This window comes from Eublepharis macularius, chromosome 3 (assembly GCF_028583425.1).
Source record: "Eublepharis macularius isolate TG4126 chromosome 3, MPM_Emac_v1.0, whole genome shotgun sequence".
Classification (NCBI taxonomy): Eukaryota; Metazoa; Chordata; class Lepidosauria; order Squamata; family Eublepharidae; genus Eublepharis; species Eublepharis macularius.
Genome location: NC_072792.1, coordinates 160,956,038 through 161,028,126, shown reverse-complemented (window position 1 = coordinate 161,028,126; position 72,089 = coordinate 160,956,038). Strand labels below are relative to the sequence as shown.

The following is a 72,089-nucleotide window of genomic DNA, read 5'->3' as shown; positions in this document are numbered from 1 at the left end:
TATTTCCTGAGAAATCAACAGGAGTTGACAGCCAAGACATAAATCTTAATTTGTGGAAACTGGAGAAGGATGTTTCTATTGGCAAATGAGTGCCATCTCTGTTGGCCTCTTGCCACTCAGTATCCAAACTGTGGGATCTGAAGCTTTTGTGTAAAGAAATGACTATATCAGACTAGAGTTCTGAAGCAGCTCGTGTACAGCTTGATGGAGCTATAAAAAGCAATATCTCCTTGAAGCCCCGACTATATTTGAATTTCCAAATGCAGTCTCAAGTGGTGATACAGAGAAATAAGCATTTTCTGTAAAATTGCATTGGCTGCACGCTTAGCATATTGAGGAGCAAGGGGGAATAGTTATGGAGCGTATTTTTAGCAAGCAAAATATCTTTGTGAAATACCTAAGAAGGAGAAGAAAATAAGTCCTATGCTCACTTAGTATTAAATCACTGCAGCTACATCAACTTCAAAATGAGATGAAACATATAACGTCAGTCTAGAATGTGACCGACAGTTTAATTGTTGATCTGTATGCTATCAATCCACTAAGGAAAGTTTGAAGTCTTCCTCCAGTATTGGGGGGGGGGCAGAGTTCAGTGGTAACAACAACAACATTCGGTTTATATACCGCCCAACTTAACACCCACTCAGAACAGTTTACAAAGTATGTTTAGAGTCCTGTCACTCTTAACCACTACATCAAACTGGCTATCCTACACCAAACTGGCTTTCACCAAACTGGTAGAGCATCTGCTTGGCATGGAGGAGGTCTCAGGTTCGAACCCTGGCATTTCCAGCTTTAAAAGGGTCAGGTAGAAGGTAATAATAATAATATTAATAATAACTACTACAGCATTCAGGTTATATACTGCCCTTCACGACAACTTAACACTCACTCAGAGTGGTTTACAAAGTATGTTATTATTATCTCCACAACAATCACCCTGTGAGGTGGGTGGGACTAAGAGAGCTCTTAAAGAGCTGTGACTGACCCAAGGTCACCCAGCTGGCTTCAAGCGGAAGAGTGGGGAATCAAACCCCAGCTCTCCTGATACGAGTCCTGACTAGAGGTGGGCACGAATCCAATTGCAACCCAAAAAAACACACAAACCAGGCCATGGTTGGCGAACCACGGCTCATGGAAGCTCCTTTCTGCAAACTTCCATGAACTGGTTGCTGGTTCAGGTTTGTTTGGGTCGTATTGGGAAAGGGACAGTTTAAATTGCCATTTCCCTGAGGAAATGGCCATTTAAACTTTTCCTACAGCTTGCAAGCGGCAGGTCCTTTTAAACTATCAGCTGGCAGGCAGTGGGGAGGACTGCCACCTGCCAGCTGATAGTTTAAAGGGACCTGCTGCTTGCAAGCAGCAGGGCCCTTTAAATGGCTCACAAACCCCAGCCCCAACCCCAGCCCAAGCCCCACACTTATCTTCCCCTGCAGCAGCGTGTGGCATCCTCCCTCTCCTCTTGTGAGGGGCAGGAAGGCCATTTTTGGCTTCCTCTGTCCCTCTGTGGGCCCCCAGGGTGGCAGAGGAGGCAAAAAATGGCCTTCTTGCCCCTCAAACGGCCACCACTGCATGCAGTCATTTAAGGAGCAAGAAGGCTGTTTTCAGCCTCCTCCGCCACCCTGCGGGCCCGCAGAGGGACAGAGGAGGCCAAAAACGGCCTTGCCACCCCTCAAATGACCATGCATGATGGCGGCCATTTGAGGGGCAAGAAGGCCCTTTTTGGCCTCTTCTGCCACCCTGCAGGCCCGCAGAGGGATGGAGGATGCCAAAAACAGCCTTCCTGCCCCTCCCAGGAGGAGAGGGAGGACGCTGCGTGTTGCAGGGGAAGGTAAGTTTGGAGGTGGGGCTGGGGCAGGAGTTGGGGCTGGGGAGTGGGGGGTTGGGGGTTGGGCAGTTTAAAGGGCCCTGCCACCAGCAGGTCCCTTTAAACTATCAGCTGGCAGGCGGTGAGGGGGGGATCCCCCCGCCACTTGCCAGCTGATAGTTTAAAGGGCCCTGCCACTTGCAAGGCAGGAAAGGGCCCTTTAAACTGTTAAATGCCCCTTTCCCTGCTGCTGCTAAGCGGCAGGGAAAGGGGTATTTAAACCCCATGAACTATGAACCACAAACTGGTTTGTAACTGGGCCAGTTCCGTGCCAGTTTGTGGTTCATGGAAACTCCACAAACCACGAACCTCATGGTTCGAGGGTTTTTTGGTTCGTGTCCATGTCTAGTCCTGACGCTCTTAACTACTACATCAGACTGGCTGTCTAATGTGAAAGTGATGTGAAATACCTCTACTTGACAGTCTAGAGAGCTGCTGACAGTCTGAGTAGACAATACTGACCTTGATGAACCAGTGGCATGCTTCAATATATAGAGGCTTCATGTGTGTTTCTCCAACTTCAGTTTCACATAGGTAACCATGTTGGTCTGCAGTAGAAAAGCAGGACTTGAGTCCAGTGGCATCTTAGAGACCAACAAGATTTTCAGGGTATAATCTTTCAAGGGTCAGAGCTCCCTTCTTCAGGTACAAGTACATCTCTGAGCCTTTATATCCCAGGCAGGAAGTGGGATGGGTGAAGCAAAGATGAGAATCCAGATGCAAAATACAATGCTACAATGCAGCTTGATTAGAGCAGAAAATAGCATCTGTAGTGAGATAAGAATCCTATGTCTCTATTCAGCCCAGGGGTTCCATTGTTTTGAATTTCTGGATGAACTCAGGTTCAGCAATCTTCTGTTGTAATCTGCACAGGCCATACACACTGTGCTTACTGAAACTCCCCTGCCTCCATCATTACCTGGGCACTTTGAGATAATGGAAAGAATTCCCTTCCTCCCTTGACCACCTCATAGCAGAAGCTGATAGTCTGTCTAGTAGTGAACTGTGTCATTGATCATGATGAACTGAAGTGATGCTGGAATTCATTTATTTACTTAATTCATTTAATTTTCCACCTTTCTGGGTGAGACTCGAGGTTGATTACACAATTAACACAAAGCAACCAAACATGCAACCAACACTGAATGAAAAGTATTACAGAATGAGAGAATGATGCACTAAAATAGTATAATAATATTATTTTAAAATAGTAAACTATGTGAAAGAGCTGGACTGCAAATCTGGAGAACAATACCATAAAAACAAGGAACAACATCATGAAAACTACCTAAATTTTCAGACGTGAACTATAACTTTATTCCCTATTAGACAAATGCCTTCCTGAACAATTCCATTTTACAGAAGAACAAGGGTGCAAACTAGACATTGATACATGGAATGAGAGCAATGGAAAATGTTCGAATGTGTTGGCCTGGGTATGGTTAAAAAGCTACCAGGTGACTCTATCAGTGCAATCATAAATAGAGATACTCCAGTCCAGGGCTTTTCTTCTGGGAAAAGAGGTGGTGGAACTCAGTGGGTTGCCCTCGGAGAAAATGGTCACATGCCTGGTGGCCCCGCGCCCTGATCTCCAGACAGAGGGGAGTTTAGATTGCCCTCCACGCTGCTTGGTGGCACGGAGGGAAATCTAAACTTCCCTCTGTCTGGAGATCAGGGGGCGGGGCCACCAGCCATGTGACCATTTTCAAGAGGTTCCGGAACTCCATTCCACCGCGTTCCAGCTGAAAAAAAGCCCTGCTCCAGTCTAAAACCACTGAAGTCAGTGGGATTAGGCTGGAGTAACTCTGTTTACGATTGCACTGTAAGTTTACAAAGGAGGATGGTTGTTGGGGGTTTTCCGGGCTGTATTGCCGTGGTCTTGGCATTGTAGTTCCTGACGTTTCGCCAGCAGCTGTGGCTGGCATCTTCAGAGGTGTAGCACCAAAAGACAGAGATCTCTCAGTGTCACAGTGTGGAAAAGATGTCCACACTGTGACACTGAGAGATCTCTGTCTTTTGGTGCTACACCTCTGAAGATGCCAGCCACAGCTGCTGGAGAAACGTCAGGAACTACAATGCCAAGACCACGGCAATACAGCCCGGAAAACCCCCAACAACCATCGTTCTCCGGCCGTGAAAGCCTTCGACAATACATTTACAAAGGAGGTTTGAACCACACTCAGGTTGATACATTTAAAACATTCTGGGTGGCAGGCAGGCTGTGAAGGGCATTTGCTAGGAAATGGCAGTTGGGAAGTAAGGCCTTCCAAGGAGAGCACTTTTGTTATTCTCTGTCCACCACATTAACTGCAGACAAGAAGGTTCTAGGCTAGGATTGCCAACTGGGAAATTCCTGGAGAATTTGGGGGCAGAGCCTACAGAGGACAAGATTTGGGGAGAGGCGGGACCTCAAAGAGGCCATTTTCTACATAGTCTGTAATAGTCTGGAGATGAGCTGTAATTCCAGGCCAGTTGGCCACCCTGCCACAGAAGCTTACTGAGTGACCCTGGGCCACTCGCACATCATCAGCCTAGCATACCTCACAGAGTTGTTTGAGGATAAAACGAAGGAGAGAAGAACAATGTAAGTCATTATGGGGAGAATGGTGGTGTATGTTTGTTATAAATCTAATTTTGGCTTCAGTTCTCAGAAAAGGATGATTGTTTGTTCCTTCTTCTAGTATTGCCACATATCTTTTGTCAAGAGGCGAAACCACTCATTCAGTATTAAAACTACTGATAAGGCCATGAGCGCAGCAAGTTATGTGGTTGGCAAGTGAAGTAAGAAGAGAGCCTTTCAGAATTTTCGTGATATGCGTACAAAGTGGTGCAGCTTTTATTCCGAGTTGAAACACCCTCACAGATCAATAGCTAATATCCTGCTTCATCACAAACTGATGATCAATAAGCCTCCACAGTAATTACTGTGGGAGAGACAAGAGCTATCATTAAGTAACATTTCAGCTAAGGTTAAAAAAAACCCTGTGGAGGTCAGTTAAAAAACCCAGCCATTTGAGTCCCAATGTGGGAGCTACTCTTCTGGAATTTGACTGGAGGAGGCACAATTCAAGTTCCAATTTAGTCATGAAGCTCACAATTGACCTTGACCAGGCCCTTTCTCTCAATGAATTGAAACTGAACCCAGACAAGATGAAAGTGATGCTAGTTGAGAAGCCAAATATCTTGAAGGTCATTGTGCTCCTCGCTTTCAATGGTGTTCAGTTGAGCCTTATAGATTCAGTTAAGATCCTAGGGGTTATACCTTTACCTTAACCCCTAGGATCTTAACTGAATCTGTAAGGCTCAACTGAACACCATTGAAAGCAAGGAGCACAATGACCTTCAAGATAAAAGGTAAAGATGAGTTACCATTTGAGTATGGTTGGTTACAATATAGGCAAATTAAGGATATATTTGAAACTGACAAAAGAAATGTAGGTTTTAGAATAAAAAATACAGAATTAGAAGAGATTTTGTTTGGTGAAGAAGTGAAAATGATTTCTAAAATATATAAAATTTTGCTGACATGGTATACACAGGATGAGGCTGTTAAAATACAGATGGTGAAATGGGAAATAAATTTTAACAAAGAAGTGACAATGGAAAGCTGGGAATTTCTATGGAAGAATACTTTGAAGATATCCACATGTAATAATTTGAAAGAGAATGGATATAAGATGATTTATAGATGATATTTAACACCGAAAAAATTAGCAAATGCAAATAGTGTAATGTCAAATAAATGTTGGAAATGTAAAAAAACATGAGGGCTCCTTTTACCATATGTGGTGGACCTGTGAAAAGGCCAAAATGTTTTGGTCTAAGATTTATGGAGAAATGCTATTAATTATGAAATGTAATTTGTTGAAGAGCCCGGAAATGCTGTTGTTAGGATTGAATATGCAAGAAGTTAATATGAGGGACAGAACTTTGTTATATTATATGACTGTGGCAGCAAGAATCTTGTACGCACAATACTGGAAACAAGAAGACATACCAGAAGTTGAGGAATGGATCCAAAAGCTGTTGTACGTGGTGGAAATGGACAAATTGACAAGGAAATTGAGAGAGTAGAATCCGAATGAATTTTTAACTGACTGGAAGAAGTTTAAGGACTATGCGGAAAATAAATGGGATGTGAGAGGACAACTGTGGACTTTAGATAGTTATTAAGTAATATGAGCCATGAGAATGAACATGAACCTTACCTTAGATAATAGGGACTACATAGTAATTAGAGATAACGATAAGAAATTAAGGGGTTTTAGTGCTTTTGGAAGTCAAAAAGGGGAAAGGGGGAGGGGGAAGGGATGGGGGCATATACGGTAATTATAAGGGTAAATGAGTATGTATTGTGTATTATGTAATATGTTAACCCGTTCAATAACATTTCTATTAAAAAAAGATCCTAGGGGTTATACTGGACCCAGCACTGCTGCTAGAGAAGCAACTTAATGCTGCTGCAAAAAAGGCCTTCTTCCAAATCAGTCTAGAGCAGAAGTTGACCCCATACCTTGACATGGCCAATTTGGCCACCTGGACCCATGCCAAGATAACATTGAGACTTGACTACTGCAATGCACTCTACATAGGTCTCCCCTCATAGTCAACTCAGATACTCAAGTTGATGCCTGTTGGTTATTATGAGGAGCTAGGAAGTGCATGCATCTTCCATTCTTCTGTCACTCCATTGGCTACCTATCAGTTACTGTGCTGAGTTCCTTTTTGACTATCACATACAAAACCCTTCCTGGCCTTGGCCCCTCATATCTATGGGAGTGTCTGTCTCCCTGTGCTCCACCATGGCAGCTTCAATCATCTGAATAGGCACTAATTTGCAATAGGTTCTGCAGGTTCCACCCTACAAATGGGCAAAACCAACAGTTGCCTGTACATGCACATTCTCTGTAGTGCCCCATCCCCTCTTTATAGAATGGCCTGAAGGGGCTCCTACCCTCCTACCATCCTTGCTTTCCACAGCTTTCCAAGCTGAATTTTTCAGGTTTTTTAAACTCACGTAATAGGGATGTGCTTTAAGAGACATACTTTGGTAAAAAATAGGGACTGTACAGTATCTGTAAGTATGTTTCTACTGGGTAGTAGAGATGGGCATGAACAGGAAAAAAACAAACATGATATTCGTTGTTCGTTGCCATCCATGAACAAGGACTCACGAACAACTACGAACATGGCCCTGTTCACGAACATGTTCATGGTTGGCTGTTCATGGGGGCCAGCAGGGTCTCCTCCAGCCATCATCCAAGTCAAGATCCCTACTGCACCACTCCCAGAAACCTGACCTGAGCAGGCTCCAGGAAAGGTACCAATAATATATAATAGCTTGGTCCTGGAGACTGGCAGCAGCCCTGGAACTTGAAGGGCTAGATCCCTATCCCACCACACACAAAGAAAATTCAGGCTCCAATGCACTCTATCAAAATGCCAACAGCAACTTTCTCTCCACTGTCTGCAAAGTCAGAGCTGGGAGCCCCCCTCCCCCCTGGTCTTTGCTCCCTTGTTGTAACAAATTTGGAGCTCCACACTTGAAAGGAAGACCTGCCTATCAAGATAAATTGGGCTTAGATTGGAGTTTCTAGGGCAACAGCAGGAGTTCAGACAGAGTTCAGACAATCCCTGCCTAAGTTGCCAAGGGAATTGATTGCAGGTGCCAGACTGTCTGGTTTGACAAACAGCAACGAACAGCAACAAATGAGGCTTGCAACAACCACTTGTTCGTTTAGAATGGGGCATCACGAACAGCTTGTTCGTGAACAGCAGATTGGGCTGTTTGTGGCCTTTTTTTGTTCATATTGCTGTTCGTGCCCATCTCTACTGGGTAGTTTCTGCATTGTTTAATAAGTCATGCCAAATTGCTTGTATTTTGTTTCAGTGTTGTTCCAGTTCTGTATTTGGATTTCTGCATGTTTTCAGATTTCTGTAATCCATATCCCATTGTATTGTTTATTGAATGTCACAGCCATTGATTACTCTGTATAATCTGCCCTGAGACTCAGTGAGAAAGGCAGACTATAAATAACATAAATAAATAAACCTAATCTTCTTCACGTGGTTGTTGTAGGGATAAAAATGGGGAGACAGAATGTATGCTGACCTTAGTTTGGAAACATTGGGGGAGGGGTGTTATATAGAACTTTATCATTTTAAATTTGTATTAGTAAGCAATAGGAAATGTGGGGAATAAATATTTTAATAAACAAACAAACACGGAAAGGATTCCCTAAAGACACAAAGTTTGAGGTGTATCATCATGACTCAGTATGGAAGACTGTTAACAAAAGCAGATCTAGAGCTGGTGTACCACACAGCTAAGCTGATTCCTAAAGTGTACCGCACTTGAGAGACTCACTCTGAAAAAAAAAAAGAGCGCTAATAGAGAAAATCTTCCCAGGTGCCTCAGCAAATGAGAGCACAAAAACGGTGTGAAAAGCAACAACACAAAAGTGTATCTTATGGCAGGTATTTTGAGAAGCTGTCTGATTTATAAAGCCCAAAGGCTATAAACAGGAAAATATATCCTCTGAAAAATAGAGGTTTTTATTTGCAGTCTGTAAAGCAGTGAAGCAAAACACCAGAGCAATAATAACCTACGGACACTTCTAATATTAAGCTATTACATGCAGTGATTACACACAGCAGGAGTGGTTCAGCACTCAGTTACACCAGGGAAATTCCAGGTTACTCAACAGTGTATCTGAGATTGTGTAGATTTAAGAAAATTCAAGTAGATATTAACTCCTTGTGATTTTTGTTAGAATTAACTTACTGTTTATCCTAAACAATTAGTGTTTAAGGTGGCTTTTACCTCAGGACCAGCCTCAAGATATTCATTAAGGCACCTGAAAGGGGGGAAATTTAAATTTATTTATTTACTTACTTTATTTATACTCCACTGTTCTCTCCTACAAGGGCCCAAAGTGGCTTATATAGTTCTCATCTCTTTCATTTTATCTTCACAAGAACCCGGTGAGGTAGATTAGGCTAAGAGTGTATGAGTGGATCAGACCTGAGTCTCCCAGATACTACTCTGAGACTAGAAGCACTACACCACACCAGCTCTCAGTAAGACCACAAAAAGGACAAATATAGCCATAAACTAAATAAATGACAATTTCCTTGTCCTTAATGATAGATAAAATCTCCTGCCTGAGGCAATAGCCTCAGTCAGTTTCATGGTAAAGGTAGCCTGGCTTGTTTTGTAAGACATTCTCCGGTATTAGAAACCTGGCTCAGCTTTTCATGACTAAGGATCGTCTCTTCTAACAACAAATTCTTAGACCAGCAGTTGAAGATGATTGTCACTGTATCTAGCAGGAAAGTGGTTGGCCCTTATGCTAACCCCAAGCAACAAAATATTTTCAATCAAGATTGCCTCAGATACAGAGAAAAAAATGTGGTTTCCTAAATTAACCTAAAGAAAAACAACCTCTCCTCCCCCAATAGCTTGGTGAGGAGTGAATATGCTCCAGGAGCACAATTTGTTAAACTGAGACTCAGCCAAAAAGAAAGAAAAAATGAGAGGAGAAGAAATTAATCTGCTTAAGGCACTGAAATAGAACCCTCCTGGTGGGGAGGAGACGGGTATGTGTGTGTCCAAACTGGCTCCCATCCCGTGATTGTTAAAAACCTATACAATATATTCTGCCAAAACTGTGTTTGGCTCTAGTCTCATAATATTTTGACTGTGACAGAATAATTCTTTTAACATTTTATTTACTTCATTTATGCCCTGCCTTTCTCCCCAATGAGGAGATCCAAAGCTGCTTACATCATTCTCCTCTCCTCCATTTTATCCTCACAACAATCCTGTGAGGTAGGTTCAGCTGAGTGTGTGGGACTGCACCCAGGTCACCCAGTGAACTTCCATGTCCAAGCAGGAGTTCAAACCTGGGTTTCCCAGATCCAAGTCCAACACTCTAAGCTGGCTGTCTATGGCTGCCCCTCTGGAATATGTCAAAGACTAAACTTCAAGCCATCCTCTCCTCATATTATCCTCTATGTACACTGATGTCACCATTTCCCTCATGTATCATGCCCAAGCCCTTGGCTTTTCCTCTGTCCTTTGCTAAGCCATGGCAAAAGTCCCCTTTGGTGAATCATGCATTTCCAGCCTTGCAGACCCAGTGCCCTCACAGTCTACTTTCTCTCCAACTCTGCAAAAACTCTAGTCCACAGACTGGCCTTAACAGCTGGAACATCTCTTGATCTGCTCTTCCATTATCAGGCCTACCTCACCCCCCAACCTATCTCCCGCATTTTGCTGCCCAAATCATTCTTGTTTCTCTGACCTTATGACAGGGTTACTGATGTCCAAATGCAGCCTGTAGCCTTCTTGGAATCATAAATGATCTCCAGACCAAAGAAATCAGAGGATGGATTCTATCACATCGCATTCCTGCCCCAAACTTGCCCTCTGCCAGCACCACTCCCAAATCTTGGCAATCCTAGCACTGATGCCTCTCCTTAAATCCCTGGCATACCTTCTTTTCCCAGAAAATCCTTACCTTAACTTTCAAAGCTCTGCATGGCCTTGCTCCTCCTAATCTCCCTGCTCTCTTATCCAGCGACCTCCTTGCCTGTTACCTTCCTCCCATCTCTGCTACCCCACTTTTAGCTATACTTCAAATGAGACTGCCTATCTTGCCTGGAACGGTCACAGTATACCTGTCTCACTTCCTCAAAACTTTTGGGACAATTCTTTAATACCAATCCCCTAGCAAAACTAAGTACATATACTCTAAAATGAAGGCCCATCCATCCCAAGCTTATTGCTGCCTCTATCTTGTTTCCCTCCCTTTTTTGTGTGTATCTGTTATATCATAGTTCAGGGGCTAAGTACAAGTTACAAAGTTCTCAGGTCATGTCTGGCCTGCCTCAAGGATTTATAAGTTGCAACCACACATTATATAAGCTCTGTCCACACATCATTCAATACTATGCAGTCACAATATAGCAGTCGTTGGGTTTTCCAATGTGGAAGATAATCCAGAAGGTGAATGATTGCTATAGTACAAGAGCTCAATATTTTGTTATTTTCCCAAAGACAGAAGCATCAGGTCCAAACAAATCCGGAAGGGTGATGCTCCACCAAATTGCCAGGTCCCCCTAGCAACTGGCAGGAGAGGGAGTGGGTGGCGGGCAATGAATTTTCTTACCTTAACACACACACAAAGCATGCACGTGCTCCATGGCACTGGTTGATGATGTCACTTCCAAGCTGAACTTCTGCAGGACCTAGTTAACTATTTACACCACCAATGTGATGGATATGTGGTATCTCATTTCCCACCATTTTCATTTAAGGTCTAAATGCAAATGAGCAGAATCTTTTCAGGTGGTATTCCATTGTTATAAATAGGGATCCTAGGTGCCTCCTAGTGCTGGCAATCTCTGCCCACCCATCATGCACCTGTGCTCATGAGAACATGCTCGCGTTCCCAGCCAATGATGTTACTTCTGGTGCAACACAGAAGTGACAGTATTGCACCAGGGTGATTCTTCAGGAATCAGCCCCAAACATGGCAAAAATGCTATGCTTGGGGCCCTGGTGCAACACTATGGCTTCCATGTTGCACCAGAAGTGATGTCAACAATCAGGGAAATGGGTACACTATCGGTGGGCAGGGGCACGAATCCCCAGGAGAATGCCTGCCACCCGCAGGCACCTGGGAGCCATATGGGATACCACCTGAAACTATATCACCTGAAATGACATACCACATATCCATCATGCTGGTCCTGCAGATCTCTGACTTGGTTATCCTGAAGAACGTCCAAAGTCTGGCTTGTTATAGTTTCAGTTGCGATGGGCAAGAAAAAATTTGCTTATGCGGAAAAAGTTTAATCATGTGAGCGGAAACACACAGAGATGTGGCAAAGGCTATGTGAAGATGATGATGCAGCAGTTTGGCTGAGAAGAAAGCAGATGTGGCAGATCGTTGCTGTATAATTAATGCTACAATAGAATAAAGTTGATGAATGGCCAAAAGTGCAGAGCTTGTTTTATAATGAACCCAAAGGCCTTGCATGTGTCTTTGCAGTGGTGATGGGAATGGGACGGATAATTGAGAGGAGTCTTTTGATGATAGCATGATGAACAAGGAGAGGGTTTTTTTTTAACTGGACATGACTCCCCCCCCCCAATCTGAATAATAATCTTTAAGCAGAGAAGTTTCGTATAGAGGGAGGGACTACCCATGATCAGTCAAAAAGGATGTAAAAGACCAGAGGAAGGAACAGGGGGTTGGCCTTTCCACTTCTTTTTTCTCAAACTTTGTTCCATCATCAGAGGGCACTTCCCTTTTCCCCTGCTCTGCAGTCCCGTCTTAATCCCATGGTGCTTTTAAATAGAGTTTTCACCAGGAACATGCAGTTGTGACATAGCTGTGCATCCTTATGGTGGACTCAATACATTGCAACATGCAGTTTGGCCCAGTGTTCCTCACTGCTTTGATGTCTTCTCAACTACAGCTGCCCCTCTTTTCAACTCTGATTCCTCTTTAACAATGTCTTTGTCCACCTTTTTCACACTACCTTCACTCCCAGATAGAGTTGACAGCCCGCCTCTTGGGATGGGGGATTCCTCTCCCCTACCTGCCATCCCCCAACCCCTGCTAACCTGACTGGCGGGGGGAATTGTCAAGAGGCTGGCTAAAGCCCCTGGAGCATGTAAAAAACGGTGTGTGCACAATCCAGGGGCCTCTGCTGAGTCTCTAAAAAAAGGGGGAGGTTTTGATTCACAAGCCATGAAACTGAGCCAATGAATGAGGCACAAGGAATTTGGAAGACTGACAGTATAAGCCTCTGCATAATTACTCCAGTCGAAATAGGCTTAGACTGGAGTAAATCTGCAGAGGACATTACTTTGCAGTAATTGTAGTGATTTATAGAGCACAATAGACACTAGCATGTACAAACTCTAAGAAATGGAGAAATGCAAATATTTAATTGCACCAGAAAACTTCATATAATTGAGCCCAGTAGCATCCGATGCCCCTGATGTTTCCACCTTTGTGTGAATCCAACAAATGCTTCCTCGTTTGCAGGCATTATTCAATGAATTATATGTACTCCATGGGTGTTCATTTCCTCCCAGTTCTGTTCCATCTGTATATATAAACTTGGATGTTGCTGGCTGCTGTATTATCATCTGGAAACTAGAGATGGGCACGAACCAGAAAAAAAGAACCATGCAGGTCGTGGTTCATTGCATTTCACGAACCACGAACCACAAACTTTCATGAACCTGCCCTGGTTCATGAACCAGTTTGTTTGGTTCGTGAAAACGTCACATCCAGGTCAGCAAATCATCACTTCCGGGCCAGCAGAAGGCTACTTCTGGGTCAGCAGAAGGTCTGCAGGAAGTCCATCCCCTGTTGCCTAGGAAACTGATTGATCGGCGCCAGGCTGTCTGCAGTGATGAACCAAAAACAGAACCAAACAAACCATCCTAAAGTTCATGGCAGTTCGTCAGAAACGGGCTCTGTCAAACCACTGGTTCACGAACCATGAACTGGCCTGGTTTGTCACAAACTTTGGTTCATATTTCGGTTTATGCCCATCTCTACTGGAAACTAGTTTGGTAATACTCAGAGTGAGAATTGTTTCAGAGGAGTAGCCGTGTTGATCTGCAGTCCAGTTTTAATCCCATGGTGCTTTTAAATAGTCTCCACCAGGAATATGAAGCTACAGTATGGCCGAGCATCCTTATGGCGGACTCAATATGTTGCAGCATGTAGTTTGGCCCAATGTTCCTCACTGAAGAGCAAGACTCAAGTCTCACTGCACCTGAAGGATCAACAAGATTTCTAGAGTATAAGCTTTCTAGGATCAAGGTCCTTTTGTCAGATACTTTCATGTGCTGGTGGACTTGAATCTGTTGGTCTTTAAGGTGCTATTGGACTCAAATCGTGTTCTTTCATACCTATGCCATCAGTGCAAAAAATTACTTTAGACCAGTCACCAGACCTATCAGAATATAAAAAGAACAGTTTAGCTTAAATTTTGATATACTTAATATGTACTATTGGTGGTAGAGAGTGTCATCAAGTCATCACTGACTTATGGCAACCCCTGCTGGGGTTTTCAAGGCAAGAAATTAACAGAGGTAGTTTGCCATTGCCTTTCCCTGCATAGCAACCCTGGATTCCTTGAAAGTTTCCTATCCAATTACTAAATCAAGGCCAACCGTGTACTTAGCTGTCAAGATCTAACCCCCTACTTAGCTATCAAGATCTGGGCTATCCAGGTCAGGGTAATATGTAGTATTACCAGACATTAACCCTGATAAGAGTAGACAAACAAGTAATAAACAGTGGCACCTACTGGGAGAATATAGCCTAAGCACTCTTAAAAGGTGAAATATGAACAGTGACACCTAATGACAGAGCAAAGCATTATGATTCTTCCTAAGAAAAAATAGGCCCCACAGTAGGCGCTGCCTGTTTTGCAACCATTGTGATACAACAGAAACCCCCTTTCAAAAATTAATTATGCACAGAAGAACTGCTTCATATGATTGCTGTTCCCAGATATTTATGTCTCTTCTACACATCATAAAATGCAAAGCTTAGGGGCTGACTCTATTTTTTTTCAAAATATGCTTTCCCAGTTTTGACAGAGCTGGTGGCTTTGTCAAGAATTCCTTATTCACAGGTGGCCTGTTTAATGAGCACCTAACACTTGGTCTTTGCCCAAGGGATCTTCTCAGCTGAATTTCAAGCACGCAAGAGAAAACGTTTCTGTTCTGTAGGTAACTAAAAGGCTCACTTGTGCAACAAGCACAGGGACATATGAACGTACTGAGCCAGTTATCGGCAACGCGGTGCTTAGAGGCACTGTGATACCCTCTTACGTGTTTCCTTCTTCCCTAAAGCAAAGGTCCAATCGTGGCTTTCCTCCACCTTACTGGAGCAGGAGGTTTTCAGAAAAGCCCAGCAGGTGTCACGTTTGAGTCTGCAGGGAGAATCTGTTCAGAAACAGCTGACCCTATCAGAGGACAATGCTTGCCTTGGCACCTCTCATCATTTGGTGATTGGCCCGCAGCTCCCAAAGCAGCTGTTTTGTGGATTGATTGTGCTTCTCCCTCCCAAAGCAGCCATTTGGGGTGCTGCTTACTGTTCTCAAAATGCCAAAAAGACCCTCAAGCTCAATAAGGCTGTGGATGTCTGTATTAAAGAATGCATTGCAAATACGGTTCATCGCTCAAGTGCATGCAGCTAGGCACCCCTCCGTATGATCAGAAATGGTGCTATGTCAACAAGTATCCCATGATCGTCTTAGCACCTCTCACTTCTCAACTTGCCACTAGTGAGGGGGAAAGGGTATAAGAATAGCTCCCAATTTGAGCTGGTACTGCCTCATTGACCTTCTTTCATTCCAGACGCAGGATGACTGACCCTCTTCCTCAAGACAGGTGGAATACGATTTAATCTCCCCTTTTAAACTTTCTGTCTGAACCATCCTTCCATGCCCCAGTGCTGCTTCTAACCTACAAATTACCCAGTTCCTTTCCAGATTCTCAGCAGGCTGGCTCTTGCTCACCACCGCCCCATAGCCTTCCCCAACTCCCTTCTCCTGACTAGGGTTTCCTTCCTTCGTCCAGAACCTCCTTCCCCTGTCTACCCTCCATATTTTTGCATCCTTTCCAAGGCAACATTCCTCTGTTGCCTGGAATGTTTCTTTCTTTTGGAATATCCTTAGGGGAGGAACTCATTAACTCAGGTTAAAATAATGACAATTAGACACTAGTATCTTGCATGGTGAATGTATCACTTTAAGTGAATTCCTACTTTATTTTTCTGTCGAAGGGCCTAGAATTGCTGTCTAACAGAGTGGGAGAGGGAAATGATCATTTTTCTTTGCTACTCTGTACCTTGATTAGGGTAATAAAGTTATTCTCTGTTTCAGCATCTTCATCTCCCCTCCTCATCCCCCCTTTTGAGGTTTATCAAGCTAAACACCTATGGATGTTCTTTCTTCCACTAAAGTTACCCGTATGGGTTCCTCTATGCCACCTTCTCCAGCAACAATCTAATGCCAGAATTATCCTCCACCCAGGGCTTTTTTCTGGGAAAAGAGGTGGTGGAACTCAGTGGGTTGCCCTTGGAGAAAATGGTCACATGGCTGGTGGCTCTGCCCCCTGATCTCCAGACAGAGGGGAGTTTAGATTGCCCTCCATGCTGCTGGTGTATAGAGCAATCGAAACTCCCCTCTGTCTGGCAATCAGGGGGCGGGGCCACCAGCCATGTGACCATTTTCAAGAGGTTCCGGAACTCCGTTCCACTGCGTTCCAGCTGAAAAAAAGCCCTGCCTCCACCAAATCTCCCTTTTAGAAGCAGAAGCCAAAATAAAATCAATATCTCCCCCAAGTGGACCTCCTGACATGAGATTGCGGCATGGAGAACAGATCCTGAAGAAAAGAGTGAAGGCAATTTACCTTTAGTGAGAAAGCTTTGGCATAGCTTGTGGAGCAGAGCTGTTTTTCTGCCCATTTTCCCCATATCCCTCCATTGGTCACGTTAAGAGTAGAGATGTGTTTCCTTATCCTAAAAACAGCAAGAGAGAGAAGCAGGGAGATAGTAGTGATAATAGTAGTGGAGAAATGCTCGTTATTTGTATGTTTGGAGTGTATCGAAACCTTCACCTCCAGTTTTAAAAAGTATCTCTTACCTGAGAACAGGTAGGAGAGGAAAGGAAAAGCCATTGACAATGTGGAGACCAGAGGCCATGAAAGGAATTAGGACTTCTCAGTAAGCTGGAACTTTCTAAGACAGAGAACTTGTCTAAACGGAAGATCAATGTTAGGCATGTACAGCAGGAGGGACAGAGGAATTGTGTTTTTACTCTTTTTGAGTTCCCTTGCTTGCGCTCTAGTGCTGTGTTTTTAAATTCGTATACACTGGTAATGGTTCTCTGTACCACAGACTCCCACTGCTCAACCACGCTGCCTAAAACAGGTGCCACAGGAAGGGGTGGTCTGATGGCAATTGGCTGATCCCCCCCTGTGGTACACAAGTGCAGTAGACAGTCCCTGCAGTAGCCAGGTGCTGGGTAGCAGGAGACTGGGCAGCAGGAAGGGCTCAGAGTGGTAAGGCTGCCCAGGGGAGTGGGGAGTCTTGGCCCTCTCCATAGGCAGTGCTCACGGGTCAATGGGGCTGTTCTGCCACATGCATATTGAAGCTCCCACTTGACAGATAGGTTAGTAGATGGCAACAGCCCTAGAGACCAGGAACTTTACTTAACAGGAAGTTAGCTAGGATGCTTCATTAATCTACCATTGTGGAAAGCATAAATGAGCATGTTCCTTGTTTTCTCAAAGTGGTCTTTCTCTGTTCTTGTCCAAACTGAGCCGTTGACTCACTATGCACAATTAAATTTTTCATTATAAAGATTTGCATTGTTGGACTGGAACTCTATCCTACGGCAAATAGCCCAAGCTGCAGGGTGAGTGTATGCTCGTCCATGAGGAAACAAATCCATCATTCTCCTGATTATGTCCTCCTGTTCACTACAAATGAAAAAAGTGTAGATCTCTCTATGACTTTCAACATGACATGTATATGCTGGGTTGATATAAGAAAGCACTGTCCATTTCTCTTGGCTAGTAAGATGCTAGGAACAAATGCACAAGTTGTCTACTGACTCACAACTGAGGATAATCAAGCCAGAGGACATGCAAATGGACTGCCACTGTAAGATCAAGGAGGGGGAAATAACACCCGTTCCAGAGAGGGAATCAGACCAAAGGATAGCTACGTCACCTTCTTTTATCAAACAGGAAGAGTCAATGGGTCATTCTGGCTAAGAGGTGGCATAGGTTATACATTCTCTGGATGTGAAAGGAAAGCTCTCTCTTTCTGAGCTCTCTTGTGTTGCTCTGATCTCTGAACTCATGCCAGCTGGCACGAAGGACTCTCTCGGACTGCATTTTGACCTTGGGCCAGTCACACGCACTCCACCTAACCTACCTTACAGGGCTATTGTGAGGAAAAAATGGAGGAGAGGAGAATGATGTAAGCCACGCTGGGACCTCCACCGGGGAGAAAGGCAAGGTATAAGCAAAGTAAAAAAAAAACTGCTCAAGGCAGCCTACAGCTAAAATAATAAAACTATTAAAGCACATCCACTAAAACAAGCCATTTAAAATGTCATCACAAACAAGCGAGGGCTATGGCCCCATGCTAGAGCATCTGCCTGGCATGCAAACTGGCATGCAGCCAGTTTGGTGTAGTGGTTAAGAGCGCGGGACTCTAATCTGGAGAACCGGGTTTGATTCCCTGCTCCTCCATTTGAAGCCAGCTGGGTGACCTTGGGCTAGTCAAGGCTCTCTGGAGCTCTCTCAGCCCCACCCACCTCACAGGGTGTTTTGTTGTGGGGATAATGATAACATACTTTGTAAACCACTCTGAGTGGGTGTTAAGTCATCCTGAAGGGCAGTATATAAATCAAATGTTGCTGTTGCTGTTGTTGTTAAGGTCTCAGATTCAACCCCCAACTTCTTTAGACAGACCTGTGCCTAAGACCTTAGACAGCTGCTGCCACTCGGAGTAGACAATACTGATCTCTTGATGGACCGATTGTCTGTTTCAATATAAGGCAGCTTCGCGTGTTCCTAAGTTAAAAGCCTAGATAAAAAGGAATGTTTTGGCTTGTCAACTAAAGGAAAATAAAGTAGGAGCCAGGTGAGCTTCAAGGAAGAGATCATTCCAGATGTGAGGCGTGTAGTCATCACCCACTTCACTTCTACAGGTGGGATACACAGAGAAGATGTTAACTGAATAATATGGTACCCTTCAGGTACCCCTGGCTCCATACAATTAGAGCCTTAAAGTTAAGAACCTGCACTTTGAGCTGTGTCTGGAAACAGATGGGCAACCAGTGCAGATTTTTCAGCAATGGGATGACGATACCTCTGTATCCAGCCCCCAACATTAACCTGGCTGCTGCATTAGTAAATGAAGTTTTGAAACACTTTGATGTTATGCGTTTGATGTTGCTACTCAGTCCATTAAAATTACTTTTTAAAAAAAAAAGTCTGCTGCAAATGGATTGTCCTTTATGATTTTATGTAATTAAATGGATCCGTCGCATACCGCATTCAATGCTCTTAAGCACAGAAAACAGCTAAGTAATACAGTAAGTGTGCAAACACAAAGAGAATAAATAGGCATAACGTGATCTCCCATCTTCAAAACGGAGTCTGTGGCTACACAGTGCAGCATCTGATTTGCATGCAGAGCATCCCAAGTTCAACCTCTGACATTTCCAGTGAAAAGGATCAGGTAGCAGATGATGTGGAAGACAATGTCCTGGACAGATCAATGATCTGGCTCACTAGAAGGAAGTTTTGTGAGTTTATGAGGAGCACGGGGAAAGGACGGCAGCTGTGCTGTGCATGCGGAAGGTCTCAGTACCTTGCTAGCATATCCAGTTAAAAGGATCACATAGTAGGTGATTGGCAGGGGGGTGGAGAGTGGGGGGCAGAGAGCAGCAATTGGAATGTGAGCTCAGCAGGGATGTGCGGCCATTGAATCTGTCCTGTGGCTCTGCTACTTTCTGCAGGCAAACTCATCCCTGTAGTCTGAAGATCAAGTTTTTAAAAAAAATTCTGGGAGAACTCCAGGCCTCACCTGGTCAGTCTATCCGGCCTTCTGGGCCTTCATCCATTACTGACACAAGTTTCCTATCTTGAAATCTTATTTCACTGCTAACAGAGGACCACAAGTTTCCTTTTTCAGGATAGGCAGAACATATTTTAATTTTCTTCTTCCATTTTACCTTCCCTCCTTCCATGTTTGTTTTCCCATCTGCCCTTCTAACTTCTCTGATCCCTGCCCCAATCTCTGGACAGCTAGTTCTATGGACTTCCCACTTCCCTATAATCTCTTGCTCCCCTTCCTTGTCATAGATTTTCTTTCCTCTTCCCCTCCCTCCCTCTCCCACCTAACCTTTGCATTCCTTTTGGAATAACCCCTTCACCTTTTTGCCCCCTTGTATCCTAGGACCATTGGTTTGTTTCTTCATGCAAGGAACATGTTAATTTAGGTTAAGGATAACATTGACAATTAGACATTAGAATTTTGCCAAGTTATTGCTTTGTTGGGTTGCCACAAGTAAATTGCTATGTATTACTGCAGAACTACCTAGAATTTTTGCCATGCATTGCTGCATAAGGAAAGAGCCCCGTGGCACAGAGTGGTATGCGACAGTACTGCAGCCCAAGCTCTGCTCACGACCTGAGTTTGATCCTGGCAGAAGCCAGGTTCAGGTAGCCGGCTCAAGATTGACTCAGCCTTCCATCCTTCCCAGGTCGGTAAAATGAGTACCCAGTTTCCTGGGGGTAAAGTGTAGATAACTGGGGAAGGCAATGGCAAACCACCCCGTAAAAAGTCTTCCAAGAAAATGTCATCATGATGTGACATCCCCCCACGAGTCAGTAATGACTCGGTGCTTGCACAGGAGACTACCTTTACCTTTTCCCTACTGCAGAACTACCTAGAATTTTTGCCATGCATTGCTGCATAAGGAAGCTATCATTTTAGTTTTCCTTGCTGTTTTGTATCTTGGCTAGCTCAACAAAGTTGTTCTCTGTTTTTATATTGGGTAAAGTGGATTGCTCTACAGGCATTCAGAATTTGGAAGCCTATCGAAAACAATTCCAAGCAATATGGTTTCCTATTGTGCAATTTTTGCAGGAAAAAGAAATTGTTTCTTCTAACATTCATTGTCAAGAACTATTGAATTTCTAAATGTATGGAACTCCTTAGGAATTGTCATATTTTGAGTTTTGTATGGTTGTTTTAAGTTAATGTGGAATGGGTTTTGTATGATTATGTTTTAAGTTAATGTGGAATAAATTTATTATTAAATTAAAAAAAAAGTTGTTCTCTGTTTAAGTATCTTTCTCCATCCCCTTCATTCTCCTTTGGATGAAAATCAGGCCTGTCTTGGAACTGTGTATACGAAAGCTCAATTGTCCCCTGAAAGGGGGGACGTTTTGGGACACTTTTCTACATCTTAACATGAGTGTCCTTTCTGGGTTACCAAGATCTGTTTTGTTTAAAAGGGTCTTGACTTGCAGGGCTTCAAAATTAATTTTTGTTAGAATAGAGAGAGCTGCTACAAGGAGCACTACTGGGATAGGTGGCCTGTTCAGTTTAATACAGTGTCAGATTTAGATATAGAAGAGCAGCTATTTTCATCGTGGTACCCATGAACCATTGTCAAAATTTCAAAATTGCCCACATAGTTGGGGATCCTGTTATAGTACATCATCCTATAAAGAAGTATGCTGGTATTTCAATGTGTTTGTCCTTTAGCAGTTTCATTAAATGGCCTTGAAATCAATTAAACACAAATCAAAGCAAATGGGAGCATGTCTGATGTACTGGGGGGCTACATTCCCCCAATATGTGGGAATACTCTCATTAAATATCCCAGTAGCTCCTTTCGTAGCAGTTGATAATTAGATGCCAACTACTTCAAGTTCTGTTCTTCATTCATACATGGGGTGTCGGGCATAATTGAAGTTAACTGTGAGAACTCAAAAGGAAAGAGTCAGAGATCAATACCAGATAACTTTATCCTTCCACTATAACTCTATCCTTCAACCACAAACAATAAGTGAATTTCATACATTACACTCAAAAAGAGTCCAGTAGCACCTTTAAGACTAAGTCTTAAAGGTGCTACTGGACTCTTTTTGATTTTGCTACCACAGACTAACACGGCTAACTTCTCTGCATACATTACACTGAGATTATAAACACATACTTTGTAATACTGTGAATGTATACATACACACAAGTCCTCCAAATTGAGTTGCTGCCAATATTTAGGTACAACAGAAAAACTTTACATCATTGAGTTCAGTACGATCTAGTGCAGCCAACCCTTGTGGTCTCTCCACCTTTGTCTGGATCCCGCAAATGCCACTCATTATGCAGGTTTCGCTCCATGCACCGTATGTACCCCATGCAGGTCCATTTCCTTCCAGTTTGCGTCCATCTTCACATTTAAACTTGATGTTGTTGGCTGCTGTATCATCGCCAATTCCTTGGGGTGGTGACACTCGGAGCGAGAATGAAATCAGATAGCCGAGGAAACATGAATGTTCGTAAGACCAGGTACCATCCCTTTCAGAACAAGAAGAGAACGGTGTGTATGAGGTTTTACACAATCCATCTATGGCTAGCTTTCACTGCTACTTTTGATAGGAATCAACCAGCTGTGTGTTGAATATGCAAGTGGTTCAGGAGATAATCGTATAAGAGGTGCATGCGTCCGTCAAGCATAACATTTCCCCCCAATCTAGAAAAACTTTCATCTCCTCATTCCTGCAAATCAGGTTGCTGTTAGACACAGGAAATTAGGCTAAAGGGGCCGTGACAATCTTACTCTTGCTAAGCTTTGTTTTCAGCTCCTTAAAATACCTATCTAAAATAACTGTTTCTGAATATTCTTATTTTTTTTCTGTGCTGTCTTCTCCCAAGTAACTCTACCTGACTCTATCCTGCTGTTTCTTCATGCAATGTCCTTCCCCCATTTTCATCTTGTGTTGGTAAATATTTTCCAAAGTTTAAGTGCAACCGAAAAAACTTCACATCATGTTGAGTGCTACTTAGAAGATCCACCCCTGTGGCCTTTCCTCTTTTGCATGGATCCCAAAATTGATACCTTTGTAGATCATATCATGCCTTTAAACCTTAACTTTTTGAAGAACAGTACTTTTCCATTTGGCCTGCCACTATAGTATATTACATACAACCTGGAAAATATGGACATCAGTCCTTATTGATTGTGGTGGCTGCATTCCACCATAATTGGAAAGCAGCTCCAGAGATGATGGTAACTGTAGGTTTCCTGAAATACTAAACTGAATTCATCACCAAGAAAACTACAACTGCCATCAATCACAGCAGTCCAGCAAGCCCTAAGCATACATCAGCCCAAACAGCTACCAAGTGGCTGCACATGTGATATGGAATGAAGCTGATTACAGAGAGGCAAAGTCAATCAAAATACTGCTTACCTTAACAAGTGAGCCAGTCATCAATATTAGCATATGGGAAATTCAGCCAGAGAGAAAAATGAGCCATATGCATAGGGAAATCTTTATTTTTTCAAGGATGCTTGTTTACAAGAGTCACATTATCAGTAACTCTAATACAAATTGGAAATGTAGAAGGAAGCTGATAACATTTTCGCATTGTTGTCTGAGCCTTCTGCAGTCAATCTGTTGGGTACTTAAAGGAGCCACTCAGAGCGAGAATGAACATGAGTCCAGTGGTCCCTCCCACATTTCTGTGACCACCGGTGCACGAGTGTGTTATCTATGCATGGGAGAAGTCTATGTTCATAGGCTTGCTCCCCAAAACAGCATCCCCAATCACAGCACCTAAACACACAATTCTCATGCATAGGTGACATGTTCATAGCAGGCGATCATACACAGGAAGGGCACGGACCATCATGTTTATGTTCATTTCTGCTCTGTGAGCTTCTGCCTTCCCCTTCATGCAATTTCCCCCAAGCTGAAACAGTCAGTAAGGAGGTATTTGCATAACTCTGGAGCGCCACGTGGAGTAGTCTCAGTACATGCAGCTTGAAAGTTATGCAAATAACTTCCCACTGGGATCATTGTAGCTTGGGAAAGTGGTGAGGAAGAGAAGGCAGAAGCCCTGCCTCCCCTGACACCATAATTTCAAGCAGAATTATAATCCTGGGAACTTTAAAAATGCCTTTCCCTGCAGCTGCTGTGTGGCTGCGGGGAAAGCAAGAAAAGTCCAGGGAACCACCCATAACATGTAATTTGAAGCTTAAGGATAAAACTCTTGGTCTTCTTCTTTGCTTTGCTTCATACATTGGAAAAGGCAGTAGCAACAGGGGTGAAAGATGGAAAGAAGATAGGAAAATGGACATGGAGCAGTGGTCTCTGTGTGTGTGGGGGGGAGTATTTGGGAATTTCCTGCATTTTGCAGGGGGTCCCTTCCAACCCTGTGATTCTATGATTCTATGAATATGTGAAAGCTGGAGATACCTTTTTTCCAAAAAAGAAAGTACTCACTCTCCCACTGAGGATGTGATGAGCGAGCCGTCTGAGCAATGCAGGCGTATGCCATTTAGAGCAGTTGCATCTCCCAAGGCTCCCAGCATGGACTGCACCTGGAAAAATCCCACAGCAGAGGCCAGAAAGTGAGAGAGGTAGGTACTTATTAGCTATGGAAGAGAAACTGACTCTTCATATTCTTGGGAAGTACACCTCTAAGATGCCAGGGATGAAAAATGGGGAGAATTTTTCATGCCTCAGTTGTGAGCTTCCTGGAGGCATCCATGGAGGAAAGAGGACAAAATTCCCATGTAGTGTCCATGCAGTGTCTTCCATTCTGGACCCATTCCAGTCTGGCTTCCACCTGGGACACGGGACAGAGATGGTAGTGGTAGCCCTCACAGGTGAGCTTTGCAGACATCTGGACTGAGGCGGGTCAGCACTGCTGATTTTGTTGGACCTTTCAGCAGCGTTCGACATGGTCGACTATGAACTGTGTGTTGACCCACTGCCTTGCCGAGGTGTGGATCCGAAGGACTGCCTTGCAGTGGCTTGTCTCTTTTCTCCATGGTTAGTGACAGAGGGTGGCACTTGGAGAGAGCTTATCCACATGCCAGCTTTTGGTGTCTGGCATCCCGCAAGGCGCAATACTCTCCCTCTTTTTCAATATTTGTCCATATAGCAATAAAAATTGCAACTGTTAAGTCACATTACTATGTATTATTCCTCTATACTACACATACTTAGCGCCTCCCACCTCCTTCCCCATAGTAATAAAAATTAATAATCAAAAAGGAAAAACTTATTCCATTATTACTACACTATTTCATCTTATCTCTTTATGTACTCTCCCTCTTGCTATTCAACCTATATATGTGTCCCATTGCCTAGCTGGTGTGAAGTTTCGGACTGAGTTGTCACCAATATGTGGATGACACCCAGTTGTATCTGTTGATGGGTGGCTGACCTGACTCTGCCCCTGAGGTCCTAGTGAGAGCTTTGGAAGCTGTGGCTGGATGGGTAAAGCAGAGCCGGCTGAAGTTGAACCCGGTAAAGATGGAGGTCCTATACTTGGGCCGGGGATTGCTAAAACTGGGAATCTGGCTCCTGACCTTTGATGGGGCACCATTAGTGCCAGAGTCTTAGAGTGATACTGAATTCCTCCTTATCAATGGAAGGCCAGGTCACGGCAGTTGACCAGTCTGCATTTTTCCATTTTCAACAGGCCAGGCAGCTTGTGCCATGTCAACCCACAACCTAACTACATTGATCCATGCAACAGCACCTCCAGAATAGACTACTGTAACTCGCTCTACACAGGGCTTCCCTTGGGCTGAACCCAGAAATTACAGTGTGTCCAGAACACTGCTGCACATGTCCTTATGGGCAGGGCACACCGTACAGGGCACATACTACTCCCATCTTGCAGCAGCTGCACTGGCTGCCTGTGGAGTTCTGGATTAGGTTCAAGGTTTTGGTTTTAACATTTAAAGCCCTAAACAGACTGGGACCAGCATACCTGCAGGACTGTCTCTCCCCATATGTACCCCAGAGAGCATTTTCACCAGCAACATAATGCTAACAGTCCCTCTCACATATCTCTTTTTAGAAATGTAAAGCAAATGAAAATAAAGATGTCCCCCCAAGTGGGCCTTCCCATGAAAGAAGGGGATATGGAGAACAGAGCTTGATCAGCAGAAAATATGAGAGAGAGAGAGAGAGAGAGAGAGAGAGAGAGAGAGAGAGAGAGAGAGAATACCTTTAGCGAAAAACCTTTGGCATAGCCTTTTTGGCAGAGTTGCTTTTCTCCCCATTTGCCCCATAGCCCTCCATTAGACACTGTAAGAGTGGAGATGTATTTTCGTGCTTCCACATCCTGCAGACAGCAGAGGAGTAGCTGGAAGATTGCAGTAGCAGTGGTAAGCTGCATATTGAAGCTTCCACTCAGCAGAGAGATGGGTAGTTGGCAACAACTCTGGAGAGCAGGGGGCCTATTTTATAGCATGTTCATTAGGATGCCTCATTAATCTAATAGTAAGTATACATGTGCACATTCACTTCCATTTCCGTGTATTCTGGCATCAATCTGGTCTTTCTTCACCAAACTGAATAGTACACTTGTTACACACAATTAAACTTTCACATAAGGAATTCAATTTGATGGATTGGAACTTTCTCCCAGGTTAAGCACCCCAGATTGCAGGGTGAGTACAAATTAAGTCATGTGGAAAGAGATCCATAATTTCTCAGGTTATATCTTCCTGTTCAACATAAACTATAAAAATAGGAATCTCTCTCTGAATTTCAGTATGATGCATACATAGAGAGACTTTTATTATGAGTGAATCCCACAGCACTAAGAACTCGGGAAAGAGTGACCAAAATGACTCCAAGATTGGAGCACCCTCACAATGAGTAATGCCGTGTTAATTCATTATGCTTTGTTTTAGGATGATTTCATCTCTTGTGCTCAACTTTATGCTTGTTTTCAAATTTTCTGCTACCATACCCTGTCGTATGTGCTCACAGAATGTCCTAACAATTGATCACTATTGTATTTTGCTCAATGAACATCCTTGCTGTTGATGATATTGTATTTCACTTGCGCTGCGTAATCTGCTTTGGGTGTCAGAGAGAAAGGTGAACTATAAATAAATAAATAAATAACAACAACAAAAGAGGCATACCCTGTATCAGTTTGTGAACAGAGATCATCCCCAAGAGCAATAGAAGCTAACTCCGTTCGATAACCTGGCCGAAAGCCAGACTAAAATGAATCAAGAGCAGATGGATCATCCAGGAAGTTCTAAAGTTGTACTCTTTCTATAACTCCCCCACACACACCACAAAGCAAGTTCAAAACCAGTCTGTAATTAGCTAAAGCCTTCTGACCCCAAAAAATCTTATTTAACAGAGGACATATTGCTTTGCCTCCTTTAACTCTGCTGAGAAAACATTATTAGAGTTAATAAGATGCTAATGATTTTCATTAGAGGATCTCTATTAGTCAAAAAGGAGCCAACCTACAAGCAGTAGCACTGAAACCCTGTTAGCATCTGTCAAGGACAGCAAGCAGTGTGCGTGTATTATGTGCCATCAAATGGCTTCTGACTGACAGAAGTTATCCTAAAAGGATGAGATGGTGTTCCATCTACCTCTCATACATGTACTATTCCCAAACTAGCCCTCAAGTCAAATCAGATCTGAGAGACTTTATCACCATGAAATCAAGCAAAAGTATCACAGCTAATCACTCACTTCCTCTTATATTGGGACTCGGGGGCTCATCAATTGTTGATTTACCTTAAATAACTGAGCTAGACACCAGGGGTGTGCACTGAGAACATTGTCTTTATAACTTATGTCCAGGCAAGACGTTATGCTTTGGAATCAAATCCATGTAGTTTTTTGTGTTCTAGAGTAGGGGTGTGCACCCAAAAATAACCTGGAATAACCAAAATCCTGAAGCAGCAAGCCACAGCAAGCAGAGGAAGCTGCTCAAAACAGCACTTTTCATGCTGTTTGCATTGGGTAAAAACAGGCAGGTAGCTCAAAGCAGCGGGTAACTCAAAGCAGCATTTTCCTTGCTGTTTGCAAATGGCAAGAAAAGTGCTGTGGCTGCTGCTGCTCTACACAAAGCTTTACGAAGCATTATGAAATGCTTCAGAGAGCTTTGTTTCGGTATTTCTGAATCAGCTCAGCAATGCTGGGGCTGGTTCGGAAATACCTAATCTACCCAAATCAGAAACCCGAAGTGCACACTCCTAATCTGGATTTCCTGGACCATTGTTTTCAATGAAGAAATCATTCAAAGAGATGCATCAGAAAAGAGTTGGGAATTGTAGGCTAATACTAGTGCTCACTGCCGCCGTCAGGGTTTCTGGCGCCTGCGGCAACTCTCCCCCGCCCACGCGCAGCGCGCACGCACGCCATGGACTGCACGATGATGTCATCGTGTGATGACATCATTGTGCAGCACAAGCCGGGGGCATTCGCTGGCAGATGGCTGGGGTGGCGGGCGGAGGCTGCTCCGTGCTCCGCACGCAGCCCTGGCAGCGGCTCATGGCTGCTGCACCCAGCTGAGGGCGTGTGGCAGCGGTGGCGGTGGCACAGGGCTGGCTGCAGCAGCTGCGGGCCAGCCACACCAGTTCTGTGGCATGCGCCTCCACCCCCGACACCCCCTCTGGCGCCTCTCCAGTGCCCTCACACCTGAGGCCACCGCCTACCTGGCCTCTATGGGTGCACCAGCCCTGCTAGTGCTGTAAATATGTTCCTACTGGCCAATTTCTGTGTTGTTTAATATGTCAAGTTTTATTGCTTTTGCTATTTCAGCATTGTTTCAGTTCTGTATCAGATTTCTGCTTGTTTTCAAATCTCTGCAAATTTGCATTTGCATAACCAGTTGCATCGTGCCAGTGAGAAAGATGGACCATAAATAACAATAAATAAATAAATAAAAAGAAGTGTAGTGTGCTGGGAGCTTTGAGCAGAAAGGCTTTCGTAGCAAGGTTCTGTACAGCTGCATTCCAATTGGCCATGTTGTTGAGCTGGCCAATCAGGATTCCCCTACAGACTAATGAACTAGCGAATAGAGTTTCTCGATACCGGGTGTTTGCTATTGGTTGAGTTTAATTGTGAGCGTGTTCTGGAGGGGAGTTGAGCATTCTATAACTGCTGTTTTGATGTTTTGTGCATTGAGTGGTGATGTTTCTGTTAATAAAAGAGTTATTGGAAATCACTTGAACTGTTGTACCCACTACATAAGAAGAAGGGATTGAAGCTGGATCATATAACTAGTCCAGGTTAATTGAAGCAGTCATATAGCTAGGTTTCAGTCACACACATACCAGATCTCCCCTCTCTTTCACCAGGATATCATAGAGAAAAGAAATCTTATTTCTGATGCATCTGTTACAACACAGCATCAGGGTTTAAGTGAACCTTTCACTAAGAGCCTTCCTCAATGTATCACTGAGAATGGTACAGAAATTAGACAAGAAATGAACTCTAACATGTTTTTTTTTCTTTCCCGATTTGGTGTCATACTTCTTCCTCCACCATAATTTCCAAACCCAGCCAGCACCTAGACTATGACTGCATTGGTGGTCTAGTCAATTAAACATTTAATGGAAGTGAAAATAAATCGAATTAACGGATGATATACAATGAATTCAAATAATTAGAAGACTGAGATGACATTTATGAGCTATGAATGCAGGAACACTGAAGCACTACAAATGGTGGAGTTATTGTGAATATTTAACTGCAACAGAAAAACTTGACATCATTGAGTTCAGTGTGATCCAATGCAGACCACCCCCTTGGTCTCTCCACCTTTGTCTGGAGCCCGCAAATGCCACCCTTTTTGCAGGACTGACTCCATGATCCATATTTGCCCCATGCATGTCCAGGTCCTTCCAGTTCAGTTCCATCTGTGCACTTGAACTTGATATTGTCAGCTGCTGTGTTGTCCAGAAATTTCGGTGTTGATACTCGGAGTGAAAACGAATTCAGAAAGCCAGACTTGCATGATATTTCATTGTGCCAGTCACCAAAACTTACAAAACAAACAAGTGTGTTTTCAGGAGGTTTTACACAATCACTATGTAGCTATCTTTCTCTACTTAGCTGCATTCTTTTGACATTCGGTGGGTGGGTGTTTATACATTGGGGATCTGATCACATAAGCAGCTTATATCTCTACAATATTGTAATAACGATGTTAAAAACTTACTCTGCTAATTCCTGCAGATCAGCTTGTTGTTGAAACCACAGGGAAGGTAGTGATATACTAACATAGTATCTCTGTCCTAACTAAACTTAAAAATCAATTTTGCAAGCATCCCTGTGAAATATTTAGGGCTTATATTTTCCTCAAAAGACTAATAAGTGGGTTCTAGATCAAATGAAGCCTGAATTCTCCCTAGAAGCTAAAATGACTAAACTGAAGCTAAAATGACTAAACCTATCATATGGTTGTTGTGGGTTTTCCGGGCTGTATTGCCGTGGTCGTGGCCAAGACTACGGCAATACAGCCCGGAAAACCCACAACAACCATCGTTCTCCAGCCGTGAAAGCCTTCGACAATACATTGAACCTATCATACTTTGGTCACATCAGACTCACTGGAAAAGACAATAATTCTAGGAATGGTGGAAGGCAGCAGGAGAAGCCATGTCCACCAGTTTGCAAGATCTGTACCATGCTGTTAATGACAGAATATTTTGGAGGTCATCAGTTCATAAGAGTGTCATAAGTCAGAAGCAGCTTGACAGCACATTTTTCCTTTGAAACTGCCAACAGGGAAAAGTACAGTAGTCGAATCCTGTATTCACTATTGAAAGAATTTTAAAGAGATGAACCATGGTATCTTGGATCTGATGCTCTTCTAAATTAACCTCCAGGTATGGGGAAAAACTTCTGCTATTCTTCTTTCCTATGTTCTGTGCTTTGGGGGGCGCAGCAGTAATAGGGGAGAAAGATGAGAAGATAAATTATTGGAGAGGAGAATATTGTGAAGCTGGGAATACCAAAATACTCACAGTCCCACTGTGGATGTGATGAATGAGCCATCTGGGCAATGCAAACGAATGCCATTTAGAGAAGAATCATCTCGGAAGAATCCCTGGTAGGGCTCCACCTGGAAAAGTGCAACCATGTCAACCAAAAACAAAGAGGAACTCATTAAGAACAGAAGAGAAAGTAAACCTCCATGTTCATACGCAGTATGTCTGTTTTCACACGTCTTTACATCACACAAAACTCACAGAACGAGGGCATCTTCATGGCGCAATTTCTGATGTCATCACACCACGAAAACGGAATTGTGGCAAGATGATGTCAGAAATTACACCATGAAGACACCCTCATTCTGTGAGTTTTGCACGATGTAAAGACATGTCTTTAAGAGTCATTTGTGGAGGAAAAACAATGGGGAGGGCTTTTACCTTCATGCCCTACTTCTTGGAGACATGTTTGATCAAGTGCTGTCACTGGAAATGGGATGCTACTTGGGCTCGATGGATGTTTTGGTCCAATCTAATACAAGACTTCTTGTCTTTTGTTTTGATTACAAAATTACTTGCTATAAGGACTTCAGTGGCTGAAAATAACCTATGGCAAAGGCCTCTGTTCAGACTTTCGATGTACTGGATCAGTATAACTACATACTGTTCTTTCTCTCTGCCAGTCTGTGCTGGGGTCTGTGAGAAGGGCATAATGCCTGGCGGGAGGAGGACTGAACAACATTTCCATGGAAGCTTACTGGGTGACTTTGGGGCTGGGCTACTTGTATACTCTCAGCCTAACCTAGCTCACAAGGTTGCTGTGGAGATAAAATGGAGGAGAAAAGAATTATCGAAGCCACCATGGGTCCCCTGGGAATTTTTAAAATGCATTTGTTTATACCCCCCCCCCCCGGAGAGGGGTATAAATAAATACATTTTAAAAATTCCATTCTTTTTTTTTTCTCCTCATAAGATGGTACTATACTGTAACCTCTCACCAACCTGGAACCTATTCACGTGAACTGGTCATAAATGCCTTGCATTGCTGCACGTATGGTGAATGCATTCATTGTTTACATCTGTTTTTAATGCCTTTTCTTCTCTGCCTTTCACCTATCTCCAAGAGGCAGTAAAAATGAAATAAGGACTGCATCCATTTCCCTCAATATTGCCTCCAAATACATACAGACTACAAGATCCTAAAATCTGGGATGGGGGAGGGGCTGCTTGTGTAAAGGGCATACACTCCCCTATACCAACACAATACTTACTGTTCAATATTTGCTTTGTTCCCTTTAAGGAGAACATATGCAAGCAGAAGTTCCATTGCCATTACTAAAGCCTCCCTTCTCGGTCATTAGCAGCACTTCTTGATGGGGCCAAAACAAGCTATAGCATTTTCAGTCAATTTCACCCAATTCATGCAGGTCACTTGATTCCCCCATATAGCCTATCTGGTGTTCAAAGTGAACCTTCCCTTCATTTTTAGCTAGCAGAACGCTGGTTGGATCTAATCCATAGAACCCACGTTGTAAAGCCTGTTCTTCTGTCACCTGCTTGGCCACCCAGTGCCAAAGCTGTTCACTACCGCATAATTATGGTGGGTTAACCCCTAGCTCGCTCTTCTCTTGTAATATGTATTGAATCTTTGTGAAATGAGATATGAGATTAGAGCTGGGTTTAATGAGGTAAGCCACTTTAAGTCCCATCAATTTGGTGAAAAATGGGATGTGCATATTTCAAATATTTTTTATTTATTTTATTATTTGCATTATTTATAGTCTGCCTTTTTCACTGAGCATCAAGGTAGAGTGTGAAAGGATATGATCTGCAGTTGGGTTAGACAATAAGCAATGCAATGAGTTATCGGAAAGCAGAAAATTTGAAATCTCATACAGAGCCCAAACAAGGCATAAGCAAGCAGAATTCGGATACAGAACGAAAACTACAATACAAAGCACGAGTAAGCAGAAATCTGATAACAGAACTAAACAATACTGAAACAAAGTAAAAAGCAACTTAAACATGACACGTTAAACAATGCAGAAATTACCTTGTAGGAACATACAGTAACAGGCAATACGCAGTAGTATAGTCTACAATCCCTCTCTGTCTACCAAAGCATCATTCTGAACCATTTTATTACAGTACATTTCTCCTACCTACATAAAAAGCCCTCCTGAATAATTCAGTTTGCATAGTTAGTGGAAAGCTGTGAGAGCTTCCTAACCTTATCAGGAAGGCCACCACAGAGAATACATGTGTATGGGCAGTTGTTGTTTCAAAGCAAGGACCAAGAGTTGAAGAAAATAAAAATATCTCCCAAGACAGCCTTCCCATATGAGAGTGGGGCATGGAGTGCAGCGCCTAAACAACAGAGGAGAGAGAGATTACCTTCAGTATAAACCCTGTGGCATAGCCTTTGGAACAGAATTCCTTTTGTCCCCATTTCCCCCATTTCCCTCCATTCGACACCTTCAGAGTGGAGATGATATCTCGTGCTTCCACACCCCACAGATCGTAAAAGAGTAGCAGAGAGACCGCAGTAATAGTGGTAAACTGCATGTTGAAGTTGGCAGAGAAATTCATAGGTGGCAAAAGCCCGAGAGAACAGGAACCTTGTTTTATAGGAAATGAACTAGGATGCCTCATTAATCCAAAGGCAAGTGCAGATGGGCACAACAAGTATCATGCCAATGTGCTCTTGCCCTGATCTGATCTTCACCACCCTGAAGAGTCGTTTCACTACACGCAGTTAAATTTCATATTGTAAGGATTTGCATCGGTGGATTGGAACCCTACCTTAGGGCAATCAGCGCAGGATGCAGAATGAGTGCATATTCTTCCTTGAGGAAAAGGCTGCTGCCAACACCACCAGTGCCTCAATCCATAGTCTGATCTTGTATTTCCTTACTACTCCCTGCAATTTTTGAGCCATTTTTCCCAGCATTTTGAGATGCATTGAAATACCTGGAAGAATGGCTCCCCCAGATTATGTCCTCATGCTGATCATAAACTAGAAAAAATGGCAATCTCTGTATGCATTTGAACTTGGTGTGGAAATAGAGGAAGATTATTATTTTGAATGAAAAAGGATACCACCGCACAGAACAAGATTTATAGAAGACCATCCTAAATCTTCACAAGGTTGAAGCTCTGAAGAAAGGCTAAAACACATTAGGATCAGAGTACCTAAAATCCCTAAGTGGGACATGAAGTTCACAAAATTATGCAAAGTGTAGGGTAATCCACTTAGAAACCATCAAAGGTTTACATTAAGGTAATCTGTTGACCCTAACCACAGGCAGTCAGTCTCCTTTCCACCCATAGTATCTTGTCTATGGGTGTGTATGATTTATAATTGATAATGAGTGTATACAAGTGAACATCCCATTGTTTTACTATGTATTTTTGTTGTATTCTTTCCAGTTTGTGCCTTTGTAGCTATTCCATTGCTTGTTTATTTTTAAGGAGTAAAACCTCATTACCAGACTTGAGTGTTGACTTGAGTCTTTAATTCCCTTGATGCAGCAACGGGAGCAGAATGGGGGAAGTGCTGCTTCAGTGATACTACAACTTCACTTTCAGTTATGTGACCAGAAGTGACATCGTGACATCGTGTGATGCCATGCAACACCTAGCTCTTCCCCCAAAGCCCCCCACAGCTGAGAGCTGGCAACTCTAGTCTTCCCCTGATATTGTCTGCTAGCATTGTTATTTAGAGGGTTGCTGCCAATAAACAAAGATGAATATTTACTCATCATCTCTCTATATATGTCATATCAGTCTGCTATATGAATTCATTGTATATCGTCAATTAACACAATTGTTTTTTAGCCTCTCTATACATTTAATTAATTAGACTTCTAATTTGGTGTTGGAGAGTGCCATCAAGTCATAGTTGACTTATGGTGGGGTTTTCAAAGGCAAGAGCCTAACAGAGATAGTTTGTCATTGCCTGCCTCTGCATGAGACCCTGATCTTCCTTGGAGATCTCCTATCCAATTATTAACCAAGGCTGACCCTGCTTAGCTTCCAAGATCTAACAAGATCGGGCTTGCCTGTGATGTCCAGGTCAGGAATGATCTTATTATGCACTCACATTTAAACACAAGAAAAATTTAAACACAAGAAGGAAACACAAACAACATGATTTAGTAATAATCTTAAGTTCATTTACTGGTGTATGATGGAAACTACCTTTTCTGTCTTATGTAATGCATGCACATCACCATTCCTATCTTCACATTCTCTACCATGTCAGTGTGTTCTTGCACTGGTCTGATCTTCACCAAGCAGATTAGCTGCCTCACTGCACACAATTAAACTTTCCCGTTACAAGGATTTGCAGTGGTGTGCAATATTGTAAGGGTTTGCCTGCATTCATTTCTTAAAAGTCACACTCAATGCTTCTATTACATTCAGAGTTCTTAATCCCCCCCAATTATTTTTTTTATATTTCTGACCCCCCCCCCCCCATGTGTCCGTGGCCTCATTCTGTGAATTTTTTGATCCACACTCTCAGGCCAGATGTATGATTAGATGAATCAAAGGATGGAAAAATCTTTAACAATTGTTGGCTTTAACATATTATTCCCCATACTTTTATTCTGCTCTTCCTTCAAGGCATATATAGTCCTTCCCTGTTATGTTTTATCCTTACAACAACTTAACAGAGAATGACTGGCCCAAGGATGTCTGGCAATATTTGCTTCTGTAAGGGTTTTGAATGGAACCTCCAGTCTTCTAGGGACTGTACCTCCATTGCTGGGAACAAAAATCAAGGAAGACTGGTGGGCCTCCTGGAACTATCTGGCTGGCTAAGTGTGAAATGGGATGCATTAGAAAGCAGGGGAGACATGTAGCCTGCACCATCTGCGTTCTTGAATCCTTTTGAGGGGATGCTGATTCTGGAGTATATATTCGATGTTACTACTTACTAGTTGGCCCATTACACTTAGTATTCTTAAACGTCTGCTTTAAATTAAGTGCCTTTTAGGGTTTCATTGATTGTCAATTGGTACGTTTAACCCTTGAGACTCATGGAGGGGGGAATCCTAATCTCCCCCCACTCGCCCACCAGGCCAGTCACTTACTGAGCAGCATGCCTGCCACCAGGGCTACCACCAGACCTCTTGCTTCACCTCTGGCCACCCACCTATCTGGTCCAGGTGGTAGGGACAGCAGCAGGTCCTGCTGCGTGGGCCCAGGCCTGCAGAACTGCCAGCTCAGTAGCAACAAGAGATGAGAAGCAACGATGCCCTCTCCTCTTCCTTTTTGCCTGCCCCTCCAGCGAAGGAACGGCAGAACTGGCTTCAACTGCCTCTATGGCGGGGGGCAGCAGGGGCTCTTACTTCTTTTCCCTCCAAATTCTTAGCTTAGCTTTTTTAAAAATAGAAAAAAATCCCTTCCACCCTCAGTTCTTATTCTTGCCTTATAGCGATAGTGCTCCAACCTTATGATAATTTTGGTTGGTCTTTTATAAAGACCATTGCTCACGGTTGTGGAATCCCTTCATGTTGACTTGAACATCATAAAGGGAGTCCCATTTTTATAATTTGTGCTAGAGGACAGGAGAATGATGGATTCTTTTCCTCAAGGATGAATAGGCATTCGCACTGTTCTCTGGGCTATTTGTCACTGGGTAGAGTTTCAACCCACCAGTGCAAACAATATGAAAACTTAACTGTGTGAAAAGAATGGACTACTTAGTTTGGTGAAGTTCCCATCAGTGGAAGAGCACATTGATATGGTAGTGAATGTGCCATGAGTGCTTGCCCTCAAATTAATGGGGCATGCCACCTAAACCCATAAAATAAGGTTCCTGGTCTCTGGGGCTGTTGCCATCTACCAAACTCTCTGCTGACTGGAAAATTCAATATGCATCTTACCTTTACTACTGTACTCTCCCTGCTCTTCTCTTGCTGTTTGTGGGAAGTGGAAGCGACAGACCGAAAGGTCACCAAGACTCTTGAAGTGACTAATGGAGGAAAATGGGGAGAATGGGGGGAAAAGCAATTTTGTCCCAAAGGCTACGTTGAAGGGTTTGCACTAAAGGTAATCTCTCCACCCTACTTTCTCTTCTCATGGACATAGCCAGAAACATTGGGGGACTGCTGCTGGATTTGCCCAATAGGATCATAGAAGATGTCTCTGCAGAAAGGAATAGAGCTAGCCTGGACCCACAGCAAGACTTGCCACAAAGGGAGTCTAGAGGAGAAGAATAGAGCCACCTTGGAGAGGGGCATGAAACAGCGGAGTAACACAATTGTATAGACTTATGTAGATTAGAAGAGCCATCAAACATGTATTAGTAGATACTATGTATTGAGGCCCAGGTGCAGAAAGCATCTGAGAATGGCTGGAATATCTAATTTCACAAGTTATGATTCCAGAATGGGTGTATTACAAGAGGTATAAAAGGTATTCATATAGAAAACTTTGTATGGTGTTTGAAGTTGTAAGATAATTAGCTAGCCAAGAATGGCCGTTTCCACACGCTGTTAAAGAGACGGGCCATTTACTGAATGCTGGCGGTTTTTTTTCACAAGCAGTTTGGCTTCCATTTGTTCAGTGTCTTTTAGCAGGCACAGGAAAGAGTGGGAAATCCCGCTCTCAGAAAAGACACTGAACAAGCGGAAGCCAAATTGCCCGCTTCCGCTTTGAAATCGGAGTTGTCTGGAATTTGTGAAAAAAACCGCCAGCGTTCAGTAAGTGGCCCGTCTCTTTAACAGTGTGTGGAAACAGCCAGAATGTGCCCTTCTCAAGTGGGACATTAAACTTTTGTTAGGTGGTGATGTTGAAAACCTATAAATATGTGAAGTTGAACTTTAGGGCTTTTTTCTAGAATGGGCTCCTTGCCTGTGCTTAGTTCTTAGTACTTTCTTGGGCTCATCTAATTGCTCTCATTTAATATCTATGTAACAGTGAGGGATGGTATGGTTTTCTGTTGATTAAGCTAAAGTTAGTATTAATACATAATTTATTTCATTTACAACCCATATTTCTCCACAATGGGGACCTAAAGCAGTTGACATCATTATCCTCTCCTCCATGTTATCTACTGAACAAGTCTGTGAGCAGAGGCTGACTTGGAGTGGAAAACCCTGGAAAAGAGCCCCTCCACCAGCCCACTCTGGCCCAGCTGCCCCGAAGGAAGCAGGGAGAGAGGGAGAGGCATCCTGCCTGCTCCACTGCACCTCTGCCAAGTGAGACGGAGGCAAGAAGGAAGGAAAAGGCAGCCTGCCCCCCCAAATTGGCTGGTTGTCACTTTCCTTGCTTCAGTCAGGATGAGCGTTCCTTCCCTTGTTTCCCATGGGGCTGATACAGGCTGGGAGCCACCTCTTTCACCTCACGCAGGGCTCGCGTGGGCCAAGCTGTGTGCTAGCTCCCTTGCCTCGCCTTGTGCAGGGCTGCAGTGAAAGGGCACTGTTGCCTCCATCGTCTCATATGGGCTAAGCCAAGCCCCACAGCCTCCCTAACTTTGTGTGGGCCAAACTGGGTGCTGCATCCTTTGCCTCACACAGTGTTCGGAAAGGACAATCACCATCTCCCTCCCTTGCCTTGCTTCGGAAGGCTGGTGCTGTCTATCTTGCCTCACATGGGGCTTTGAGAGGTCATGCAACAACTTCACGCCCCAACTTTCTTTTACATGCCTTTTAACATTTTTGGTGTTTTAACTTGCCCCCTATGTATTTTTTCCTTTTTAAAAAAGGAAAATTTCAAAATTTTGTGCAAACCTGGGGCATTTTTCAGGTTTGTAAAAGGATTTGTCTTGACCATGGCTCCAGCCTCCAGGTTTAAGTATTTTTAGGTTTGGCTGGGTTGAAAATTAGATTTATTGATTTAATTTAAGTTTCTCCAAATGAAATTCGATTCCTCACAGCAACTGGATCTGTAATCCACATAAGAACTGTCCAGTTGCATCAGACTACACAATCCATCTAGCCCAGGCAAATCCCATTTTGAACAGCAGTTGATCACACTCGGGAGAGATGTGTGAAAGAAAAGCCCTCCTCGCTTCCCCCCAGCATCTGATTCTTTGACGTATACTGCTTGTGGATATGGAGGGTGCATTTCACTTCCATAGCTAATCAGTTCTTCTCTCTGTTTCTGGTCTACATTGTGGCATTTCCCAGTTGCCAAAGAAGCATGGAAAACTAATTGATGATACTGGTATAAATGGCATTCGCCTATATTGTTCAGATGGCGCATTTATCACATCTTCAGTGGGCCGGTGAGTACTTTGTCCTCTTCCTTTTAAGTAAATTGTTACTCCCAGTATTATGACAATGATGATGACGATGACGACGACGACGATGACCGCAGTGTGCTTACATACTGCCCTCCGGGACAGATTAGTGCAACACTCAGAGCAGTGAACAAAGTCAATGTTATCGCTATCCCCACAATACAGCTGTGAAGCTGGGATTGAGAAGAGTGGCTTATCTCAGGCCACCTGCAGAGTTCATGGCAGAAGTGGAAGTTGAACCAGCAGAGTGCTGGCTCAATGTCCAACCACTTAACCACTACGCTACAGTATTAGTATATTCTCCCCTCCCATATGCTATCTTATGCTCTTTTTCTCATACTACTACTGTTCCCCACACAAGCATGGGGTTACTGGATAGCTGTGCTCCAGCCCCCACCCCAACTTAATGAAGCAGCAGGAAAAAAAATGGGGAAAACGTTGCCTTCATAACTTCCAGGTGAGTTCTCAGGAGTTATGTCACAGCATCAGGAGTGCTCAAGGAATTCCCCAAATCTCTATGGTGCAGTAACCCCTAATCCAGACTCTTCTCCTTCTATGACATTTTGTACTTCTTTTTCCCCACTAACAAGACCCTTGGGCTGGAGAGTTGTGCCCCACATCACCACCCACAGCTTTCTCTGTATTTATATAATACCAAGTTCACGGACCGCTTTATGTGTTCAAGGTGAAGTAGACTTATTTTACTGAGTGTATTTATATTTACACACAAACAAGATTCTATAATCCCGTGCCCCAAAGCACATTATATAAATCTGGACCCCTTTCCTTTGGGTCTGGCAGAGAGTGTAGTGGGGAAATCTGGGTTATGGATAACATGGGAGTCTTATAGAACAAAAGAAACAAGTTTATTTAGATGGTAAGCATGACTTGTCATTCCTTCCCATTTCAGCCTGTTAACTGACACAGTCCTAGAGCTGAGAGGTGGTTATACTTATGATTCCTTACAATGTTTATTATTTCAGCAGCTTTTAATGTAACAACAATAACTAGATGGCTTGGCACTTTCACTGGGAAGAGCATCCAAACCCCTGTCTGTCTGTCTGTCTGAACCAATCATTTCAGTCCCTAATGGCACTGTTTATCCCAGAAAGCCTTCTATTCAAAGCCCTCCAAACTCCAACTGTCTGGGTTTTTTTTAGTTGTTGACAGTTAAACTGCCCTATGATTAAATGCCCCCCCCCCTTCACTTCAGCATTCCATTTGCCTTTTGAATCTGATTGGTCTGTTCTGACCAGGGAGGGCGGAACTTTTTCCTGTCTGTCACATATGGTTTTTACCATAGTGATTTGGGGGATTCCTAGAGTGTTACTGTCGGTCTGACTTCCCTTTCAGATATTCACCTGAAAGTGACATTATGGCATCACATCCCATACTTTCCCCAGTCTTTGTCCACCAAATGCTCCCAACTTCCATGTACTTCCAGCTAGCAACCAAGATAGAGATCCATGATAAGGCATTTCAGTTCTTTCAAGGTCTTTCAGGGGGCTATTTCTTTTTTTTTAAAGTTTTTTATTGGATTAGGAATATTTTAATGTCCATTACAATCAATTTCCTTTAAAAAATTCCAATTCTAACCCCCTCCCTTCCCCCCCCCTTTTGTTGACTTCCAACAGTTTTCCAACCCCTTATCTATTTTCCCCTACTCATTTCAAACTTATTTTACCTATTAAACGTATACTTTCACTCTCTTCTAAGCTTACCTATTATATCACAATGCTGTCTCATTTCCCTTTCCATTTAACTTAACAACTAGATAATACATTTCTGGCATATATTCTTCAATAATCATTTTGGTAACCTGTACTCTATCTTACTCATTCTGATCTCCTCTATATTGAACAAACAATTTATTCCTCATTATACATAACTTTAAGTACATTATAAACATTGCATGCCTTCAATATAGGTCAATCAATTTAACCCATACTCCATATATTACTCTTTGTTTTATACTTTAAGCATAAGTCAATCAATTTGACCCATATTCTGTATATTACTATATATTTTCCCCTACTTTCTTGTATTCATTCTTTTTGATTATACAGTTTCTCCATTATACCATTATCTGCCAGCAATGAGATTAATCAGTTTCTATCCCTAATAGTCAAATAAAATAATTGCTTAGATATTTTTCAACTCTCCCCCCCGGTATAGTCACTTCTCTCTTCTTTTGTTATATTTCAGTAATTTTCAAACTGCCACAGTTCTCCTAAATAGGGGGCTATTTCTATATAATCATGTTTCCTATTTGGATGTTCAGGGGGAGAATTTACATCGTAAAAATGTCAGTGCCATGTAAGGATGGAGTTTAACACTGCTTCATGTACCATATTGCTCTTCACTGGGGGCGCAGCTGTCTTGACTGTGGCCATCCTCTTAGTCCTGACTGCTGCACCCCCACTGAAGGGCAATATGTGGCATTTCCCCGGTATGCATCCAACATAGGTCACAGTTGAGGTGCTGTTAAAGGAAACTTGAAGAATCAATCTCTGACTTCTCATTGAGTTTTGTCCTGAAGTGGCAGAACAATTTCAGATGTTTGCTACCAAAGAAGTTGCCACCTTTTCCACTGGTCCTTTTCCTGAGCCTTTTAAGAGCAGCTTCCCTGCCATTTGTATGTGCCACACCATCGGCAGCCATTTCCTGGCTTCCTTGCTAACAGTCTCTGACTTGTAAATCAGGGTTTGTTCATTAATAGTTAATTACTCACCATGTGGACTCTGTCAGGCTATGGATGACAGGATATGGCAGATAGATCCCTGGACCATTGCAGCAAGACACAGGTTCTTGGTTAAATGGTTTTTATTCAGAAATCAGATCATTTCCATATATATGTCCATAGGACTACTCAGAAGCAAGGTAAGCATCTAAGCAGCAAGAGTAAAAGTTAATAGGAATGACATCATGTGAAAGAGACTTCTCTTTTAACATTCAAGTCTGCTCTTTCCCCTCCTCCTGATCATAAACAAGATTTTGCCGCCTTTCTTGTGTGAGAACGTTTCACATATTTGTAATATCAAGTTGAGTCACTAGGAAGCAAGACATAGCAAAGTCTGAGAGGGAGTACAAGGTCAGAAACTCTGGAAGCTGTTACAGTCCATCAGATAAACACCTGTGAAAGCCTGTGAAAGAAATAGTTATGACACTGGTAAAATGATATTGAGTTACAACAGGATACATTGGTTTAGCACCAAAGGATCATTAAAATTGGCATGGATGGGGCTCAGACATGACAGACTCACTTCAGGCCATGCTAAGGATTGTGGGCCACCATTGTGGGGGCCATCTCTCTCACCTTCACCTGGGTGAGGTTAATGGGCAAAGTACCTGCTTCTAAGGTAACTTGCTGCTAGCCCCATAGTCCCTCTCTGCTTCAGTTTTTGTTTTTTTCTTCTGTCTTAATCTCTATTCCCAGACCTATGGCTGAGGGTTTCATTAAACATAGGGACACATGATTTACCATGCTTGTAGTAACTGTTTAGGCTCAATTCGCAGACTGGACCAGAGCCCTCTAAACCCACTATAACAGTTCCGCCTTCACTCCCCAACTCTGAGTCAGATTTTCCTGCCCAAATCCAAGTTTGTCTGCTTTGGCTGAGTAGCCCAAAGTAATGTCTCTATTCATGATTTTAAAGTTTACTTTGTGTCCCACCCTGATAAGCAGTTATAATTTTGGATTTTTACCCCAGCCCAGATAGAGGGAAAAGCAGGAGCCCTCTTCCTCTTTGTTTGATAAGGCACTAGAGACTGTATAACATTCAAAATAAACAACTTTATTAAACAAGGAGGGATGGAATAAGGGCAATCAGGGAATGAAAGAACTGAGATAAAATTTGGAGGTAGAACAGAATACTCTTTAAGTCATAGGGAAAATAGTTTTCTTGAGGCTTTGTTTCTATGTTCTTAATCCTTGACGGTAAGAGATGTTTTGTTTAACACTTTGGTTACAGCAACAATGTTCCTTCATAGAGTTCCCTTTTACCATTCAAGTTTCCTGACATTTGTTCAAAACTATTTTCCCTTTTCAACAGACATGGGGCACTCCTCAGAGCCAAACCTCCTTTAGACACTGGTAGGAATTAATCTTCTTCTCCTAAGAAGAATTAACCCATCTTCACTTGGTTTGAATGGGAGTATCCACTTACTACCCACTCACACTTGCCACTCATCTCCAGTTCTATTATGGCTTTGTAAACAGGATTCAGCTTATGCTGGCTTTTATACTTGGAATTCCTACCTAGAATTCCTCCTCAAGATAAGGATGTTACAGTCAGGGCAAAAGATTTCTTTTCCCTCATGCCAGAGGAGAACCTGTCTGATCTTCCCTGTCAGACTCCCACACACACTCCCTCAAAATCTTGTCAGCAACCGTCATACTGAAGCCTGGTTCTGACTGGCCAATCAGAGAGAGGAGGGAGCAGTCTGTCAATCAAGCTCTCATTCCAGGCAATTGTTCCCTTCCAGCTCTCTGAGTGCTGCACTTAGGAAGCCTTCTTTAAAGAGCATTCCATCTCACACGCTCTGTCTGTACATTCAGTCAGCATGCATAGAGTGGCCGTGGGCATGGGTGCAATGGCTGTATCCCTGGCCTACTCATGATCACAAGTGTGTGAGGATTGTGCCAATGTGTAGAGCAAGAATACGTGTCTAGATGGCATGCTGGAGATCCTGCTTTTTAAATGTTCCTGATCACTGGAAGGAAAGCCTATGGACATAGAATTCAGTGTCCTTGCATCTGCATAACTGGCCTCTTCATCATCATCACATCATCGTCACATACACAACCAGATGGTAGCTTCAGATACTGACACATGTTCAAGTTTTGCTGATCAAACTGTTCTAAATTGTAGGAAGGTTTGAGGTCTGAATCAATTTAGCACTGAATGGAGGATTTGCAATGCAATAAATAGCAATTACCGATTTAGTATGGTATTTAGCTATATGCTAAAAACACTACATTTCCCATCAACCGTCATGGGATGTCTGATTTATAGTCAAGAAAAGTCTGATTTAGAACCTATACCTTGATTTGTAGTACCTCCCATGTCAGGTTATCACTCAGCCAATTTGGTGTAGTGGTTAAGAGCAGCGGGACTCTAATCTGGAGAACCAGGTTTAATTCCCCGCTCCTCCACTTGAAGCCAGCTGGGTGACCTTGGGTCAGTCACAGTCTTTCAGAGCTCTCTCAGCCCCACCCACCTCACAGGGTTTTGTTGTGGGGATAATAAAAGCATATTTTGTAAACCGCTCTGAGTGGGAGTTGAGTTGTCCTGAAGGGCAGTATATAAATTGAAAGTTATTATTATTATTATGCTATTAAATTAAGATTCTGTGTCTTGGGAAGGGAACGTCAACTGACTGTTGCTTGTATGTACTTTACAATCTTAATTGTAAATGTGCACTTTTGAGAGTTTTCACAGGGATGCTTGCAAAAATGGGACTGGTTTAATGCTGAGTTTGGTTGAGTTTGTCAGTCAGAATCACTATTTGTTAATAGGAACTCTTTTCCATATTGTTCAGTTTCTATGTAATACACTACCGGGAGCAAGGCAGATGGAATCCTGGAAAAGTGTTGTCCTTTCAAAAGTTAATATTTGTTACTAATATTTATGCATGGAGTAAACTTGGAGATGTTTGGATACCTACCACTTTGGCTCATGTCCTGTTAACAGGTCACAAACAGGGAGCTAGTTTTTCAATGATAAGCTTTACTGTTCATTAACCCATTCATGCCTGTTCAACAGGCTGCTTCACTATATTCCTTCCTAACAGTACAGGATAGGGAATATACTTTTGCTGCAGTCAGGGCCACCATTATCCAAGCCCTGCCACTGGAAGCCTTTTGGGGATTTCTTTTTAATTGACATTCTAATTATCTGTCACAATGATCTCTGAACTCCTATCATCCATTAAAAATAATGTCTCTAGCCCCTTCCATTGTGGTTGTACCTCCCCTCTTATAACTTTGAAACAGAAAGGTCTGGGAACTTGGTTTTTCATGAAAACTGGAACTTTAGAGACCATGGCAATAGAAAGTTAATATAATTTCCAGTAGTGCAATAGCACTTACCAATTTTTCAAAAGCGCTCAAAAATCTCTCCAGCTGTTCTCAGTTGCATGGCTGACCCAGTTGCATGCAGCTGAAAATAGTTAATTAAGTCCCAAATAATGTTATTCAATCATAAATCAATGATGTGATTGAAAAGACTGTACTCTTTGATTTTGGACTAAGTAGTCCTTAGGTTATGGCTGCCAAATGCCAATATGTCTGATTGGCAATGTTTCAGCAGATGCTTAATTTTGAAAAAAAAAATCAAAACAAACTTGTTTGGCAAGATGTTTGGCATGAACTGAACAGACCATATATAATCAACATGTCCAAACATGGTATGCTCGACTGTCAAACATGTGCAATGCAATGCTTGCAGCATCCCTAAGTGGGATCTACAAAGGTGATGGCATTTGTGGTGTGCAGGAAAAAGAAGAGCAGTATTAGGGGTTGGGCTTTTCTCTTCTACTTACACATCAGCAAGGAAGTCTAACACAAAAAGTAGAAAGCAGAAGATAGGCATGCCTGTGAAGGAAGAGGATTATGTAAATATGTACTTGGATAATGTAGAGGAGAGTAATTTGGGGGCAGACAGCAAACAAGAAAGCCAAGGAGATGCAGAAATTATCTTGCGAAACTAGTAGGCTTTTGGACAGGCATTTTTGGGAGGTAAGAACCAACGCTGAGCAAGAATACAGCAGCCACATTTCTCCCCAGCTTTTTTTTCCTGTGCCTTTAACCAAAACCTGATTTCTAGAAATGAGCAGATGAAATTTTTTTGCAGCATAGAGACAAATGCTGCATGTGGCAGACATACATCCCTTATGCGATCATATCCTCAACATGTACATATTGGACACACTTCCCAGATGTCTCCTATGAAAAGAACTAGAAAAGAACTAGATGGACTGTGTGAACCGCCCCTAAATTAAGTCTTTTCTTGTTCTGAAAGGTTTGGTACCTGGTCTGAAAAACAAATCTGCCGGCTTGGCTATCTGGCTTCATTCTCACTCCGAGTGTCACCACCCCAAGGAATTGGTGATGATACAGCAGCCAACAACATCAAGTTTAAATGTGTAAATGGAGTCATTCTGGAAGGAAGTGGACCACAATGGGGTACATATGGTGCATGGAGTGACTCCTGCAAAAAGGGTGAAATGTGTGGGCTTCAGACAAAGGTGGAGTACCCCAAGGGGGTTGCTGCGCTGGATCGTACTGAACTCAATGATGTAAAGTTTTTCTGTTGTGAATAAATAAAACCTTCTCATTAGTATGTGAGATTTGTGCCTCTCTTCATTTCTCTCTCTAGATGTCATCTTAGTCTTAGATTTGAATTCACTGTGTATCATCAATTAACACATTTGCTCTTTAACCCCTCTATACGTTTAATTAAGTAGACTCCTAATTTGGAAGTAGAGTGTGCCATCATGTTATGACTGACTTATGGCAACCCCTCATGAGGTTTTCATGGCAAAAGATCAGTGGAAGTGATTTGCCATTGCCTGCCTCTGCAACCCTGGTCTTTTTTTGAGGTCTCCCATCCAATTACTAATGCAGGCTGACTCTTCGTACTTTCTAAGATTTTATTAGACTGGGCTTGTCTGAGCTATCCAGGTCAGGGCAGACTCCTAATTAAGGCAACATTTAAAATAATAAGATAATTTCATTATAATGTATGGAAATTGATTAAGGACTTTTGTTTGTAGATAAAGGGTAGAGTTATAATGGGATATCTGTAGTCTTTAAGGACTACTAACTTACACCTATGAGTTCTTTCAGACTCTGGGATATGTTATAGTTGCACCTTTTTACTCATGGATTATGAAATAACAGAATACTGAGTAGTTAGCATCTCATTATCAAGTGCTGGAAATGGTCTATTGGTGTATTAAATGAGACTTTCCCATATTCAGGTTATTTAGCTCCCTGATATACTAGACATTCAGAGTTCCAGAGGAAATTCTCAGCCTAATCTCATTGGCACCTTCCTCTACCTTCCCCCCTCCCACTTAACTAATCGGGTATGACATAAGTCCTACTCACTCCCCCACTGTGAGGTTGATTTTATCTCCAAACAGTCAAGACTGGTTGCTGTGGCAAGTCTAAATATTTGGTAGAGGAGTAGCAGGAGTCAACATCTTCTTCAAATGAAATGGCAGTAGAGGCTGAGTAAAGTTCCAAAAAGAAACAGCAGGTTAAAAAAAAGGCAGAGTTGGTATATTGCTAGGCAGGGAAAGAAAAGCTGAGGTAAATTTTGATTATAGTACAGAATACTTCACAAGCATTAGGCACAATAAATCTTCTTAAAGCTTAGTTTCAGTTCTTATAGATCTTAAAAGTGAGAAGTTGGTAGTTTCAGACTTAGATTTCACTTTACAGCTTAGGTGTTCTGACATCAATACAGCACTCTTTCCCCTTTACACCAGACCTAGGGTCCTCCTCAGAACCAAACCTCCCTTTTTAAACACTAAGCAGGAATTATTCTTCTCCAAAAGACATAACCCTGATCACTTGGCTAATGCGGAGTCTCCTTTCACTACCCACTTTCTCTGCCAAGAGCACACTCCCAGTTTTCTCTTATCCATGTAAATCAGTGCTGGCTTTCACACTTTAGTTCTTTAATTAAAAGTTTTCCAGAAACCTAAAGCTATCTTAGTTAGTGCGAACATTCCCTTTTTCCTCACACAAAGCATTACTAGTCTGACCCTCCTTGTCAGACTCCAAACTTCAACTCCTTCAACAATTCTGTCAGCACCAATTGTTGCCTTCTCACTAGCCAATCACAGAGAGAAGGGAGTAGCCTGACAATCATTCTTCCTTCAGGCAGTATTTTAACCCTTTCTCTTTCACTCTCAGGGTGCTGCACTTAGTAAACCTTTCATTTAAAAGCCCATTCTGTCACATCAGGCTATTCAGCAAACCTGATAGCCTTCCTATCCGATACTTACCAGGTCGTCAAGTCATATTTTTATCTATGTCAACCCATATAGTCATATCATGCCTTTTCCAATTCATTGTTCCACCTCTGGAGACAGCCATCACGTTTTTGTGTTTGGCTGCAAGACATCAGCCTTGCCCCAGGGCACATTTTACTCTATAACTGGGCTGTCCAGCCATAGGCAGAGAGAAAGAGAGAAAATCCCTGAAACTCCTTTCTCCCCTTTTCCTCCCGTTTTCTTAGCTAGATCTGTGTGTATGTTCTGTGTGGTTCTCTGTCTTTTATTTCTCTGTTAATAAAGAAACATTTCCTGAAAAACATCTGCCTGTTTATTTAACAGTTCTCTAGGGCAACGATCCTGATATACATTGGTGCAGATCCAGTTACTCATCTCTCTGGATCTCCTTGAATGCTAATTCCCCTAAGTCATAAGGAGAACTTCCATTAAGGCAACAAGTTAGACCATTTCAGTTACTATTTTTAAAAGGCCGTTTTAAATTAAGTGATGTTTATAATTACATTGATTATCAATTAGTTAGTTCAATTAAGCAAATAAGAAATCAATTGAATTTGTTACAAGTTGAAGATATGCAGAAGAGATTAAGCTTCATGAAGCAGAAACACTTCAAACACGCAAATAAACCAGGTGTTTTCTTGGCTTATTGTTTAAAGAAAGAAGCTGAAAAAGGATTGCAGCAGTTAAAAAGTCTGATGGAATAACATATAGAGAAAAAGAAATACATCAACAATTTATTTCCTTTTTCTCTGAATTGTATAAGAAAGAAACCTCTATAGAACAAGGAATAGAAGATTGCGTTAAAGATACATTAATTCCTAAGTTTAAGATAGAAGACAAGGAGGTATTGAATCATAATATTACAGTGCAAGAGATTTTGCAAGCTATAAGGAAACTGAAAAAAGATAAAGCGCCAGGCCCGAATGGACTAACAGCCATGTATTACAAATGTTTTGAAGAATTGACATTGCTGCTCCAAAAAGTGATGAACAAGATAAGTGAAGATAAGATTCTACCACCAACATGGTAGGAGGCACATATAATGCTGATTTATAAAGAGGGGAATGATCCAATGTTACCTCAATCATATAGATCTATTTCGTTATTGAATGTGGATTACAAATTGTTTACCTCTATTCTGGCAGAGAGACTTAAGAGATGCATAACAAATATTATACACTCTGATCAGACGAGCTTTGTTTCCAAGAGACACATGAAAGAAAATGTTCAATTTGTAATTGATGCCATGGAATTAGTAGGAAAAAAAGGACATAAATTGGCTTTTATCTTCCTGGATGCCGAAAAAGCATTTGATAATCTCTCTTGGACTTTTCTGCAAATAGTAATGCAAAATCTAAACTGTGGCTCAAAATTCAAGAATTGGATACAAGGAATTTATACAAAGCAAAAGGCGAAGATCTACTATGCCCATATATGGACTTCCAAATATTTATTTCAATAGCCTGCGCCTGGACTATTTTAATGACTTTTTAAAGATTATTATTGATTTTATGGTTTTGTGATTAATTCACTGTGTTTTATGAATGTTATTAGCCACCTTGAGCCCATTTGTGAGGAGGGAGGTGTATAAATCAAATAAATCTATATATATAAAGACAAGTGTCCTGACTTGCCCAGCCCAAACCCCTGGACCTAGAAATGTGAGATTTGGGCAGAACGTTCCTTTTCTGATGTAGGGGGGCTCACTAAGAAGGGATTTTAAGAAATTCGCCCTCTAAGGGGGTAAAAAGGGGTCAAATGTGTTTTCCCATAGGGATACAGCTTCCCTGTGTGGCTGGCAGGGTCCTCCCCCCTCCACCAACTGCCACTCTTTCCTGAGGTCATTTGCATATGCGGCCTTGATTTGTCATCTCTCCAACATTCTAAAGAGTATATACTTGCTATTGGGAGTCACTGAATGTGTCTTGAGGTGAAAATACACCTCCCAGCCTTCCCCTCTAGGGTTGCCAATCTCCCTGTGGGGCCTGGCTTTCCTGTGTGGCTCACAGGCTCCTGCCTACTTGCACCCTCCCCCTCCTTGATGGGTCAGCTGTGGAACTCTGTCTGTAGTTTCCTTTACCTGATTTTTTCCTCACCCTCAATTCTTATACTTGCCTTGTAGTGTTAGTGCTCTATCCTATGATCATTTTGGTTGGTTTTTTATGAAGACCATTGCTCATTGTTATGGAATCCCTTCGTATTGACTGGAACATCATAGAAGGAGTCCCATTTTTGTAATTTATGCTGGAGGACATAATCAGGACGAGGATGGATTCTTTTCCTCATGGATGAATATGCATTCACCCAGAGCTTTGGGCTATTTGCCACTGGGTAGAATTCCAACCCACCAATGCAAACAATATGGAAACTTAACTGTGTGAAAATAATGGACTACTTAGTTTAGTGAAGATCCTATCAGTGGAAGAGCACATTGACATGGTAGTGAATGTGCCATGAGTGCTTGCCCTCAAATTAATGGGGCATGCCACCTAAACCCATAAAATAAGGTTCCTGGTCTCTGGGGCTGTTGCCATCTACCAAACTCTCTGCTGAGTGGAAGCTTCAATATGCACCATACTACTGTACTCTCCCTACTCTTCTCTTGCTCCCTGTGGGAAGTGGAAACGAACACCCGGAAAGTCCTCAAGACTCTTGAAGTAACTAATGGAGGACAATGGGGAGAATGGGGGGAAAAGCAATTGTGTCCTGAAGGCTATGTGGAAGGATTTTCACTAAAGGTAGTCTCTTACTTTCTGTCCTTGTTGTCTTGTCTCAGATATATCCTGAAAAATTGGGGAACTGCTGCTGAATTTGCCCAAGGGGATCACAGAAGGTGTCTGTGCACACAGGAATAGAGCTGGCCTGGTCCCACAGCTAGACATGCCTGAAAGGGAGTCTAGAGGACCAGAACAGAACAACTTTGAAGAGGGGCATGAAGCAGGAGTAACACAATTGTATGGCCTTGTGTAGAGAGCTGCTCAACCATAGTGGTTAAGTGGCTGGGTTGTGAATCAGCACTCTGCTATTTTGGCTCCACAACTACCATGAGCTCTGCAGATGGCCTTGGGTAAGCCATGCCTTTCAGCCCCAGCTCCCCAGCTGTATTGTGGGGATAATAATAACGCTGACTTTTTCACCACTCTGAATGTGGCATTAATCTATCAAGAAGGGTGGTATATAAGCACACTGTTGTTGATATTGTTGCTGCTGCTGCTGAAAAGCCATCTAGCCCATATCAATAGATATTCTATGTGTTGATGCCCTGGTTCAGGAAGCATCTGAGAATGGCAGGCACATCCAAGTTCACAGAAGCAAAAAATATGATTTCAAGGATGGGTGTATTGGATGAGGACCAAAAGGTATTCATATAGATAACTTTGTATGGTGTTTGAAGTTGTAAGATAATTAGTTAGCCAAGAATATGTTCCCTTATCAAGTGGGACACTTAGGAGATGATGCTAAAATCCTATAAATATGTGACTTTGAATTATCAGGCTTCTTTCTAGAAGGGGCTCCTTGCCTGTGAGCTCTGCTTATTTCTGCTGTTAAGACACTTGCTTGGGCTCATGATATTGCTCCCTTTTAATGATTTATGTAGCAATGATGGATAGTATGATTTTCTGCTGATTTAGCTAATGTTGATATTAATATTTATTTTGTATTTACTTCATTTATATCCCATGTTTCTCCATAATGGGGGACCCAAAGCAGTTTACATCATTATCCTCTTCTCCATATTATCCAAAGAACAAGTCTGTGAACAGAGGCTGATTGGGAGTAAAACACCTTAGAAAAGAGCCCCTCCACCAGCCCACGTGGCCCTGGTTCCTCAAAGGAGAGAGGGAGAGGCATTTTGCCTGCCCAGCCCCAGCCCCAGCGAGAGGGAGGGAGGGAGGAAAAGTCAGCCTGTCCTCAAAATTGGCTGGTTGCCATTTTTCTCTCTTCAGGCAGGCTGAGTGCTGCATGGAGTTGCTACTGGCTAGAAGCCACCTCTTTCACCTCATGCAGGGCTAGGGTGGCTAGCTCCCTTGCTTCACCCTACACAGAGCTGTGGGGGTGTGGCACTGCTGCTTCCATTGCCTCACATGGGCTGAGTCAAGCACCACTGCCTCCCTAACTTTATGTGGGCCATTGCCTCACATGGGCTGCCTCCCTTGCCTCACACACAGTTTGGGCAAAGCAACCACAGTCTCCCTGCTTTGTTTCACTTGGAAGGCTGTTGCTACCCACTTTGCCTCATATGGGGCTTTGGAAGGCCATGCAACACTTCCCTCATATGCCTTTTATCATTTTTGGGTTTTTAACCTGCTCACCTCATGTATTTTTTCCTTTTTGAAAATTTTCAGATTTTTCAGCAAACCTGGGGCATTTTTCAGGTTTGTAGAAAGATTTGTCTTTTCTGTTCAGGGCTCCAGTCTCCAGGTTTCTCATCAGATTTGCCCGGGTTGAGAATTAGATATATAGACAGTGGGGACTAGCAAGAACCTCATTTTCTCCTCTGCCACCATGTCCTCTTCCCATTCCCTTTCTCTTCATAGCCTCTTCCTTTTCCCGCTTCCTTCTCTCCTTCCTACCCAACTTTGTCTGTCCCCAACTTCACCTGTCACCCCCAGCAGCCTCTCCCCTAAGGCCCAGCTGCATGGTGCTAGCTGAACCAGGCTCAGTTGCATGGTAGGGAATCTGCAAGGACTTGTGGGGAGGGCGGGGACGTCACTTTTCCTGTATTCCCTTCCCCATGCCATTTCCTCTTTCCCTTCTCCTGCAGCCTCTATGTGTTCATCTTTCTATACATCCTTCTCTCCTTCAAACCCACTAAAAACTTATCTTTTATCTGTCCCCCATCTTCACCTATATTTATTCATTTGCTTCAGTTACATACCTTCTCAAGGTTTCTGGCCCTGTTTATAGGAGGCTTTCAGCCTCTGGACATGCACATATTCAGCAAGTAACTCTGGACACAGGCAAGTAAAATATATTTAAGGTTTATTAATTACAGATTATAAGGAGCATAGGCTAAGCAGGAACCACTCCTCAAATGCAATAGGCAAGCACAAAACAAATAAGGCTGGTTGTCACAAAATATAAAATAACTAGCTAAAATGCTTCAAGCTGGCTCTCCTGCAGTCTTTAACTTGGCTTCTAGATGACAGTTCTTACCCAAAGGGCTTTAGAATAGGCATCGGCATCCATTCCATGCCAAGTGGCTCTAGGCGCCCTAATGGTATAGCATGGAAGCAATAGCCTCTCTCACACATGCTGTTAGACAGATACTAACTACAGAAGTTTCACTGTAGAGACAATCAGCCATTTTCAGGGTCCACTGCATCAGCCTCCAGAACCATGAGGCAATCAGGGCTTCAATACTTAATTGGCAGTGCAAGCATGAGAAATATAGAAGTACTGATTTAAACTTATTGCAACTGAGACTCACCAAGCTTCCCAAGGCCAGTTCTCAAGGGACTGCAAAGACTTGCAGATGTGGCTGATTAGCAAGCCATCTCACCTTTTCTCAAAACATGCCTAGTTTGGGCCCTGCACAAACTTAGGGAATGAACCAGAGTGATGAACTTATACATTTGAGAGCCTGGTGGGAGCTCTTACTTTCAGGCACCAATGTTGCAAGGTTGCTATTTAATATATTACAACTTCAGAAAAAAATGGATTGGTTGATGTTCAGTCTATAAGGATGCAGGGAAATAAAGGGAAGGGTGAAAGGCAGTGCCAAGGCAAAGCCTCACATCGAAGAAAGCATTCTGCACTTCAAGAAAGCCCAGGTTGGACTTGGCTGGGGAAAAAAACATCAAGCTATGTGCACAGGGAGAAAAGCTGTAGAAAAGCCGGGGAATGGTCCTTTCTGCAGTAGATGCAGCCTTTCTACATGCAGAATGCAAAATAGTCTGGGAAGCAGTTTGGAGACTGAATTGGAGTATTTTGACCATGCCTGCTGAACTCTAGAAAGAAATTGATGCAGTATGGGGCCAGAACTGATTGGAAAAGCTCCATGCAGAAAAGACCCAAGCCTGGAATACTGGTATGGTTGCCTAGCAACAGCCACCGAGGGCATCTGATTCTTAAAACTACAGGGGTTCCTTTTATAATTATGGGTTTCTTAACCAACCCCCAATATTTTTTTATTTCAGATTTTTCTGCAAACGGGGCATTTTTCAGGTGTATGGAAAGATATTACTTGTCCATTCATGGCTCCAGGCTCTGAATTTAAGCACCTACAGATCAGGGCCACTTGGCTATTAGTATATAAGATTTTATTTAAGTTTCCCCAATGAAATCCCATTCCTCACAGCAATTAGATCTGTAGTCCACATAAGAAGTGTTGAGTTTCCGACTACAAAATCCATCTAGCCCAGGCAACATCCCATTTCCATTGGCGACTGATCACACTGGGAAGAGATGCAAGAAAGAAAAGCCCTCTTCATTTCCGCCAGCATTGGATTCTTTGAAGTATACTGGTTCTGGACATGGAGGGTCCATTTCACTTCCAAAACTAATCAGTTCTTTTCTCTGTTTCTGGTCTACATTGTGGCACTTTCCCAGTTGCCAAAGGAGCATGGAAGACTAATTGATGATACTGGTATAAATGGCATTCGCCTGCATTGTTCAGATGGTACATTCATTACGTCTTCAGTGGGCCGGTGAGTACTTTGTCATCTGCCTTTAAAAAAAAATGTTACTCCCAGTATTAGCATATTCCCATATCCCATATGTTGTCTTCCCCTCTCCTTCTCATTCTACTACTGTTCCCTTCACAAGCATGGAATAGGGTTACCAGATAGGTGTGCTCCAGTGCCCAGACCAGTTTAATGAAGCAGCAGGAATAAAACTGGGGTAAATGTTGCCTCACAACTCCTTGACTTCCAGGTGAGATTTCAGGAATGATGACACAGCATCAGCAGTGCTCTAGAAATTCCGCAAATCTCTATGGTGCCATAACGCCTAATTCAGGCACTTCTCCTGCTATAGTATTTTATACATCTTTTTACCACTAACAAGTCCCTTGGGTTGTAGTGTTGTGTACCACCTCACCACTCACAACTTTCCCTGTATTTATATAATAGCAGAGCCACAGAATGCTTTAAGCGTACAAGGTGAAGTGGACTTATTTTACTGTGTTTATTTTGACATACTCACAGTATTCTATAATCCTGTACCCAAAAGGTACAGGATTTATCACATAAATCCAGACTGGCATAGAGTGTAGTGGCAAAATCTGGGTTAAGGATAACATAAGAGTCTATTGGAACAAAAGAAATAATTTTATTTAAATGGTAAGCATGAGTTGTCATTGTTTCCCACTCCAGATGATTAACTGACACAATCCTAGAGCTGAGAGGTGCTTATACTTATGATGGCTTACAATGTTTATTATTTCAGCTGCTTTGAACATAACAGTAACTAGATAGTTTGGTACTTTTCACTGGAAACAGTACCCAAACCCCTGCCTGTCAGAATCAACCACTTCAATTCCTACTGGACTTCCTGTTTATTCCAGAATACCTGCTATCCAATCTCCCTCCAAAACACAACTGTCTGTTTTTTCTGTTGGTGGTTGACAGTTCCACTACCCCATGATACTCCCTTTACTTCAGAGATCCATTTGCCTTTTGAATCTGACTGGTCTGCTCTGACAAGGGAGGGTGGAACCTTTTCCTGTCTGTCACATATGATTTTTACCATAGTGATTTGGGGGGTTCCTAGAGTGTTACTGTCACTGTTAAACTTCCCTTTCAGATACTTACCTGATGGCACATGCTATTATCTTATTTTATTATGCTATTAGTCTTTGCGCACCAAATTTCTCCCACCCTTCCCACTAGCAACCAAGACAGAGATCCATGATAAGGCATTTCACTTTTTTCAAGGTCTTTCAGGGGGCTATTATTATAAAATGTTTCCTATTAGTAGGTTCAAGGGAAGAATGTACATTGTAAAAATGTCAGTGCCATGTAGAGATAGAGCTTAACAGTGTTTCATGTCACATATCGCTCTTCAGTAGGGGCGCTGCCATCACAACTGTGGCCATCCTCTTAGATCTGACTGCTGCAGCCCCACTGAAGGGCAATACGTGGCATTTCCTTGGTGTGTATATCCTACATAGGTCACACTTAAGCTGCTATTAAAGGAAACTTTAGGCTGTGGTAAGGATTATAGGCCACTATTGTGGGGACATCTTCCTTACCTTCACCCGGGAGAGGTTAACAGGGGACAGTAGCTTATTCTAAGGCAGGTTGCTGCTAGCCTCACAGTTCCTCTCTTGCCTGGGCTTCTGTTTTCTTCTGTCCTTGTCTTAGTTCCCATTCCAGTGACTGGGGGTTTCAGTAAGCATCGGGATACATGATTTACAAGTAGGAGCAACACCTCTGTTTTTAGTAACTGTTTAGGCTCAGTCCACAGACTAGACCAGAGCCCTCTAAACACACTCTATCTGTACATTCAGTCTGGATTCAGAGAGTGGACATGGGCATGAGCACTTCGGCTGCATCTCCTGCCCACTCATGATCACTAGTTTGTGAGAAGCATGCCAATATGTAGAGCAAGTATACATGTCTAGGAGATCCTACTTTTTAAATGTTCCTAATTATCTGTTACGATGATCTCGGAAGTCCCATTATCCATTTAAAAAAAAGTATCTAGCCCCCTTTTGTTGTGTTTATATCTTCCCCCATAAGATTGAAACAGAACAGGCTAGGGATTTTCTTTTTTCATGACAGTTGGACCCTTAGACCCTTTAAATGTTTTATATGGAATGTTTTAAATGTTGTTATCTGCCCTGAGCCTGCTTGCGGGGAGGGCGGAATACAAATATGATAAAATAAAATAAATTAAAAAATAAATAATAAAGACCATGGCAATAGAATGTTAGCATGTTAGTTTCCAGCAGTGCAATTATACTTACCAATTTTTCAAAAGCACTCAAAAATCCTTCCAGCTGCACCCAGTTGCATGGCTGGCCCCATTGCATGCAGCTGTAGATAGTTAATTACGTCCAAAATAATGTAAATCAATCACAAATCGATGATGTGATTAAACTGTACTCTTCGATTTTGGTCATTGTAATACCAACACTGACACCAACACCAATAACAACAACAACAACAACATTCTTTTTATATACCGCTGTTCATCAGGACAACTTAATACCTGCTTAGAGCTGTTTACAAAGTATGTTATTATTATCCCCACAACAATCACCCTGTGAGGTGAGTGGGGCTGAAAGACTTGTGACTGACCCAAGGTCAATAGCTTCAAGTGGAGAAGTGGGGAATAAAACCCAGTTCTCCAGATTAGAGTCCTGCTGCTCTTAACCACTACATCAAACTGTAGTCCTTAGTTTATGGCTGCCAATATGGCTGAATTGGCAGTGTTTCAGCATATGTTTCATTTTGGGGGAAAAAATCAAAGCAAACCTGTTTGGCAAACCTTTTGGCATGAACTGAACGGACAACATCTGATCAACATATCCAAACATGTTATGCACAACTGTCAAATATACTTGATGCAATACTTGAAGCATCCCTAAATAAGATCTACAAAGGTGATGACATTTGTGGGATGCAGAAAGAAGCAGCATTAGGGGTTGGACTTTTCTGTTCTACTTACACATTGGCAAGGAAGAAGTCCAATACAAACAGAAGTAGAAAGCCACAAGATAGGAATGCTTGTGAAGGAAGGGGACTATGTAAAGTTGTAGCTGGATAATGTAGAGTAGGGTAACTTGGGTGCAGACAGAGAACGAAAAAGCCAAGGAGATGCAGAAATAATTTTCCAAAGCTAGTAGGCTTTTCGATAAGCATTTTTAGGCGGTAAGGACCAAAGCTGAGTATGAATACAGCAGCCACATTTCTCCCCATCCTTCTTTCCTGTGCCTTTAACCAAAATCTGATTTTTAGAAATGCGAAGGTGAATTTTTTTGCAGCACAGAGACAAATGCTGCATGTGACAGACATACATCACTTATGCAATCATATTCTCAACATGTACACACTGAATATACTTCCCAGATGTCTCCTATGAAAAGAACTAGTGAAATATAGCCACAAATTGACTGTGTGAACCACCCCTAAAATAAGTCTTTTCTTGTTTTGAAAGGTTTGGCACCTGGTCTGATAAACAGTTCTGCTGGTTTGGCTTTCTGGCTTCATTCTCACTCCGAGTGTCACCACCCCAAGGAATTGGCGATGATACAGCAGCCAACAACATCAAGTTTAAATGTGAAGATGGAATCATTTTGGAAGGAAGTGGACCAGAATGGGGTACATATGGTGCATGGAGTGACTCCTGTGAACCGGGTGCCATGTGTGGGCTTCAGACAAAGGTGGAATACCCCAAGGGGGCTGCTGCGCTGGATCGTACTGAACTCAATGATGTAAAGTTTTTCTGTTGTGAATATTTAATGCCTACTCCTCTGTATTGAATATTTAATGCCTACTCCTCTGTATTGAATATTTAATGCCTACTCCACCATATGTGTGTCTTCATTTCTCTGTATACATGTCCTCTCACTCTTCTATTTAAATTCATTGCGTACCATGAGTTAACACAATTGCTTTTTATCCCCTCTGTACATTGAACTAAATAGGGACTTCTAATTTAGTTGATGATTAAAAAATAAGATACTAATTTCATTACAATGTATGAAAATTGATTGAGGACTTCTGTCTGTAGTTAAGGAGTAAAGTTATACAGGGGTGATAACTATGGTCTGTAATGACTATTGACGTACACCTATGAGTTCTCTCAGACTCTGGGATACCTTATCATTGCAACCTTTTTACTCATGAATTATGAAATAAGAGAATACTGAATAGTTATCATTTTATCACTGCTCAAAAAAAGGGGTTATTGGGGTATTAAGTAAGGCTTCCCCATATTCAGATTATTTAGCTCCCTAATATGTTAGTCATTCAGTGTTCCAGTGGAGGGTGAAAGTGGGGGGGTGAGCTATCCAGTCTGTATGACTTACCTCCGTGGATCCAGCCCAATGCCTCAAAACCACCATCCTAAAAGGATAGGCAAACCTTTTACTCCCACATGCCAAAAAAAGGCAATATCAAAAGGGGGGGCAAGTGGTTGTAATTGGCCAGATGTGCTTGGAAGCAAATCAACTTGAAGCAACGCTGGTAACATCTCAGTGATTCCGCAAGGTTCAGCTGTACACATCTAAGATATGGTGATGGGCATAAGTCATGGCAGTTGACCAGCAATGCCTCAGTTGCTTCAGAAAAGACCTTGCTCCAGGCACAAATCAAATGGTCTGGAGCTCTTGGAAGCGCTCCTTCCTTCCTCTCTGCTTTTCAGTGTACAGGCTCAGGGTTCACAGATCAAATCAAATGCTCTGGAGCTCTGCTGTCGACGTTTGTGCTGACAATTGCCTAGCCCTGTGCTAAATATTCACTCTCACTAAGCAGTTATGTGCTTAAGTTTCCCCCAAAGCCCACCTTCCTGGAGTTTTTAAGCAGGGGTCTTTCCATCTCCACATGCCATCAGGCCTTGCACAGCCTCAGGTGGAAAGCAATTAATCTTTGGTACCAGATCAGAGAATCCAGATCAGGCTAGTGTGGAAGGGAATTCCAATGAGAACTTCGATGAACCCTAATCAAGAGACTTTTCTGTGATTCTCCAAGCCCACATGCAGCCAGGATTAAGGACAAATGTTTGGAAAATTAATCTAGTGTGTAATAAGCACTTTATTTTCTGCCCCATCAGCACCAGGCATGAGACTTACAAGGTAATGATGGTGATGCTCTTTTTCTCTGCCAAAGACAAGCCATGCCATAAGGAGTCCCTTGAGGACTCCAACATGTATTCCAGAAATGTCTTACCATTTCCCATTGCTGGATTAGAACCCTACTTTAGGGCAGTCAGCCCAGGAGGGACGAGAATAGCTCACTCCCCAGCTCCACCACAACAGCCTTGGTCAGATTGAGAATTTCTTTGGGATTCATTCAAAGCTGAAACGCCATTGCTCCGAGGAAAGGCTAAAGCATTGAACACTTTTTAGTTTAGAATAATAAAGGTAGGTAAGTCAGAAATGAGAGAGGTTACAAATCACTGTATTGTGCGGAGAGAATGTGACAAAATCTTTTCTCCCTCCCTAAAGACCTGAACTTGGATTCACATAATAATACTCTTTAGAAGTAGGTTCAAAAGGGACAGAAGTAACACCATGTACTCCTACAGTTAGCTTCTGGAAGTCGCTACCACAAGATGTGGAACCGCCTATGATGGCTTTTTGAAGGGCATTTCAGCCGCTGTATCCTCCTTCCCACAAATCTTACTGTTTTCCTCCAAGCAACAGCCCCCCAGAGCTTCTGCCACAGCCTGCCATTTCCTTCCCATCCATACAACCATTCTCAGTTTTGGGGTTTTTTTTCCAAGTTTTAAATTTTATTTGAAAGGGGAAAAAAACAGTAAACTGTAAAAAATTCAGTCTTCAGTCACCTTCATCTTTCCCTTCTTCCCTCCACACAGCAGTCCCTGAAGCCTTTCCATTTTTCTTCTCTCTCTCTTCCTCTCCCTTCCTATCACTCCACAATAAGCTACCTTTTTCTGGTCTCCCTCCTTTTCAGGTATACACACTCTCTTTCCTTTCTTTCCTCCCTTCCCTCCCTTCCCTTTTAAGTTTTTCCTGTTCTCACTAGAAATGGGCACGGACAGGAAAAAATACCTGAGCACCCTGTTAGTCGTTCGTTGCCATCCACGAACAATGAACAACAAACATGGATGAACATGAACTGTTCCCGAACATGTTCATTGTTTATTGTTCGTGGGGGCCAGAACCCCACCCCCACCCCCAAACCCCACCCCACTTAGCCCCTCCCCTCAAACCCACTTACCTGGCCCTTTAAAGATACCTTTAAACTATCAGCTGGCAGGCGACAGGGGGGATTCCTCCCTGCCGCATGCCAGCTGATAGTTTAAAGAGCCCTGTCCTGGCAAAAACAGCAGTGTCTGCTGGCAGCTAGTTTGAGGGGTTACAAGCTGACCTTCCCAATGTCCAATACCCACCAAATTTGCAGGGGACATAGTCCTCACTGTCCTCTGAAGATCCCCCAAGTTTCAGAGAGATTGCACCCTGGGAAAGGCATGATCCACGGGTCTCCCCATTGGCTGTCATTTTCTCTTCACAGTGGCAAAAACAGGACTCTCTGCTGGAAGTACTTTGAAGGGTTAAAGCCAGAAGGAAAGCCAGAAGGAGTTCAGAGTTCAGTCCCTCCCTGCCTCCAGTTGCTAAGGGGATTGATTGCAGGTGCCAGATTGTCTGGCTTGAGGAACGGCTGCCAAAGGCAATGAACGAGGCTTGCAATGACCACCTATTCATTTAGGATGGGGCCTACAGCAGATTGGGCTGTTCGTGGATTTTTTCTGTTCGTAATGCTGTTCTTGCCCATGTCTAGTTCTCACCCCCTGCATTGTCAAGCTGAGGAATCCTGTGCAATATTGTAGGGCTTTGCCCTTATTCATTTCTTAAAAGCCACACTCAATGTTTCAATTATGTTCAGGGTTCTTAATTTCCATCCCCCTACCTTTTTTTTTAGATTCCTGATTCTCCCCTCCCCTCCCTATGTGTCCTTGGCCCCATTATTTTAATTTTTTGATCCATACTCTTGGGCCAGCTATATGATTAGATGAATTAAAGGAGAAAGAATCTGTAACAGTTGTTAGCTATAACATATTATTTACAATATTTTTATTCTGCCCTTCCTTCAAGGCATACATAGTCCTCCCCTGTTCTGTTTTCAGAGAGATTGCACCCTGGGAAAGGCATGATCCACGGGTCTCCCCATTGGCTGTTAGAGAGAATGACTGGCCCAAGGATGCTGTGATGGAATGCACTTAAAAGCAGGATTCCTAGGTGCAGCCAACAGAGAGCTGGGAGGGAAAGAGTTAACTCTTGGAATAGAGCGCTTGAGTAGCAGACTGCTCCCTCTGATTAGTCAGTTACAGACATCTGACAGTGGTTTTCTGGCAGGATTTGAGAGAGTTTGTGAATGACTCTGACAGGGAAGATCAGACAGGTTCCCCTCTGGAGTGAGGAAAAAAGAATCTTTTGCTATAACTGTAACATCACTGTCCCGAAGAAGCATTCTGTTTAAGAATTCTTAATATAAGTGTCAGCATAAACTGAAACCTGCTTAACACAGGTACAACAGAACTGGGAGTGTTTTTTGGCAAGAGAGATTGGGACACAAGTGGAGAGTCTCTTTTAAGAAGAAGAAAAAAGTTTATATCTTCTTAGGAGAAGACTAATTCCTGCCCAGTTTCTAAAAAGGGGTTGGCTCAGAGGAGGACCCCAGGTCTGTTATGAAGGGAAAGGAATTTTAAACTAACTCCAGGAAACCTGAGTTGTCATAGTAAACTCTGTGAAGAAGCATTCTTGCTGAAAATAAAGTATTACATAAAACACCTCTCAGTGTTAAGAACCAAGAATATAAGAAACTAAACTTCAAGAAAACTATTTTGTTACTCGACTTCCGGTTTGGGCTTCATGGAGGTCTGACGCAGCTCCATTTGCGGAGCTGACCGGACTGCCGTTTTAAGCGGCCGGCGGGGTGAAAATAGCCCACGGCCGACTGCTCTCAGGCGGAGAGCAGGCAAAGAACGCTCAAGACCCTAGGGTGAGTTAGATCTCGGACGAGGGGGGGGGCTCTGCGCAACGGGTCCCCTCCCGATCCTTGAGGTCCCACCCTGCGACAGGTCGGCTATAATCTCTGCGGCAGTTCTGGGGCCAATTCGGCTGGCATAAGACCTACATACCCAAGCTTCGATTGGGGGAAGAAGTGGAGAGGAGAAGTTAAAATCGAAACAGCGATTACAATCCGAGAAAAGTGAATGAGAAGGTAAAGATCACTATCTTCTGATACGGGACAGATTGATAAAAGCAGAGAGGAATAAAAGTAGATTTTTAAACTGCAACAGGTTAATGAAAAGGAGGGGAAGATTCGGCAAGAGTTGCATTTGAAAAGAGACTAAGTTTAAAGAAGTTATTAAAGAAACTGGACTATTGTTTTGAATACTTGCGGTTATGGAGCTGTGAGAAAAAGATACCATCGCGAGATCTGCTGTGGGAAGTCGGGAGACAGGAAGTGCGTAATAACAATAGAGTGGCTGGAGAGAAGCGGCCCTTGCTGGAGGGCAGGAAGAAGGGAATCGCCATCTTTGAAAGGGGAAGGGTCGCGGCTTCAGCGGAAAAGGAAGTAGGCCATTTTGGATTACAAAATCATAGAGAGATCATAGAGAAAAGACGCCCGACATTTTGGACTCTTTAAAAATTAATTTATGCAAGAAGACCGGGACATTTGAAACAAAAAAGGCATTAAATCTTACGCCACGGAGTTAAGGAAGAGAGCGGACTCGTGGGAGCGAGCTAAAGCAAGCCCCACGATGTCGAAAAAAGAGTGGCAATCGGCAATAGAAAACCTGGATAAAAAACTTTTAGAAGTGATTAAAGAACTTAAGGACACGAAATTGGAGCTGATTAAAGAGGTCAAACAGACAGTAAAATCGGAGCTGTCAGAAGTGAAGAAAGGTATGGAAACAATACAAAATGAATTACAAGGAACGCAGCAGAGAGTTAAAGCAGTAGAAGGAGCGATGGAAAATCTAGCAGACACGCAACAAACAGAGATGAGACTGATGAGGGGAAGAATGGCGGTTGCGGAAAGTAGACACATGGAGAAGCAGCTGAGATTTCGCGGCTTGCCGGAGGTGGAAGGAAAGACAGCGCAAGAACAGATGACTGAGGTGTTAGCTGAATACCTGGGGAAGGAGGAGGAGGAAGTTGTGGCTATCCTTGATGTGGCATATCGCGTAAACTCGAGAATTGCAACCCAGAGGAAATTACCAAGAGATGTGATTGTGCAATTTACGACACGAAACATGAAAGAGAAGATTGTGACTAAACAGTTTCAAGATCCATTGGAGATTGATGGCAAGACAATTATCATAATGAAGGAATTACCCAGATCAGTGTTACTAGATCGGAAAAAATATAAAGTGCTAATCCAGATGTTGAAGGACATGAAAATCAGGTACAGGTGGGAGCTTCCAGAAGGTTTGTCCTTTGAATTTGGAGGGGCCAAAAAGCGCATTAGATCTGAGCGAGAGATGGAGCGATTTATAAGGGACAATGAAAAAGACTTACCAACAAGACTATGAGTATGGAGTGTAAAGTTTTATCTTGGAATGTAAATGGACTAAATTCACCGAATAAGAGAAAAAATATTTTCCACTGGCTATTAAAACAAAAATGTGACATTGTTTGTTTGCAAGAGACCCATATTCGAAAGCAGGATGTAAAATATTTAAAATTGGGAAAATTGGGCAAGGAATTTGTAGCGGCCTCAAATAAGAAAAAAAGAGGAGTGGTGTTGTATATAAAAGAGGAGCTACAGCCAAAATTTGTAATGAAGGATGTGGAAGCCAGATTTATAGCAGTGGAATGTACTTGGAATTTAAAGAGAGTGTTGGTAGTCGGAGTTTATGCACCTAATGGTGCAAAAGAAAGCTTCTTTGAGGATTTGAGGAAGCAACTAGACGATCTTTCATATGACCAGATAATTCTTGCTGGAGACTTCAATGGAGTGACAAATTTGGAATTAGATAAAAAGACAATAACGGCACAAAAGAAAAGAGGACTACTACCAAAGCTCTTTTTTGAGTTGATACAACAGGAGACTCTAGAAGATGTATGGAGAAGAGAATATCCCAAAAGCAGACAGTTTACTTTTTATTCTGCAAGGCACTCTACATTATCAAGAATTGATATGATCTGGGCCTCAAAAGACTTAGCGTTATGGACTAAGGAGGTAGAAATAATGCCAATGGTAGGCTCAGATCACAATCCAATTATGTGGAAATTAGGGAAAAGGAGAAAAAGGAAAGCATGGAGAATAAATGAGGACTTGCTACAGGAAGGAGAGAATATGGAGATGCTGAGAAGAGAGACAAAGTTCTTCATACAATACAACGTGAATAAAGAAGTACCAACTGATAAAGTTTGGGATGCTTATAAGGCGGTTATAAGGGGCATACTAATGGACTTAAATGGTAGAGCAAGAAAAAAGAAAGAGGAGAAAAGACAAAGAGATTGTGGAGAAAATAAAAGCCAAAGAAATACAGTTAAAAAAGAGACCAGGGAAAAAGAAATTATATCAGGAAATTAAAATACTTCAAGAACAGTTAACAGCAATGAGTAACAAAGAATTGGAGTGGAACCTTAAAAGACTGAATCAGAAAGCGTTTGAAGGCGCAAATAAACCTGGGAAGTACCTGGCATGGCAATTGAAGAAGAGAAGGGAAAAGAAAATAATAAATAAAATTTGTGAAGATAATAAAACGTATTTGGAACAGACTACCATCAGTAGAGCCTTTTATAAATTCTACGCTAAGCTGTACAATAAGAAAGAGGTAAATAAAGAATCAATAGCGTCATATTTGGAGAAAACGAAACTTCCAGTAATTTCGGAAGTTTGGAGAAATAAATTGAACAGTGAAGTAACGGATGAGGAAATAAGTAAGGCAATACAATCTGCAAATTTAGGAAAGGCGCCAGGGCCAGATGGACTTACGGCTAAATTTTATAAGACAATGGCCAATGAACTGGCACCATTCCTAAAAGAGGTGATTAATGGAGTTCTAAGGGATCAAAGGATTCCAGATACCTGAAGTGAAGCGAATATATCATTGTTCCCAAAAGAGGGCCAAGACTTGACTAATGTGAAAAACTACAGACCTATATCGTTACTTAACAACGACTATAAAATCTTTGCAAAGATACTGGCGGAGAGACTGAAGGGGTGGCTCTCGGAAGTCATAGAGGAGGAACAAGCAGGCTTTTTGCCAGACAGACAAATCAGAGACAATTTAAGGACAGTGATTAATGCTATTGAATATTATGACAAGCGTTGTGACAAAGAGGTTGGTTTCTTCTTTGTTGATGCTGAAAAGGCGTTTGACAATTTAAACTGGGATTTTATGTTTGCCACTATGGAAAAGCTACAATTGGGAGAAAGATTCATCAGAGCAATTAAGGAAATTTACAGAGACCAGACGGCAGCAATTGTGGTGAACGATGAAGCGACTAAGAAATTGACTATAAGTAAAGGAACAAGACAAGGTTGCCCGTTGTCTCCACTGTTGTTTATTTTGGTATTGGAGACCCTGATGATACAAATACGACAAGACGAAGAAATTCGAGGAATAAAAATAAAGGACTATTCATACAAGGTCAGAGCATTTGCGGATGATATAATGTTAATTGTAGAGGACCCATTGGAGAACATGCCAAAAGTGATAGATAAGATTAAGGAGTTTGGAGACTTGGCAGGTTTTTATATTAATAAAAAGAAGTCAAAGATATTATGCAAAAATATGACTAAGCAGAAACAACAATTGTTAACGGAAATAACGGATTGTGAAGTAACAAGTAAGGTGAAATATTTGGGAATCGAACTGACTGCAAAGAATATAGACTTATTTAAAAACAACTATGAAAAACTATGGACTCAGATAGAGAGAGATCTGATTAAATGGAATAGGCTGAATCTGTCATGGTTGGGAAGGATTGCAGCAGTTAAGATGAATGTGTTACCAAGAGTAATGTTTTTGCTACAGACAATACCAATCATCAGAGACTCTAAGCAATTTGAAAAATGGCAGAGGAAAATATCAGACTTTGTATGGGCAGGCAAGAAGCCTCGAGTGAAAATGATAGTTTTACAAGACGCAAAAGAAAGAGGCGGAATGCAACTGCCCAATCTGAGACTTTATCATGACGCAATCTGCCTAGTGTGGTTGAAAGAGTGGATGACGTTAAAGAACAAGAAATTACTAGCCCTAGAGGGATACAAAAAAATATTCGGATGGCACACATACCTATGGCATGATAAAGTAAAGGTGAACTCGATGTTCCTGCATCATTACATACGGAGAAGTTTATATATAATCTGGAAGAAGTACAGAATTTATCTACAAGAAGGAACCCCTTTGTGGGTAGTTCCATATGAGGTGATAGATCCGAGAGCTGTTGATAATGAGCAACAATGTTTAACTTATAAAGAAATAACTAGAACTGAAGTATCTAAACTCAGAATAAAGACGCAGGAGGAACTATCACCTTATTATGACTGGTTCCAGTACAGACAGATTAGAGATTTATATAATTCGGACTCTGTAAAGGGAGGTATACGAACAGAGAATTCGGAACTAGAGCAGACCCTTTTCAAAGAGGACAAGAAAAGAATATCTAAGGTATACCAAGTACTGTTGAAATGGTATACTGAGGATGAGATAGTTAAAACACAAATGGTGAAATGGGCTATAAACTTCAACAAAGAAATAACAATGGAGGCATGGGAATACTTGTGGAAGACTACAATGAAGATAACGACATGCACTAGCATTAAAGAGAACATTTACAAAATGATTTATCGTTGGTACATGACACCAAAGAAGATTGCGCTAGGGAATTTGAATACTTCTAATAAATGCTGGAAATGCAGGAAGCATGAGGGCTCCCTCTATCATATGTGGTGGTCGTGTGAGGTAGCTAGGCAGTACTGGGGGGAAATAATAAGAGAAATGAGTGAAATTTTGCAATTTCAAGTAAATAAGAACCCAGAACTCCTACTACTAAACTTGGGAATGGAGGGAATTCCAGCCCATCATAGGACGTTGATATTTTACATGACGGCAGCAGCTAGAATTTTGTATGCGCAAAAATGGAAAGTACAAGAAGTGCCAACTATTGAAGATTGGATCTACAAATTGCTGTATATGGCAGAAATGGACAAGATGACAAGAAAACTGAGAAATCTGGACTCAGGGCAGTTTAACACAGACTGGGAGAAGCTGAAACAATATTTGGAGAAGAAATGGGAGGTGGGAGGAGAACTGTGGCAGTTTAAGAACTATTGAAGTACAATAAAATGTAGAGGGGGGTGACTTTACCGGGGGGGAGAAGAGGTAAACGTGAATCTCTAAGCAGTTAGGTTACTAGATTGATATATATAGAATAACAAATAGAATATTGATAGAAAATAACTAACCGTAAGGGTTAACTATAAGGGCTGACTAACTAATAATATTTTCTTTCTGGTAAGATTTGTATAATGTACCAAACTGAATATGTTTATTTGAAGATATACATGAGTCAAGTTGATTGATTATATGATGACAGTTATATAGATTTATTATTGAAGGGGAATAGAAATATTAATGTAATTAAATATAACTAAAACAGAAAGAAGAAGATAGAATGAGTAACACATAGAGTATAAGTCAAATTGTTTGATTTATATGAATGTATGATTTATATGGTTTATGATCTATAGAAATATTTGAAAGTGGAATTATGAAAAATGGGATAAATTGTTTATCCAATATGGAAATAAGGACTCATAGTTAGGGTACAGAGTATTAAAAATAGTTAAAGAAGTATTGCTTAGAATAAAGGGAGAATATACATTTGTTAGATAGAGGAATTTAAAAGGAGTAAGGGAAAAGGGACAAAGGGTTGGAAAACTGTTGGAAGTCAACAAAAAGGGGGGGAAAGGGAGGGGGTTAGAAATTGGAAAATGGGAGAATTGATTGTAATGTGAAAATAATTGATCCTAACCCAATAAAAAAATTTTCAAAAAAAAAAAAAGAAAACTATTTTGTTACTCAAAGAGTACTCTGTATTGCCAACAAAATTATACTTCTGCACTTTCATTCCCTGACTACACTTGTGTTAAATAAAGTTATTTCTTTTTGAACATTATACAGTCTCCAGGTCCATTTCCAACAAACAAGCAGAGGGCTCCTGCTTCTCCCTATCAAGTTCCTGAACTGGGCTAGAAAGCCAAAATTATATCTGAATGTCAGAATGGGACAAACAGACTTTCAAACAATGAACACACTAATTTGGGCTGCTCAGCCAAAGCAGGCAAACTGAATTTACGCCTCATGGTGGGAGAATAAAGGGGGTGGGTCCATCATAATTAGTGGTAGTGGTAGGATTTGAAAAGAAAACCCACAACTAGTTGGTCTCACCACAGATGCCTGGCAACCTTCACATCTGTAAGGGATTTGAATGGAACCTCCAGTCTTTTGATCCACATACTTGGGCCAGATGTTTAATTAGATGAATCAAAGGATGAAGAATCTATAACAGTTGTTAACTATATTATTCACTATATTTTTATTCTGCCTTTACATAGTCCTCCCCTGTACTGTTTTATCCTTGCAATAACTTTAGAGGGAATGACTGGCCAAAGAATGCCTAGCAACGTTTGCTTCTGTAAGGGACTTGAATGGAACCTCCAGTCTTCTAGGGAGTATACCTCCATTGCTGGGAATGACAATCAAGGAAGACTATTGCTATTATGCCCTGCTGGTAGGCTTCCTGGAACAATTTGGCTGGCTAAGTGTGAAATGGGGTGCATTGCAAAGCAGGGGAGACTTGTAGCCTGCTCTGTCACCATATTTGAATCTTTTTGGAGAGACTGCTGATTCCACAGTATATATTTGATGCTGTCAATTGGCCCATTACAGTTACTATTTTTAAAGGACTGTTTTAAATCAGGAGACTCACAAGGGGGAGGATCCCATTCTCCCCCCTCCCCCACTTGCCCACCAGGCCAATCACTTACTGAGCAGCATGTCTCCCACCCATGCTGCCACCACTCCCTCCTCTCTACCCTTAGCCACCCACCCACCTGACCCAGGAGCCCAATCTTGCATAGGAGTGGCCTTTGTGGTCCCGGGGTGAACAACGGTTGCTCCCCCTGTTCTTCCTACACCAGCAGAGGAGTAGTGGGGCTGGAGTCAGTGGCAGAGGTGGTAGTGGTGAAGAGACAGTATCAGTTCTCACATCTCCTCCCACTTACAGGACTGCCATCTCAGTGGCATCAGGGGATCAGCAACAGCTAGGTTCACTCAACCTCCCCCTTGCCCAGCCCCCACACCTGGCAAAGGAATAGCGGGACTGGCTTCAGCAACCTCATCCACCTACTTAGTTTAGGTTTTTTCTAAACTAAAAAAATCTTTCTACCCTCAATTCTTATACTTGCCTTGTAGTGATATTGCTCCAACCTTATGATCATTTTGGTCAGTCATTTATAAAGAGCATTGCTCACTGTTGTGGAATCCCTTCATGTTGACTTGAACATCATTTTTGTAATTTATGATGGAGGACATAATCAGGAGGACGATGGATTCCTTTCCTCATGGATGAATATGCATTCACCCTGTGCTCTTGACTATTTCCCAGTGGGTAGAATTCCAACCCACGAATGCAAACAATATGGAAAGTTAATTGCGTGCAGTGAGTGGATTATTTAGTTTAGTGAAGATCCTATCAGTGGAAGAACACATTGACATGGTAATGAATGTGCCATGAGTGCTTGCCCTCAGATTAATGGGGCATGCCACCTAAACCCATAAAATAAGGTTCCTGGTCTCTGGGGCTGTTGCCATCTACCAAACTCACTGCTGACTGAAAAATTCAATATGCATCTTACCTTCACTACTGTACTCTCCCTGCTCTTCTCTTGCTGTTTGTGGGAAGTGGAAGCGACAGCCCGAAAGGTTACCAAGACTCTTGAAGTGACGAATGGGGGACAATGGGGACAATGGGGGAAAAAGCAATTTTGTCCCAAAGGCTATGTTCATGGGTTCTCGCTAAAGGTAATCCCCCCCCCCATTCTCTTGTCATGGATATGGGCCAAAACATTGGGGAACTGCTGCTGGATTTGCCCAAGAGGATCCTAGAAGATGTCTCTGCACACAGGAATGGAGCTAGCCTGGTCCCACAGCTAAACATGCCACAAAGAGAGTCTAGAGGACCAGAATAGAACAACCTTGAAGAGGGTCATGGAGTAGGAGTAACACAATTATACAGCCTTGTGTACAGAGCTGCTACTTCATAATGGTTAAGTGGCTGTGGTGCGAATCAGCACTCTGTTATTTTGACTCCCAGCTACAGCTGTGAGCTTTGCAGGTGGCCTTGGGTAAGCCATGACTTTCAGCTCCAGCACCCCAGCTGCATTGTGGGCATAATAGTAACGCTGAGTTTGGTTGTTGTGGGTTTTCCGGGCTGTATTGCCGTGGTCTTGGCATTGTAGTTCCTGACGTTTCGCCAGCAGCTGTGGCTGGCATCTTCAGAGGTGTAGCACCAAAAGACAGAGATCTCTCAGTGTCACAGTGTGACACTGTCTTTTGGTGCTACACCTCTGAAGATGCCAGCCACAGCCACAGCTGCTGGCGAAACGTCAGGAACTACAATGCCAAGACCATGGCAATACAGCCCGGAAAACCCACAACAACCATTGTTCTCCGGCCGTGAAAGCCTTCGACAACACTGAGTTTGTTCATCGCTCTGAGAGTAGCACTAATCTGGACCACTGTTGTTGTTGTTGTTATAGATTTGGTTAGAAGAACTGTCTAGTCCATATCAGTAAATGCTATTTGTTGAGGCCCAGGTTCAGGAAGTATCTGAGAACGGCAGGAATGTATAAGTTCACAGAAGGAATGATATGCTTCAAGGATGAGTGTATTGGATGAGGACTAAAAGGCATTCATATAGATAACTGTACTGTGCAGTTGTGAGATAAGTAGCCAAGAATGTGTGCTATTATCAAGTGGGACACTTAACTATAGTTAGGAGATGATGTTAAAATCCTATAAATATGTGAAGTTGAATTATTGGGCTTCTTTCTAGAAGGGGCTCCTTGCCTGTGAGCTCTGCTTATTTCTACAGTTAAAATACTTGCTTGGGCTCATCTAATTGCTCTTCTTTAATATCTATGTAGCAATGATGAATTGTGTGGTTTTCTGTAGATTAAAATAATGTTCATATTAATACTTATTATTTATTTCGTTTACAACCCATATTTCTCCACAATGGGGACCCAAAGCAGTTTACATCATTATCCTCTCCTCCATATTATCCATAGAATAAGTCTGGGAGCAGAGGCTGACTGGGAATGGAAAACCCTAGAAAAGAGTCCCTCCACCAGCCCACCCTGGCCCTGCTGTCCCATAGGGAGCAGGGAGAGAGGAGAGGCATTCTGTTTGCTCCACCCCAACCCTACCGAGAGGAAGGAAGGAAGGAAAGAAGGAAGGAAAAGGCAGCCTGCCTGAAAAATTGGCTGTTTGCCACTTTCCTCACTTCAGGCAGCTTGAGTGCTGCTTCCCTGGTTCCGCATGGGGTTGGTACAGGCTGGGAGCCACTTTTTTCACCTCATGCAGGGCTCAGGTGGGTCAAGCCAGGGGCTAGCTCCCTTGTCACCTTGTGCGAGGTTGGGGTGATGAGGCACTGTTGCCTCCATTGCCTTGTATGGGCTGAGCCAAGCCCCACTGCCTCCCTAACTTTCTGTG

General features: G+C 42.5%; 2 protein-coding genes across 2 annotated transcripts; one reads left to right on the top strand and one right to left on the bottom strand.

Annotated features, from left to right (window-relative positions):
- Positions 1 to 21,719: 21,719 nt before the first annotated feature.
- Positions 21,720 to 30,591, bottom strand: LOC129326300 (vitelline membrane outer layer protein 1-like). The gene is made up of 5 exons (XM_054974453.1): positions 30,476 to 30,591; positions 28,781 to 28,841; positions 25,693 to 25,809; positions 23,952 to 24,049; positions 21,720 to 22,020 (listed from the first exon to the last, which is right to left on the bottom strand). The coding sequence occupies exons 1-5, from the start codon at positions 30,589 to 30,591 to the stop codon at positions 21,720 to 21,722; spliced, it is 693 nt and encodes a 230-aa protein (XP_054830428.1).
- Positions 30,590 to 58,143, top strand: LOC129326299 (vitelline membrane outer layer protein 1-like). The gene is made up of 5 exons (XM_054974452.1): positions 30,590 to 30,658; positions 31,929 to 32,039; positions 38,721 to 38,816; positions 54,267 to 54,364; positions 57,819 to 58,143. The coding sequence occupies exons 1-5, from the start codon at positions 30,590 to 30,592 to the stop codon at positions 58,141 to 58,143; spliced, it is 699 nt and encodes a 232-aa protein (XP_054830427.1).
- Positions 58,144 to 72,089: the final 13,946 nt, after the last annotated feature.

What these genes read in the sequence shown, in the direction of transcription:
- LOC129326299 (XM_054974452.1), top strand. Translation starts at nt 30,590, where the DNA reads ATGTCAACCAAAAACAAAGAGGAACTCATTAAGAACAGAAGAGAAAGT. An exon ending in TTCACTACCGCATAATTATG is followed by an intron (nt 32,040 to 38,720) that starts GTGGGTTAACCC and finishes TGTTACTCCCAG; the next exon opens with TATTATGACAATGATGATGA. An exon ending in ATTACGTCTTCAGTGGGCCG is followed by an intron (nt 54,365 to 57,818) that starts GTGAGTACTTTG and finishes TTGTTTTGAAAG; the next exon opens with GTTTGGCACCTGGTCTGATA.
- LOC129326300 (XM_054974453.1), bottom strand. Translation starts at nt 30,591, where the DNA reads ATGGTTGCACTTTTCCAGGTGGAGCCCTACCAGGGATTCTTCCGAGAT. An exon ending in TGAAAGAGAGGGGAGATCTG is followed by an intron (nt 25,810 to 28,780) that starts GTATGTGTGTGA and finishes TGCTGTCTGCAG; the next exon opens with GATGTGGAAGCACGAAAATA. An exon ending in ATCACATCCTCAGTGGGAGA is followed by an intron (nt 22,021 to 23,951) that starts GTGAGTACTTTC and finishes TTGTTCTGAAAG; the next exon opens with GGATGGTACCTGGTCTTACG.